This window comes from Prosopis cineraria, unplaced genomic scaffold (assembly GCF_029017545.1).
Source record: "Prosopis cineraria cultivar Desert tree isolate PC_DT_omini unplaced genomic scaffold, ASM2901754v1 PC11, whole genome shotgun sequence".
NCBI lineage: Eukaryota > Viridiplantae > Streptophyta > Magnoliopsida > Fabales > Fabaceae > Prosopis > Prosopis cineraria.
In genome coordinates this window covers 31,880,392-31,952,480 of record NW_026555342.1, presented here as the reverse complement: position 1 = coordinate 31,952,480, position 72,089 = coordinate 31,880,392, and the positions used below count along the sequence as shown (strand labels likewise).

The 72,089-nt window shown below is 32.6% G+C and overlaps 1 protein-coding gene, 1 long non-coding RNA gene, 1 other non-coding gene and 2 pseudogenes across 3 annotated transcripts; 3 read left to right on the top strand and 2 right to left on the bottom strand.

Moving 5' to 3' along the window:
* The first annotated feature begins 5,035 nt into the window (after positions 1-5,035).
* LOC129287319 (small nucleolar RNA Z101) lies at positions 5,036-5,128 on the top strand. Its single transcript, XR_008587642.1, has one exon. It is a non-coding gene; the product is annotated as a small nucleolar RNA Z101 (small nucleolar RNA).
* Positions 5,129-12,599: 7,471 nt separating this feature from the next.
* On the top strand, positions 12,600-16,828 carry LOC129285915 (G-type lectin S-receptor-like serine/threonine-protein kinase SD1-13; annotated as a pseudogene).
* A 23,548-nt stretch (positions 16,829-40,376) lies between these two features.
* Positions 40,377-45,010, top strand: LOC129287305 (uncharacterized). The gene is made up of 3 exons (XR_008587638.1): positions 40,377-40,594; positions 41,621-41,693; positions 42,681-45,010. It is a non-coding gene; the product is annotated as an uncharacterized LOC129287305 (long non-coding RNA).
* Positions 45,011-60,113: 15,103 nt separating this feature from the next.
* On the bottom strand, positions 60,114-61,538 carry LOC129285777 (G-type lectin S-receptor-like serine/threonine-protein kinase At1g11330). The gene is given in 6 exon segments (XM_054921652.1): positions 60,114-60,618; positions 60,746-60,793; positions 60,796-60,895; positions 60,982-61,102; positions 61,105-61,218; positions 61,399-61,538. Coding segments are annotated over 6 exon segments (828 nt in total). The 5' UTR covers positions 61,535-61,538; the 3' UTR covers positions 60,114-60,309.
* A 219-nt stretch (positions 61,539-61,757) lies between these two features.
* Positions 61,758-68,240, bottom strand: LOC129285775 (G-type lectin S-receptor-like serine/threonine-protein kinase SD1-13; annotated as a pseudogene).
* Between the last annotated feature and the right edge of the window lie 3,849 nt (positions 68,241-72,089).

Sequence of the window (72,089 nt, the reverse complement as noted above, 5' to 3'; positions counted from 1 at the left end):
TGTAAAATAGTTGTGGGAATTGAGGTGTGAATCTTGATATTCAATAAATTATTTACAGTATAGAACCAGTGATGAAACATAAATAGTGATGAAAAAGAGAAAAATGCTTATAGTTTATACTTGCTGGGATCTCATCAACAATTCCATAAAACTTTGATATATGAATCTCATCAATGATTCATCAAAATCTCATTAATGATTTCGGGAACCTAGAATCAATCAAAGTCAGCATCAGCCAACATCAACAAGTCCATGGCCATATGACTAAGTTTTCATCATTGAACAATGAGTGGAAGTAACCCTTAACATCAATGTAATGCATGCATACATGTGTTTCCGCAATCAATTCAGCAAGAATTTATACTATGAATAAGAAGCTAACTACCTTTACCAGCTTCCCAGGCACTTCATGAGCTTTAACTCAAAGATCCACAATCCTTCTTGCTCCCTATAAAATAAATTTGGACCATGCATACAGATAAATAACCTAATTATACTAAACATATAATTTACTTAGATATAATATCAACAACTTTGAACATATACTAAAAATGCCTACAATTATCTCACCAAAAGACTTGTAGAATTCAAATTCTTACTGGATCCATTATACATACTCCCTTCGTTAAAAACTGTAAGGCATTTTTTGAGGAGTTTGATGTTAAAAAATGATAGGCATTTTTAGTCTTTTGAGGTGTAATCATTGCCTTTTTTTTCAAAAGTGTCCCTATCGATAAATGACTTTATATTTATTGTAAAGTATTTAATAGGGGTAAATATGAAAAGATAAGATCAGTTTGAAAGTAGGTAACTACTTTATTGGGGGTGAAATTTGTTAAAAATGACTTACATTTTTAAATGGAGGGAGTATTAATTAACAACAAATAAAAATTTTGAAGTTAAATCACATCTGCACTCAAACAGAAAATTCGTCAAAGTTCATTTACTGAGCTGTTTTTGTTGTAGGAATTCTATTTTTTTCTGCAGAAAATTTAAAAATTCAAAACTTGAGTTATGTCAGTCTAAAATAAACAAATCTGGCTTATTTTAAAGCAACAGATGTCTACTTTATATGATAAAAATTGCATGCTTAGATAACATGTATAGAAATAAAAAATTCTAGTAAAATATTGTGAATTGAAAAAAATATAAGTAAAAATGATGAAGTCTAATCTTCAGGTTTTGACTTTAACTTTGCAAGGTCATTTGAGAACCTTCTCCTACTTGTATTCTCACCTAATTTTGTGTGCTAAGATCTCTCTGTGTCACATGATAGCCTTTCAAACTTCTCCTATAATTCCACTGTTTAACTTCAGGTTCTGGCCTGAACTTGCAAAGTCATTTGGGAACCTTCTCTTGTATTCTACCAAATTTTGTGTAGTAAGATCTCCCTGTGCTACCTGATATCTTCTGAATTTCAACCTATAATTCCATTAGTTAACACCTTCAATGCATCAGTTTATAGAAGCCTTACTTACCTTTCTTGTGTAAGAATTGGAGCTTAAATCGCCATCAAGATCCTCCCACCATTTTGAAATCTAACAAACTGTTTTGGCAAAATTTTGCAACACCATACACTATTATCATGAGAAATAATAGGTTCATTAGATCATTAAGGCCCTAATTGGAGAAAATTTTTCAGAATTTGGCCGTTCAGGGTCTCCACTGCAGTAAAGGTGCTGTCGCTAAAGCGAAGGACTACCAGTTTCCGATAAAAAATGCAACACCAACTCTTTCCCAGCAACGAAGTTTTATGATTTTAACAGTTCTAGCAGCACCGTTAGAACTACTTCAGCTACGCAAAGTGAAAAACAAGAACTATGTAGCCCAAGTAGATGCTAAGATGACATGGCACAAGCATTTGAGTTTAACTGCTAAGAGGGGGCAATTATATCATCAACCTATAGCTTATCACAAGGAATTCCACTTTCTTGACCCTAAAGCTTATTAACAGCAAGTGTGAACGCAAGAAACTTTATTTTTGCAAGCCGGCCAACGTATATGATGACATAGAACCCATAATTCAGAACTGAAAACAAACTAAGCAATATTCAAGAGACGACATTCAGCAAACAAATCAACAATGGTGGTGAAAATGGAGCCAAAGATAATCTGAGAAGAAGGCAAGAAGCCAATGTTCTTGCTGAAATCTTGCGACCAGAAAATACAATATAGACCAATATACCCCATTGAAGCATCTAGTCAAATACTTGGGACTAGGTAGAAAATCTTTAAAAGAAACATTGGACATTATGCATTATTTTTTTTTAATTTTTTTTTCTTCTCTACCATGAATATCCAGATGAAAGGCTTGAAGCCAGTGACAACACTAAGCCAGTGACAATATCCAGATAAAAGGCCTGAAGTCAGTGACATTATAGCAGGCACGATTCAGACAGCCAAAAAATTACTGAGTTTTTCAAAGCGTCAAAATCAAATGTTGCACATTAGGTGAGAATAAGAAGTGTTCTAATGGATGAATGCTTCTCCTCAATCTCCCATTTCCCCTTTTCCACTCCTTATCGATAATGATACCCACCCTATTGTGTGTGTTTACTTTCTCAGTATACCAGATTTTGAAACTTTAGATATCCTTAGCTTGTTCACCAGCCTATTTAATTTCATGCAGGCACAAGATATTAATTTTTCTCTAAATCATAACTCCTACCACCTCTGTAGATTTATCTATCAAGGTCCCAACATTTTAAGTATCAAGTTTAATCTCGCTTACATAGACTAACTTCTTCATTCAAACTAAAACCTCATAACCTAATAATTTCATTTATTATGAACACACATAATCGTTTACATGTACACATAAATAATAACCAAAAAATGAATAACCCTTTTCCTCTCAACTTTCATCTTCGTCTCTTTCACCTTTCCTTCCTTGCTCTATCTCACACTTTTCATCGTTCTTTTCTTCTGAATCTCCCTCCTACTCCTCCCTCGGCCTTTTCTTCCCGTCCTCTCCCGCTCTCACGGCCTGCCCCTTCAACCACTCTCAAAATTTCTTCCTAATCGGTATTGATTTTTATTTCGTCGATAAGAAATAATACTATGTCTTAATATTTATTTTGTAACTAGATTTTACACTGGATATTAACCCATTATTCTGTTTAAAATAATCACAATGGAACAAGAAAAAAGAAAGAAGATTTTAACGAGCTCATTTAATAAAAAAAAATTTGATAAGTGATGTTACAAAAATTTAATAAGAAGAAAATACAAAGAGAAAAATAAAGAATAATCAATTAAAAATAATTTAGGATAGTTTATTTTAACTCATTTTATAAAAAAATCACTTATTCTTTTTAAAAATCTATTTTATAAATTTTTATAATTTTTATTTAAATTGTTAAAATAATTAAAATTTGAAAAATATTTTTAATTATTTTAAGATGCTATTTTAATATTAATTTAAGGAAAAATGGCAAAAAAATTCCTCTCAAATATATAAATGACAATTTGATCTCTCAAAATATCATAATTTTCCCAAAGTTTTTAGGAATTTTTCTGTTATTAATAAATTTATATAAATTATTAAATTACTTTTGTTAAAAATAAATGATTCACAAATTTTGCTTAAATATTCAGAACTTTTTTTTTTATATTTATAACAATGTAATAGCAAATAAAAAATTTAACATGTCAAGTTGTGACTTGCTATTGCATTGTTATGAATATAAGAAGAAAAGTTGTGAATATTTAAATAAAACTTGTGAATCATTTATTTCTAACAAAGGTAATTTAGTAATTTATATAAGTTCATTATTGACAAAATTTTTTTTAAAAATTTCAAGAGAATTATAGCATTTTGAGGGATCAAATTATTATTTATATGTTTTAAAGAGATTTTATTATTATTTTTTTCTTAATTTAAAGATAATAACTAATTTATTAGAGATATAATTGACTTAAAAATGTATTATCTTTTTAAACAAAATTAGCATAATTTATTTTAGTTAAAAATATATCTGCATTAATTATCTATTTTCATTGTACGTCCCACATCTATATTTTTAATCCTAAGCCCCATAATTTTTTCAACTTTTCTTAATTATGTAAAAATAAAAATTTAAAAAAATATTCATATAAAAATTCAATGTTAATTTTTTATATAATACTTATTTATATTTTTTTAATTAATTAACGGTAAAGAATAGAAATACTTTTGAGACTTTTTCATGAGAAACGCCTGGTATTTTAAGGTTTTGTTGAATCGATATTATTTAAAATTTTAAAAAGGAATGCAATATTATCCCATTAACTGTGAGTTGACTGTTATTTGACAATTGGCAACCATTGGAATTTTCAAAAAAAATATATATATATATATATATATTTTCGTTCTTCCTCTTTAGCGTTGCAGTCAGAGCATGTCCATGTTTGATGCTTTCATCTGTTGGGTGATGGAGCTGCTGGGGTGGACGGGGGAGGATTACCGGAGCCGGTTTCGTCACACTCATCTTGGCGCTATCTAGCTTTTCCCCTTTATTCTCGCCTGGTCCTAATGGAAGCTCTTTGGGTTCCACGACGAAAGCCGCAAAGGTGAGTTGGACTTGCTGGGCCACGCCGGCGTCCTCAAGATGCTCTTCCTCCTTCGCCAACGACAACTCTAGTGGCACTTGTACCTGGGATGATAGCGACAAATTGGTGGAAATGATCATGACTCTAAAACAAGAGGGTCAGAGTAGAAGCTGCCATGATCAACCACAGCCTGAAGACAGTTCGAACGAGCTTGCATGTGGCTTTCCCAAATTGGTAACCTGTGGTGGACTATGAGGCCTTACCTTATGGTTGGTGAGCCATTGGTGCTTCTTTTTTGAAGCATTGAGAGAGGAGGTAACAGCGACGGCCATTGTCAATCTCATCTCATCTCATCTCATACTTTCTTCGCGTTTGAAGTTGGCCACCTGAGAAACACATACACAATCATCTCATCTCAACCCCCCCCCCAAAAATTTTACTGCCTTTTAGTTTTAGATCTTCGGTCTAATTGAGCATTAGGTTTGAACGTTGTTTTCAATTTCTTTGTGGGCATTAGATGAATCTATCCTTTTAAATGGGCAATTTGCATTTGAAATTTTCATTGACGCTTTATCACCTTAGAGAACTGACGCCCACGTTGTTTACACTAATATAAATTTTCTTTTTTCCTTCTTTTGAGCATGGGAGAGAGGCAAAGGCAGAGAATGAGGAGGAGGAGGGAGAGAGGTGAGCGAGACTCCTTGATAGGAAAGCTGGAGGTAGCAGAAGCAGTAGTTGGGAAGAAGAAGATTACTGGAAGCTGTAGTGCCGGCAATAATAGGAAACAAAGAAAGAGGAAGAAGGAGAGAAAGAAAGATGGCCACGCATAAGAGAAAGAAAGGAAAAAAAGAAATTGTTTTTTTTTTTTCAATTCATGTGACTGCCATGTGTCAAATAATGGTCACCTTATAGCGATAATGGGTAATATTGCACTTTTTTTTTTGAGATAATATTACTTTAATAAAAACTTTAAAATATCAAACATCTCTCTGAAAAATATTTCAGAACCACAAAGAAAATTACACTCCGCACCATGTCCAGGATATCACGCTGTCCGCTGTGGGCCAGCCATTGTTACTTTTCCACTGCTGTTACTTTCGTTGTGGGCTTTTCATTCTTCGCTTTTACTTTGCATGGCATTTTTGTTTTTACTGTCGTTTGTTGTGGCCAGACACTAATGTTCCCCAGGTTGCCATCTGAGGGGCTTTTTTTTACGCGTTTTATTATGTTAATATATTGACCTTTTATTAAAAAAAAAGGGGGGTTATACAATATTGCCACGTACCACGTACAAAAAGGAATTTTTATTTTTGCGCATAAAAAGAGAAATTTTTATTTTTAAGTTTAATATGTGTAGGATTTTTTAGCCTCGATAGGTAAAAATCATGAGCATGAAATCTGATTTAGGAATGGATTCCAAGTGGGAGTATGTTTGTTAGACCAGAATTTTGATTTTTAAGAATTCTTTTTTTTAACATAAATGTATAACAAAAAATTTTAAAACCTTATTAAAGTTAAAACATGCCTTTAGGCTTCAAAAAGGGTTTATAAAAATAAGATTGTCTATCAATAAAGTCTTTACATTGATAATAGAATTTGGTCATATAATTTTATAAGTTATAAATTAAATATTTATTAACTAGATCAATCTTTATTGGTTAATTCTCATAAATTCTGTACAATGATGAATCGGCAACCCAGGGCCTTCGAAAATATCTATGACAGTATGCATTCGATGGACTGGCTTAAGATTTTGGATGTGTGGTTCTCGACCATGACCACTAATAACTCATGACTTGAAGCAAAAAGTGATGGCAAGATGGAGAGAATATTTCTTCTGGTTTGCACACCAACCTAGCAATAATACGATGAAGATTTCTAGGTTTGTGATTGTGGATTGTGGAGCGTGGACTCCTTCCTATATTTCTGACAAGAGGCGATAACGGAGAGGATGGTGAGGGAAGTCAGCGGTTGATCTTTTTTATTTATAATTTTATGAAGGGTGTTTTAGTAATTTTGTATTATATATATATATTATATTGTGTGTGTGTGTGTGTGTGTGTGTGTCAGTGTGCACGCAAAATTCCACTTGCATTCTAAACGCCTTCAAATTCCTTCCCCTTCCCCCGCTGATTTTCTATTCCTTGTTGACATTTTATACGAACCGGGAAACATCAACGTTGAACTTTTTGGTCCGAGACATCCATGCATTCACATTTAGTCTTTCATCAGTATGACGAGCGCACCGCGCCCGCATCAGCCCAAAGTTGATCTCTTGGCACTTCAATTTATTTCAAAATAATTTTTGCTGTTTATTTTAACTTAATTTTTAGATATTTTTACTATTTGATTGATTAAAATAAAAATTATAAAAAAATTAATATTAAATCTATACTGTACATCTAGATAATAAATTTATAAAAATTATAAAAATTTTAATATTAAATTAAATCACCTAAATTATATATGTACTATCCAAAACACTGTTATCAGAACCGGATTAGACCGATCGGTCCAACCGGTTGAACCAAAAATCAGTCATAGGTCCAGTCTAATTATACCTAAAAATCACTTTTTCTGTGAATCGCTCATGAACTAGTTGAACCAACTATGAATTAGCCAAAACCAGCAAAACTGGCAAAAATCGATTGAATCAGTGTAAACACTGTATTTTGTCCGGTTATTTTTAAATTTAATAAAAATAATAATGAATTCAACCAATAAAAAATAAAAAATACAAAAATAAAATTTAATCTTTTTTAAGATTATATTTTCAAAATAAAAAAACACTTTAATTAATAGGGTTTAATATTATAGTCTACTGTTTAACATTTTATTTCTTTAGCTCATTAAAACAACTAAAAATATAATAAATATAAAAAAAATAAAAATTCAACCCTTTAAGAATTATTTTTTAAAAAATAAATAAATAAACAACTAAAAAATTGTGTGTGTGTGTGTGTGTGAACCGAAGGTTAAACGCTGGAACGTGTGTGTGTGTTCACCGAAGGTTACCTGCGTTTAACCATCCATTCTGGTCCTTCATTGCAGAAACACCAGACGAGCGAAGGAAGCACAGAGCAGAACACGCACACACATACATGAAAGCACAAGAAAAAGAGAAGGAGAGAAAAAGGTTGCACATTATAGCAGAAGCAGAGAGCAGAGAGAAATGAAGTCAGACACGCGAGTGAGCAGAAGGGAGACGCATGCATGCATAAAGCTTGGTCTCTCTGAAAACGCAGAGAAAAGAGGAGGAGAGCAGACTTTCTACTACACACGAAAAACACAGAGAGAGAAGAGGAAAAGAGACGAACACAGCAGATGAAAAAAAATATATACTCTTATCTACACCAGTCACAGGAAGGAGGATTGAGCAGAGCAAAGAAAGTCACGGGGAGGATCCAAAGTCATAGACTCGCACAAGCAGAGAAAATGGATAAAGGGACAGAATCCTAAGATCCTTTCGGTTGCAGAGAGAAGAGAGGAGAAGCAAGGATGAACACACAAAAAAGGGAAGAAAAACAGAGCATGGACTGCACTCACACAGGCAGAGAAAGAAGGGGAGTTTGCACGTAAAAGAAGGGACCGAGAGTAGCAATGGAGGAGAGATGGACGACGAGAAGAAAGAAACAGAAAAAGAAGAGTAGAAAACTGAGAAGCAGAGACGGGAAAGAGAGGGAGACGGAGAGAAAAAACAGAGTACAAACTGAGAGGGATTGAAGATGGACGAAAATGGAGGGAAAGTACCTGACCGAGAGTTTAGGAGTGGGAGAACATGAGAGCAAGACAGAGAAAAGGTTAGAGAAAGAAGGGACCGAGAGAGCATGAAGAAACTAAAAACAAATAGAGATGAGAAACAGAGGTAAAACGAGAAGAGAGAGAGATGGAGAGTGGGAGACGAAGAGAAAAGGAAAAACAGAGCGAAAAAAGAACAGAGACCAATAGAGGGAAGCTGGACGAAGAACAGACGCAGCAAGGAGAAAAAAAAAGAGAAGAGTGAGACCGAGAGAAGAGCTCGGAGATGAGAAAAATGGCCAGGGACTCAAAGAAGAAGCTTGAGAGAGATGGCTGAGAGCTCTGGAGGGAAAAAAAAAAGAAGAGAAAGAGACTGAAGTTTTAAGGAAGATTAGACATCCAAGCCATTAACATAAGTTTGGTTAAAATGTTTTGCTTGAATAATGGCTAACGCGATTATGGCTATGATAAATTTTGTGTGCATATATGTTGTAGAAAGGAAAGGTAAAATTTGATTTAATTTTTTTAAGATGAGCATGTATTGAGTGAGTGTTTGTTCTGACTTAGCTTGGTGATTAATGCATATTTAAATCCATTTAAATTCTTAAAGATGGATTAACAATATGGTTCTTTAAAATTGTAATCTCGTGATCTTACTACTTGCATTATGAGAACTATCCAAATTTAAGTGTTTGATGATATATTAGGAAATATAAGAGTATGTCCTCAAACTTTAAAGCATCAGCTAAAGGTTATAAGTTTGAATCATATTTTTATTCCAAGTTTTCATGGATCCCTGTCCAATTACATATGAGACTAAATATGATCCTATATCCCTTAGTGATCAAAGAATATGGTTTAATTGAATTACTAGTTTTTTTTTTAAATTTGAAAATTTATCATTATGCTTGCTTATTAATCATGAAAACTTGTTAATTTCATGCTGATTGTTTGGGTATGGTTTGATCATAATATTAATCTCTCTAGCCTTTGATTTATTTGTTGTGTGAAATTTTAAGAATCTGCGTAGACAATTCTTATGATTCTGTATCGTGAAAATCAATAAGATTTTGCAGATATGAGGATCAATTTTGTATACAATATTATAGGTTCCAAAGACTCATCATTAAAATTAATTCTCTTTTTATAATTAATAAAATATTTAAGTCTCATGAGAGATTTTAAAAATCTTCATAGAGAATTAAATTAAGTGCATTATTGTGTGGGATAATAAATCCTCGCAGAATTTTGCAATTATTAATTTATATAGTAAATAAATGATTTTTTTGTAAATAAAATAATAAACATTTTTTATAATATTAATTAATTAAATTAATACATTTGAATTATAATCGCATTTTCTAATTAGATCTTTTGGTCACGTGAGACTGTAGATCTTTAGGATAATCGTACTATCGTGAGAGTCAATAAGGCTTCACAGGTATAACGATTAAAATTTTTATATTTAAAAACGCAAATTATATAATTACGCATTAAAATATATTTAAAATAAATAATATTTAATCCTTTATGGTGTGAGGATTTTGAATCTTCGCAGATATTCAGGATGATCGTATTACCATAAAAGTTAATAAGACTTTACAGGTATGATGATTAGGAGTCTTTTGAAAAAAAAAATATGTATGAATGCACTAAAAAAATAATGACATTATTTAAAAATTTAAGTAAATAAACTAAGTTGTTAAACTCTTTTATCATGTGAGAGTTTGGATTCTCCGCAGATATAACGAATAATTGTATTACTGTATGAACCAATAAGGCTCTGCAGGTATAGCAATTAAATTCTCGATCATAAAATATAAAAAATAAAAATAAAAATAATTCTTAAACCCTTTACCTTTTTCTTATTCCAAAATTCAAAAATTGAGAAAATGATTGAAAATAAATCACTTTTTGCAATTTAAAATACGCACATCAAAATTTTTAGAAATTATTTTATTTGCAAAGTGGTAAATTATTTCTAATTAATTTTTTCTCAAAAATATTTTCACCAACAATTACCAAACCCGAACTACGTAAATTTTAATCCCCATCACAGGGTACGTATGTCTCAGAGTTAGATTTTGAGTCAAGTCCTCCTTGTAAATAAATAAACATTTCTCGCTTAATTTTTATTATTTTCATATCAAACATATGAATATAAAAGGGATAATTAAAATAATTTTAAAATTATATTAATATAGCACAACAAACTTTAAGTAATGGTTCTGACGAACGGGTGTTATGGGGTGCCTAACACCTTCCCCACACTCAATCGACTTCCAAACCTATTTTCTATTTTCGCAGATCACTTTTATTCACCTTTAATCGGTTTCCCAAGATTTTCCTCAAAATTTTGATGGCGACTCTCATTTCTCCGGTCTTCCTTCCAAAGGTTTAACCTCCGCTCTCGCGTCGTCCACATCACACTTTCGGGTGCGACAATCGACTATGTTACTTTTTGATTTTTAATTCATATTTTTAAAATATAATTTATATCCAATAAGCATGATGAAATGAAAAATGCAAGAAATATGTGTAAATTATGCATATATGTATATATTTTAAAGTTATAAATTATAAATTATAAAATAATTATATATATTTTGGATGAAAATGATGTCATAAATTATAAATTATCTTGTTTGAAATTTATATATTTATTTTTCTTACTATATATGATTATTTCTTTCTTCTTTAAATATATAATATTTAAAATACACCAATTTATTTATGACTGGTTGGACGTTAGTTTAGACCTCGGTTCAACCATTGAACTGTGAACCAGTATCTTGACCAGTTCAATGATCAATCTGATTTTCATAACATTGGTCCAAAATATATTTGAATAGTCAATGTTTAAAATTAAAAATTTTTAATACTAAATTAGTTAATCCAAACTAAATCTGTATTAGTTAGATTAATAATAAATAGTTTTATAAAAAAATTAAAGTTGATAAAAATAAACATAAAGAGCTTTAATTTTGAACCATGTAGATCTTATCAAAGGTGATGAGTAATCGAGCGTTCATCCCCTGATGAGCATCAAAGATAGTCTAGATTTAGTATTAATTTTTATAAATTTTTATTTTAATAAATACAATATTAAAATGAATGACATGAATCATTTTAAGATAAATTGAAGGGTCTAAATTAGCTTTGGAACTGATGAGCACGTGGTGCGCCGAATGCAAAAACAACTTCAAAACTTCCTTAGGAGGAGCAAAGAGGGCTTGACAAACAATTTTTTTCTTAAAAAAAATCATATTTTTTTTTATCATAACTCAGAATTCCAAACTAATATACATGAAAAAGAAAGATTGCATGTCAAACATTATTATTTTGTATTTTTTAATTTTTTGAACCTCATAAAAGAATGAGCAATTTCAAGTTTAGAAGTATTGTTATCTTTAATAAAAGATAACTTTAACAGTTAACTGATAAGAAAATTACTTCAAAAACTACAAAAAATAAACCAAGAAAATTATAGATAAGAGCCTAAAAAAATTACATAAAAGGACTAAAGTTTTCTTAGTCATTTTCTATATATTTTGTAAACCAATGATAAAAATTAACATTGTTAACAATAAGGGCTATATTGTACTATTTTGAACTGTTAAAGAAAAATATTTCACTAAAAATGAGTTTAGAATTTTAAATACTCATAAACCTATGGTGTAAGAGCCAATTTACCATTTAACCTGTCTTTTATAGTGGATTAAAATAAAAATGAAGTCGTAATCGCCCAGTTCACTAGAAACAAGTAACTTATAAGCAATTAATTTCATTGTTTTATTTGTCATATTTTCCCTTTCTTTTTATTCAAAAATTTTCGGGCACGATATAACGTTTACAGCATCAAATAAAAAAAACTGACTCTCAAACTCAATTTTCTCCATTTCTTTTTCCCTCATGCCGAACTTACCACCACTCAAAGCAAAACACCCCGTGACATCTTATAATAAAGGCGAAAAGGGGAATGAAAATCTGTGGGCGTATGGATAGACAGAGAAGGAAGGAAGACATGAAATAAGTAAAAGGAGTGTAAAACTCACTATTGAAGGGTGAAAAAACACTGAAATGATCTCAGTTATGAGGTGGCTTGAGCCAAAAAGATCATATTTCCCCCCCCAAAAAAAAAAGCCCATTTCCGTGAAGTTTACGGTTGACTTTATTGATCCTGCGATAAATAATGTCCACTTGTTTCTTATCATCATTGTGAGTGGTAGGAAACCCAGCTGTGAAAAGGCGATGGAAAGTGGTCAAAATTGGCACCTTCCTATAAGTAGGCATTTCCATTGACTTAGACACACTCTCGAGAGAGATGGGACCCATTAAAGAAAAATCTCGATGCAGAGTATCCTTCATTCAGCATCTGAGTCTTGCATCTGCAGCTTCATAACCCTGTTCTCTGCTATGAACATACAGATTTTATGAACATACACATGGATCAGCTTACACAATTGTTTTTGCTTTTAATAGCTCTTCTCCAATCCCTATTAGGTAATTACAAGTCATAGGTTGAAAAAAGATTAATTTTGTATTTCATTTAGCAATGTTAATACTACCCAGTCTGATGTCTGTTGTGTTCTGTTTGCAGGAGTAACTTCAACAGAGTTCACAATGGTTAACAAATGCAACTACACAGTATGGCCAGGCATTAGTTCAGGTGTTGGCAGTAATTCACTTTCAACCACCGGTTTTGTTCTTAAACCAGGTGAATCTAGGATCATCTCTATGCCTACTTCTTGGACTGGCCGCTTCTGGGGTCGAACTCAATGCACAGAGGGCTCCACTGGAAACTTATCTTGTGTCACTGGTGACTGTGGCTCCGGGAAGCTTGAATGCCAGGGCAGAGGAGGCACACCGCCTGCGACATTGATAGAATTTTCTGCAGGCCAAACCCAAGGCCTTGATTTTTATGATGTGAGTTTGGTAGATGGATTCAATGTGCCTGTAGCGGTTGTTCCTCTCGGTGGTTGTGGATCCTGTAGGAGCACATATTGTTTGGCAGATATGATCAGCCTATGCCCTTCAGAGCTCAGGGTAATGAGTACAGATGGAAAAGTGGTGGCCTGCGAGGGCCCTTGTACTGCAGATGGCTCATCGCAAGCCTGTGTCAACAATGCTTCTAAGCCATCCTCTTATGCACAACTATTCAAGAGCGTTTGCCAACGCGCCTATAGCTATCCGCAAGATGATCAGCTAAGCACATTCACATGTCAAGGTGCAGATTATAATATCACTTTTTGTGAATCCCCCTACACAAATTTGGAGACATCTGGCTCCTCATCATGCACAGAAACCATCACATCATCTCACTATATCAAGGATCCTGATTCAATAAGCTCCAAAGGGGGTTTGTTCACACTAGGGTTCTTTAGTCCTGAAAATTCTACAAATCGCTATGTGGGAATTTGGTACATGTCCAATTCCACTATTGCATGGGTGGCTAACAGAAATCAACCGTTGAGGGATTCTTCAGGCATTGTAATGATATCTGAAGGTGGCAACCTTGTGGTGTTAGATGGGCAAAACCTAACCATTTGGTCATCAAATGTGCCAAATATTTCATCTACTACTACTTGTCAGATTTTAGATTCTGGAAACCTTGTCCTAATTGATAAATTGACGAATACCATATAGCAAAGTTTTGAGCATCCTTCAGATTCATTGTTGCCAAGCATGGAAATTACCAGCAACAAAAGAACAAGGGAGAAACAGAAATTAACAGCATGGAAAAATCAGTCTAATCCATCCCCTGACAATTTCTCTATGAGCATAGAACTAGTACCTTTTGCAGAATTGTTTATATGGAATGCAACTAGCCCCTATTGGCGTAGTGGCCCATGGAATAGCCAAAGCCTTACAACAGTCCTCAAGATGAGTTCTGAGTATAATAATGCTGCCGATATGGTTGTTAGTTTATCAAATATGTCTGACACCAAAGGGATGGTTGTTTTGTGTTCAAAAGGCAAGTTATTATATAGACAATGGGATGATACTAAGAGGCAATGGAAAGAAACCAATCTTGTTCAAAATTCAGATTGTGATGTCTATGGTATATGTGGGGAATTTGGAATTTGCAATTCAAAGAGTGCACCGATCTGCAGTTGTTTGAATGGGTTTGAACCAAGAAATAGGGAGGAATGGGAAAGACAAAATTGGACAGGTGGTTGTGTTAGGAAATCAACTCTGCAATGTGAGAAAGTGAAGAACGGGAGTTCCAATGGAAAGGAAGATGCGTTTTTCCATCTGCAAAATGTTAAAGCACCAGATATTGGAGAACAATCGTCTAATTCAGAAGACAAATGCAGAAACCAGTGCTTGGAGAACTGCACTTGTAAAGCATATTCATTTGATTCAGTTCTTGGCTGTATGACTTGGAAAGAAAATCTAATTGACATACAACAGTTCACAAATGGAGGAATTGATCTATATATTCGTGCAGCCTATTCAGACCCTGGTATCTACATTTTCTTATAATACTTGGAATTTAGTTCTTTAAATTTATTTTCATTTTTGGGCATGAATTTCTTTTCTGTCATGACAGATAAGAGGAGACATAGGACCTTCATTATTATCATTATTGCCACAGTAGGAACTATCATTATTGGTGTCACTTGTGCATATTTCTTATGGAAAAGGAAGCCAAAACATTCAGGTACTATTCCTTTTTATATCATCTTAATAATTTCATATGCTACCAACTCTGTTAGCTTTAAAATGGCAAAGGCATTAACAATTTAAATATTGAAGGCATTTTCATATAAGTAGAATTCATCAGCTAGTTATGTTCCCACATTTTTCTAATGAAGTATTTCCATCTATTTCTTGTGCAAATGTAGAGAAAACAAGTGGCAGCATTGTTGGAAAATTGTCACAAGTTAAATTCCAGGAGATATTAGTCTATGATTTTGAAAAGGTTGCAATGGCTACGAACAACTTTCAATTTAACAATAAACTTGGGCAAGGTGGTTTTGGTCCAGTCTATAAGGTATATAATTTCATGAATTATTAATCAATTTAATTCAAATTCATTGTGTATAACAACTGTTTCATGGATATTTCATCAAGGGAACACTACAAGATGGTCAAGATATAGCAGTCAAGAGACTATCAAGAGCATCTGGACAAGGACAAGAGGAATTTATGAATGAGATGGTTGTCATTTCCAGGCTTCAACATCGTAATCTTGTAAAACTTTAGGTTGCTGTATTGAAGGATGAGAAAAGATGTTGGTCTATGAATATATGCCAAATAAAAGTTTGGATGCATTTATTTTTGGTTGGTTTTTTGGTCCCTTATGCACTAACTCTTTCTAGTCACATATATAATTAAGGGAAAAAAAAAAAAACATTTGCTCGTAGGAGTCTTTCTATAAGATATTTAAGTTCGAGAGTTCTTAATGGTATGTACAAAAATAATATAACCCTCCCCTCTATTGTTGTAGATCCACTGAAACATAAACTTCTGGATTGGGGGAAGCGCTTTGTCATAATCGAAGGAGCAGCTAGAGGAGTACTTTATCTTCATAGGGATTCTAGACTAAAAATTATACATAGAGACCAAAAGGCAAGTAATATCCTGCTAGATGAGAACTTGATTCCAAAAATATCAGATTTTGGTATGGCTAGAATTTTCAAAGAAAGTGAAGATCATGCTAACACAAGAAGAGTTGTTGGAACCTAGTAAGTTTTCCTTCCCTATCTAATATTATAGCAGCATATTGAGTAGTGAGAACTCTAACAATTGATTGTTTTACTCAACAATATAGTGGCTGTATGTCTCCAGAATATGCAATGGAAGGATTATTTTTAGAGAAATCAGATGTGTTTAGTTTTGGAGTTTTATTATTAGAGATTATTAGTGGAAGAAGAAACTCAAGCTTTTATAACAACGAGCACTCTCTAAGCCTTTTAGGATTTGTATGTCTCTACTATTCATTAGCTTCCTAGATACTTGACTACAAATATCTATTATTAATTGTAGATTTAACTCCAAGCTCTCAGGCTTCCAAAGCTAATATTATATATGCTTCTTTTGTTGTGTTTTAGGCATGGAAATTATGGAATGAAGAAAGCATTGTGCAGCTAATAGATCCAGAAATGTCTAATCAAAACCTGGAGAAGGATATATTGAGGTGCATACACATAGGACTTCTATGTGTACAAGACCTTGCAATGGAGAGGCCAAGTATGACAACTGTAGTTTCCATGCTTAATAGTGAGATTGTCAATCTTCCCCCTCCAAGGCAACCTGCATTCATCCAATGGCAGAGTATATTGAATCAAATGACCCCAGAAGAAAATCAAAGATTATTTTCCAACAATGAAGTTAGTATTAGTGACATACAAGGCAGATAGCTAGATTAGAAATCTATCACTAAAATAACACAGTTTTGATGAGTAATTTCATTCGCCTTTGTTGTATTCTTGATGGCATGAAGTATCTGGTACTGTAAATGAGCTTTCTCTATTTTTGTTTGTTTTTTATTTCATTGCCGTTTTTGGATAAGGATTCCATTTGAAATCAATGTATGAATTGTAATATTTAGCAATCTTAAAACCATTCAAGTTTTACTCAATAGTTTCCCAGACATTATCCCAATAATGAACTAGAACTAGTCCCCTGCAGCCAGTCACACAATTGGGTGACTGGCCACTTTTTTTAAGAAAGCAATTGCTTAAAATTATTATAAAAACCAAACTAAAATTCATGTTTTTCAAACCAAAATAAGTAAGGGATTCAAAGCATGTGCGCCATAACATTTGGGAATGCATCCCCTCCAGTAACAATGACAACAGGGACTCAGTCACATTTGGCAATACATATGCACCATAACATTTATTTGAATATAGACTTCCAATGACAAAAAACCTAGTAAAATAAATATTTTGACTAGATTTACTAGCAGAATCTTTTTACCACCTCTAATGGCCCATTAAAAGTATTAAAAATAAAACATTAAAAATAAAACAAACAATTTTGTAATCAATAGAAAACACAAACTATAACAAATTCAGTAAAATTTAAGGCAAATTAAAAGTATTCTTACAGGGTGCCTAAAACACAACTTTGAACATATCCAAGGCATTTCATGAGCCTTAACGCAGATTCAACAATCCTTCTTGCTCTCTATAAAATAAATTTGGACCATGCATACTGATAAATAACCTAATTATACTAACCATACAGTTACCTAGATAAAATATCAACAGTTCTGAACATATCATAAAAATGCCTACAATTATCTTACCAAAAGACTTGCAGAATTCAAAGTTTTACTGGACCCATCATACATAGTTACTAACAACAGATAAAAATTTTGAAGTTGAAGCACATCTGCACTCGAACAGAAAATTCATCAAAGTTCATTTATTGAACTGTTTTTGCTGCAGGAATTTTATTTTTTTCTGCAGAAAATTAAAAATTCATAACTTGAGTTATATTGCTCTAAATTAAACAAATGTGGCTTATTTTAAAGCAACAGAAGTCCACTTTATATCATAAAAATTCCATGCTTAGATAACATCATAGAAATCAAAAAATTCTAGTAAAATACTGTGAATTGAAAAAATAGACAGCAATAATGAAGTTTTCTAATCTTCAGGTTCTGACTTTAACTTTGCAAGGTCATTTGGGAACCTTTTCCTACTTGTATTGTCACCAAATTTTGTGTGCTAAGATCTCTCTATGCCACATGATAGCCTTTCAAACTTCATCCTATAATTCCACTATTTAACGTCACCTTAACGTGCAAGGTCATTTGGGAACCTTCTCTTGTATTCTACCAAATTTTGTGCGCTAAGATCTCTCTATGCCTCCTGATAACCTTCTGAACTTCAACCTATAATTCCATTATTTAACACCTTCAATGCATCAGTTTCTGAAAAAGCCTTGTTTACCTTTCTTGGGTAAGAATTAGAACTTAAATTGCCATTGAGATCCTCCCACCATTTTGAAAACTAACAAAATATTTTGGACAAATTTTGCAACACCATACATTATTATCATGAGAAATAAAGGTTCAGTAAATCATTAAGGCTCTAATTGGAGAAATTTTTTGGGATTCGGATGTTCAAGGTCTTCACTGCAGCAAAGGTGTAGTCACTAAAGCAAAGGACTACCAGTTTCCCATCAAAATGCAACACCAACTCTTTCCCAATTACAAAGTTTTATGGTTTTACCAGTTCTAGCAGCACCGTTAGAACTAGCTACACATTGAAAAACAAGAACTATATAGCCCAAGTAGATGCTAAGATGACATGGCACAAGTCTCACATTTGAGTTTAAGTGTCAAGAGCGGACAATTATATCATCAACCTATAGCTCATCCCAAGGAATTCAAATTTCTTGACCCTAAAGCTTATTAACAGCAAGTGTGAATACAAGAAACTTTGTTTTTATAAGCTGGCCAACATATATGATGATATAGAACCCATATTTCAGAACCGAAAACAAAGGAGGCACTATTCAAGAGAGTGACATCAGCAAACAAATCAACAATGGTGATGTAAATGGAGCTAAAGATCATCTGAGAACAAGCCAATGTTCTTGCTGAACCCTTTTGACCAGAAAAATACAATATAGACAAGTATACCCCCTAGGAGCGCCTAGTGAAATACGCGGGACTTGGTAGAAATTTTTTAAAAGAAACATTAGCCATTATGAATTTTTTCACTTCTCTACCATGAATTATCCAGTTGAAAGGCCTGTAGCCAGCAACAATACTAATCAACATACAACATTTTTTAGCAGGCACGATTCAGACAAGCAAAAAATTAATGAGCTTTTGAAAGTCTCAAAATCAAACGTCGCACATTAGGTGAGAATAAGAATTGTTACCTGTTTCAGTGTTCTAATAGATGAATGCTTCTCCTCAATCTCTCATTTCCCCTTTTCCTCCCAACTTTCATCTGCGTCTCTTCCACCTTCCTTCCTTGCTGTATCTCGCACTTTCATCGCTCTTTTCTTCTGAATCTCCCTCCTACTCCTTCCTTGGCCTTTTCTTCCTTCCTCTCCCACTCTCACGCTCTCCCCATTCAAGCGCTCTCAAAATTTCATCCTACTCAGTATTAATTTTTATTTCGTTGGAAAGAAATAATACTTTGTGTCTTAATATTTATTTTGTAATTTAAAAAACTTTTTCATTGTTAATCTTTTTATAAAATACTTATTTATACTGTGTAGGACTTGACTTTAATTTTCCATCCACATATTTTTGTGTCTTTTTTATGATTAAAAGTTAAAATTATTTTTTTAATGACGAAAAGTCTAATGTACTATTTTCAATTATTAATAAAGAAAATTACGCTACAAATATAACCCTCCCCTCTAATGTTGTAGGTCCATCAAAACATAAACTTCTAGATTGCAGAAAGCGCTACGTCAAACGTGAAGGAGTAGTTAGAGGAGTTCTTTATCTTCATGTGAATTTTAAATTAAAAATTATATACAAAAACTTAAAAGGCAAGTAATGTCTTACTAGATGAGAATTTAATTCTAAAAATATTATATTTTGACATGGCTAGATTACAAATCTATCACTAAAATAACGTAGTTTTGATCAGTAACTTCATTCGCCTTTCTTGTATTCTTGGTGGTATGAAGTGTCTGGTACTGTACATGAGCTTTCTATATTTTTATTTGTTTTTTATTTCATTGCTGTTTTTGGATGAGGATTCCATTTGAAATCAATGTATGAATTGTAATATTCAGCAATATTAAAGCCATTCAAGTTTTACTCAATAGTTTCTTAGACATTATCCCAATAATGAACCAGAACTAATCCCCTGCAGCCAGTCACAAAATTGAGTGACAAGTGACCATTTATTTTTACCAAAGCAATTGGTTAAAATTATTATAAAAATCAAACTAAAATTCATGTTGTTCAAACCAAAATAAGTAAGGGATCCAAAGCATGCATATTGTCTTGTCCCACATTGAAGGAACTTGGGAAGGGTCATGACTGTATAAGTAGGTACGAGCTAGCTTTTTGGGAGAGAAAATGGCCTCATAATAAAGTGATATCAAAATCAAACCCAAATTTGCCCAGTCGGTGGGTCACCTATGATGGGGGTATCACAGATTAGGCGAGAAAATTATTATGTCCTACTATGAAGGGACTTAAGGAGGGCGCTTGCTATATAAATGAATGCATTACACACCCCAACGAGTTAGTTTTTTAGGGAGAGAAAATGACATCCGACAATATGCACCATAACATTTAGGAATGCATCCCCTCTAGTAACATTGATTATAGGGACTCAGTCATATTTAACAATCCATATGCACCATAACATTTGTTTGATTATAGTCTTCCAATGACAAAAGAATATAGTAAAATAAATATTCTGACTAGATTTACTGGAAGTATCTTTTTTAGCACCTTTAATGGCCCATTAAAAGTACTAAAAATAAAACAAACAGTTCTTTAATCAATACAAAACACAAACAATAACAAATTCTGTAAAATTTCAGGGCAAATGAAAAGTATTCTTATAGAGGGCCTAAAACACAAGATCCCATATCCAAATATAGCTAGTTCTAGATAAAAAATATTCTCTCCATTCAAAAATATAAGGTATTTTTTGAGGAGTTGGATGTTAAAATAAAAGGCATTTTTAGTTTTTTGAGATGTAATCATTGTCTTTTTTTTTTTAAAATACCTCTATTGATAGTGACTTTATACTTATTATAGGGTGTTTAATAGGAGTAAATATAGAATGATATGGTTAGTTTGAAAGTAAGTAATTATTTTATTAAGAGTAGGATTCGATTAAAATGTCTTACATTTTTGAACGGAGGGAGTGGAAGTTAATAATTGATTTTTGAACCTATGGAAAATAAATTGATGGGCAGGAAATTTCACAACAACGAAACTTACCATTAAGAAAATTACCATTTTCACACTACATTACATTGAAACAATGGTTACGTGGCATTATTTTATCACTTTTGATATTCGAAACACCTTAATCGGCCAACTCTCTCCCTTTCGACCATTATTACTGTATTAACGCGTGGCAATTTTGGTGCCACAATGGCTAACATGGAAAGCACCACTGATATCGTATTTCAAGCCCGTTCAAATTAACAATACTACGTCAACTGCCTTAAACAAAAATATTCAACCATTATTGTATAATAGCCCCTAAAACCTTTAGAAAATTGAGTTTTATGGCCAAATAGCGTCAAAAACGCCTCACAAATGTCTCCATTTTTCCATAAGCCAATGCACTTACTCATGGAAAAGGGTCCTGCCTTTATAGGTTAGAATTAGAATTGTCAATTAGGGTCGATCGTTAAAGGGTCAAGAGTCTAAATAAGTTGGCCCTATTAAGTTTAATTATATATCAGGACTCCGTTTTGGTCAGCTCGATCCTATATATTTTTTTCTTTTTTGAATTTAAAATTCTAAAAAATATTTAAAATCTCAAAAAAGTTATTGCATATACACAATAACAAATTTAAGTGTAATAAAAAACAACAACATCATAAAATCAACACCGATAAGAATCAGACTTTGCAAGCATCGTTAGCTAAATTTTAATAATTTTCATTATCATCAACATCAATATGATTTCATTCTTTCTCTTGTAAAGCCTCATCACTGAAAAAGATATTTCTTCTTCATCCTCATGAAATGAGGTTAGGGTTTAAGAATTAGTGTAATATTTAATTTTTTAATATTAAAATTTTAAAAAAAATTATAAAAGATCTTAAAAGGGCCATCCCTTTTATTTTAGAGGCTATCATTTTACATTCTAAAATAGTGCTCTGCCTTGGCTTTTTTTGATCTTAAAAGGACTAGCCTGATGGGCTCGACCCTAACTAACAGCTCTAGTCAAAATATCATAAGGAACTCCAAACTTTTGAGGAAGCTGTTGCTATAGAACTGTCGCGAAACTTTGCTAGATAGCGAGAAAATTGAACATGTCAAAACAAAAACATTGAAATCAAGGGCAAGATAACTTGAGACAAAACCATACATACAATAAAATATTAGGGAATCTTTGTCAATTTGGTAGGGTGTTTACAACGCTAATTAAAGATAACAAAAGTTAATGGAAACTTATTCCAAAAAGAATTCGAAAGCTTCATCAACAATGTGAAGAAAGAAGTGAATAATTCATCATCAACCTGTGTAACCATTTTTACAGCTTTTCCCATGCAAATAAATTTTGGTAACCTAAGAAAGAGCCTATTGCTTAAATTAGTAAATTTTTACATCCTTGGTAGAATTACGTACCTTCAATTTACATATATGAAATCTATGTTTTGCCACATCTTCTACCATAAAAATGGCTAGGAGGACCTATTGCTTGGGTATGCATGACATTACAAAAAAGATAATCTCTAATTGATCTATCCACTTCTTAGCATGCAAAAGATTCAAACAAAATGTTGTGTCCTTGCTTAGCTTGTTAATAAGAAAAGTGAATTACTTCGATTGAGTCGCAAGATCATTTAATATGCCATGGTATTGATTAATGTTTGGAGGTTTGGGAGCATTTTGGAGCTGGAGAGCAGCTAAGGTAAGTGTTGTAAACTCCTTTTCTCTTCCATTTTCATAAGGATTTAAGTTAGGGTTTGAATGAAAATGGTGATTCTCAGTCCATATGAGCAATGAGTCGAACCCATTAATTTAAATAGAGTTAATGGAAGTTGTTTATAGTATTTAAACCTAGTATTAATGGTTTTAAAAGTTGTTGGTTAGTGAATGCCATAAATATTCAAAAACAGCATTAATAAAGGTAGTTGGATGAGTTGAAATACTATTAATGGAGGTTTGATGACTCATTAATGATAATGTGAACTAAAAGAACTTGGTAGACCTAATGGGTATTATTAGGAGTGGATTTGTGATTTTGAAAAAAGAAGATTGTTGAGTTAAATGGATAGAAATTATTTGAATAAGGGTATTAATGAAAATCCTTGTGGTTAGATTGTAGATTAACCTATTTGGCATCATTCAATCTTGAGTAAAGCTTTGGAAGTTGTATATTGAGGGGTAAACCTTTAACCTCTTAAAGGTTTGAGATAATTGGAAGAACCTTACTTTGGAAAGTTATTTGTTAATTGAAAATGGGTTTATTTGCATGTATGATTGAATTTGTGAATATGAAAGTATGCTATAAACCATGTGTTAGCATATTAATTTGATCTTACATAAATGTCAAGTTGAATGCAAAATGAATTTTTAATTATGAATGTGCATTGAAATGAGAAATTTATAATGTTTGATATGTGATATGATGATGATGTGGTTGTATTAGTATGTGAATATGACATATGAGGCTAAATGAGAATTTAAATTGGGTACAAAACTGAGAATGGAAGTGGATAATGTTGAGAAAATAATATTGATGCTCACTTGGGTAGCATATTATTGTAAGCTCAATGTGTTGATATTGAATTTATGAAATTATGAAATGAGTGAGCATCATACATTGCATGATCAATTGGTAGGAGTTTTCTTATGGAGAGAAGTAGATAAAATCCATATGGTATTTATGACCACCTTCCAGTACATGAAGGCATAGCCTTGTCCCACAATTTGTCAAGAGACTGTCTCATAGTTTGTCGAGAGACTAAAAGCTAGCTATCTCCACCTATTCATTGAGGAGGCTAGCTTAGTATTCCCCAAAAATTTAAGAGTAGGGGAAGTTATGGTCTGAGAGTGAGTGCTGTGACCTTTAGCTAGGTCACACCTCATAATTGGTGAGTTTGGGTATAGTCCATGGTTTCAATTGAAGGAAATAAAGAGCATATAAGGATGGTTTGATCATGTATATGTGTGTTGTCTAATGTGTCACATGGTTGTTAAGTTTATGGCACGTTGTGATAGTGAATATGCTATGATCACATGATTGTTTTTAATGTAGCAATGCTTATGGAACAAATAAATTAGGTCATTTTCATATGTCTTGTGTCTTGTGGTTATGTATTTTGTGAATTGGGATGCAGAATATGTAAATGAATTAATTTGAGAAATGACAAATTGTGTGTTACATGTAATAGTATGTTTTGGGTGATTAGCCTCTTTGAATGTGTTTAAATCAATTGCTATACAACTGCATAGGGTTGATATACCTTGGTTACTGAGTAACTAGACTCACCCCTCTATTTCATTATATTATAGGCTCTAACTTCAATGTAGAAAGGGAAAAGGCTCTTGAGGCTTAGGAAATTAAGGATTTCCTATTGTATAGGCTCTTAACTTCAATTATTTTTGTGTAATAGTTGATATATTGTCAATTAGGTTGCATTTATATACATTTGCACTATGTTGTTGTTGTTTATACTTTTGAAATGTAATTTGTGCCTTGAAATGTTGTTATTGAGATTTGTAAATGTTGTTAGGGCCAAGATATTATTGCAAGCTTAGGGATGTTAATTCAATCATGACTTTAGTCATTTGTGGTCAAATGTAATGCTAAAATCTTCCTCTTTGTTTTTGATATTAAAAGGGTTGAGGAGTGAAAATTAGATTTGATTGGGATTATGTGCGTGTAGTGTGTTGTATAGGTAGTTCTAAGTCCATTGAATATGGTCTGGGTGTTACGAATGGCTTTTGGCACATGTATAGGTTTTAGACACCCTTGAATTGTGAAAAGCGAGAAAAGTTGTGAAAATATATTTGGGTATTTAACTTCCTTATATGAAATAATTTGGAAGTAAAACCCACGCTAGTTTATGAAAAAAGCTTTCTGTAAACACCTAAATCACTTCATTCAAACATCAAATAGAGGATCAGGGCATATCAAAAGTTGCCCCAAGATGCTGTCAAATGACAACAGATTTACTATCTATAATGTGCAACACGCTGCTGCACGTGTCACATAAAAGGAGTTGCTACGGTGCATGTGCACATGCTACGGCGCATTACTTTGTTTTTCAATTATTTTTGAATCTTTTCACTTCTCTGTGGTATCTCATGCTTTTGAAACTATATTTTACTCTGATTATGAGTTTATCAAGGAATTTGAATGAATTTAAATTATGAAAAGCTTGGGATCTCATTTTTACAAAATTACAAACATGGTAATAAAAAAGGGACTTAACTTATGATTACCTTATTGTGTATGATTAATTGTGTTTAGTAAGGGAGATATTACAGGATCATTGTAAAAAAATGTTTACATGGGACATCACATATTCTTACCTTGGACACATTATTAGAGGAAGTGGAGAAAAGCTTTCAATGGTGACTTCAAAAAAAAGAAAACTGCCTAGGCCTTTGATAGGCATAAATGTGTTTGAAAAGGTGAAAGACCTTGACAACTATATTTTGGCAAACCTTTTGTGAAAAATGTTGTGACAAGTGGTTGGAAGAAAAAGTCAATTTTTTATCTACTATATTAGAAGTCTTAACATGTCAAACTTTTTTTTTGATATGATACATATCAAAAAAAAAAAATGTATGTGACAATGTTATTGGAACGTTGCTCCAGTTGTTAGAAAAAAGTAAGGATAGTATTAAGTCAAAGTTGGTTTAGTTTTCATGAGAATAAGAGAAGAGTTGGCTCCAATGGAGAAAGAAAATCATACTTATCTACCACTAGTGGCTTACACTCTATTGAAAAAAGAGAGAAAAAATCTTTCCTTGAAAGAGAAAAAAAATCTTTTTTGAGTTTTTTCATAGTGTTAAAGTGCCATAGGGATACTTTTCAAATGTAAAGAATAATGTATCAATAAAAGATTTAAAGTTACAAGGCCTTAAATCTCATAATTGTCATGTGCTTATATAAAATTTCTTACCGATTGGTATTCGATCAATTTTGCCCAAGAAAGTGTGATGCACTATCATTAATCCATGCTTGCTTCTGCAAGATGATCTGTAATAAAGTGGTTAACCTAATAAATTTGCTAGCCTTGTAAAGGCTAGTTGTTTTGACCCTATGTGAACTTGAAATGTATTTCCCTCCTTCATTCTTTGATATCATGGTTCATTTGATTGTTCACTTGGTCAAAGAAGTTCAAATGTGCAACCCGACTTATTTAAGATGAATGTACTTGATTAAGCATTACATAAAAAATTTAAAAGGCTATGTGAAAATAGATATCAACCCAAGGGTTGTATTGCTGAACGGTACAGAGTCAAGAAGTAGTTGAATCATGCACAGATTATCTATACAATGTTGATGCTATAAGGATTCTCCCCTAGAAATTAGACTTCCCAAGACTTTCAAAAAATTTTAATAGAGAAAATTGATAATTCTAAATCAAATTAATAATCACATGCAACAACTTAAGGCTTTATGAAGCCACTAACAGCACTTCCAACAATAATCAATATCATTATTATTATATATATATATACATACACACATATCAGCCTAATAAATTAAAAAAATTAACAAAAAAATGACAATCAAATAAAAAATTATCTTTACAAAAATTAAGAGCCATACCTAATCAATCAAAAGCGTCAACAGTAACAAGAGGAGTAGAAAACAGCAGGAGGAGGAGGAAGAAGCAGTAGAGGCAGGGGGAGGGGAATGTGAAGAGAATGGCGGCTAAGGGGGGAGGTGGAGGGGAAGGAGGAGGGGGTGCGGGGTAGGGGGAGGGGGCCTAGGGGATGAGGGATGGGGGAAGGGGCTAGGGATAGAGGTGTGAGATGGGGGAGGGCGCAGGGGCGAGGGGGCGAGGAAGGGGAAGAGGAGGGACAAGGGGCGAGGGGTGGGGGTTGTTTCTGAGGAGGCGAGGCACGGGGAGGTAGCTCGAGCTCGGGAAGAGGAGGGGGAGGGAGGTGTTGGTCAAGGGAGATCGAGGAAGAAAGAGAGTTCTAAAGGCACAAAGAAGAGAAAATGAGGGCAAGGAGACGTGTGGTATGGGGAAAAAATTTAAATTACTTTCTATAGCAGGTGACTATCCACCCACTGTAGAAAGTAGTTTTCTACAGCGGGTAAAGCTCACTCGTTATAAAAAATTGAGCTTTCTATAGTAGATGGTTGTCATTCGCTGTAGAAAGTGTTTTTTATAGCTAGTAGTTTTCACCTACTATAGAAAGTCAAGCTTTTTACAGTGGGTAAGTGTCACGATCTGTAGAAAGGTGATTTTCTACAGCAAGTGCATAGTCACCCACTGTAGAAAGTGTTTTTTATAGTGGTTTCCTTTTCACCCAATGTAAAAACTATAATGTGTTGCTATTATTACAAAAATGCCATCGCCTTAACTTTTTACACCTTTGCCTTCCAACTGATTTAGAAAGTACCCCTTAAATTTCATATTTTGTACTAGTAATTCTAGGGTGAAATTGTTAAAAGTATTGTATACTTATTGAATTGTACCCCTTCTATTGTAATACAATTTTAGACTCCCCAACATGTGATGCAACAACTTCTTCCACTTGCACATGTTCCCTACCTTGACCCACATGTCTTTGGTTACACTATGCATGTTCATATCCCTAATTCTCTTTGAAGTAAGCTTTATCTCTATGTGAAAAAGTTCATTGTTATGGGTTACTCAGATGTTCAAAAAGGGTACTGATACTATGACCCCATCTCTAAGGCCTTGCATGTATTGCTTGATGTCTCCTTTGATGAATCCAAACCCTACTTCCTTGACCCTTCTCTTCAGGGGGAGATAGTAGTACTTGAAGAGATGGAAAGAGAAGTTACTAAAGAGTTTGAAAAACTTAAGACACTCCAAGATATCTTTATTAATAGTAGCAATGACAAGAATGCCCATGAATCATCACAACTATATGAGAATAATGCAAATTATGATGGAAGTGAAGAAGAGTCAAATGACCCCATCTCGTCTCCGCTAGTTCCATAAGAATTAGAGTCTTCCATTTGAGATATTGAGATAACCATAAACCAACATGATAAGGTAATGATAAATCATAATCTCTTGAACTTGAATAATCCTACAATAGCATGAACCACTATTAACTATATAAACAACCCCTACACCTGCATCACGTGTATCCTAGAGAACTATAAAAGGATCCCAAAGAAGCAGTGTGAACCTAAACTTGCAGCTCATGCAAGGTACCCAATAAGCAACTATACAAGCACTAAGAATTTAGGAAGCATATAAGCTGGACATAAAAGAAGTTGCTAGGATTTGAATTCCTAAAAATATGCATGAAGCTATTAAAGATCTTGAATAGAAAAAGGTAATGAATGAAGAACTCTCAGCACTTCAAAAGAATGCTACATGGGAGATTGTTACACTTCCTAAAGGGAAATGTCTGGTAGGATGCAAGTGGGTGTTTACACTCAAGCTTAATCCTAATAGTAGCCTTAAACAATATGAAGCAAGACTTGTCGCAAAAAGATACACATAAAAATATGGTGTGTACTTTAAGGCAACATTTGTTTCTGTGGCAAAGATAAACACAATCAAAATATTATTGTCCTTGATAGCCAATAGAGGATGGGATTTGTAACAATTGGAAGTTAAGAATGAGTTCCTCAATGGGAACTTAGAAGAAGAGGTCCATATGGAGCTCCTTCCAAGTGTTCAACACACATTTCCTAGTAAACAAAAGGTATGTAAACTTAGGAAAGCTTTATATGCTTTGAAACAATCTCCATAAGCATGGTTTGGAAGACTCACAACAGCTATGAAGAATTTTGAGTACAAGCAAAGCAACATAGACCATACCTTATTCATCAAACACAATAGCAATAAAATGGCTATCTTATTGGTCTATGTTGATGATATGATTCTTACTAGGGATGATGTACAAGAAATCAAAGCTCTCAAGAGGCACTTAACCACACAGTTTGAAATGAAGGATATGGGTCAATTGAAGTACTTTCTTGGAATCAAAGTAGTACGATCAAAGCAAGGAATATTTTTGTCTCAGCGAAAATATGTATTAGATCTGCTGGCTGATACAGGCATGCTAGATTGCAAACTAGTTATGACACCTATATAGATAAACCACCAGCTTCAAATACTACCAGACCTAGTACCAATGGACAAGGAATAATATCAAGGGAAAATTAATCATTTGATCCTTGTAGTTTTAACCTAGTTGTAACTCAGTCCCTCAACTTTGACTTATTATAACTCAGTCCTCCCTGAAGTTTTAACTTAATTATAAATCAATTTTTGAACTTTGCTTCTTGCAATTTAGTCTTTGAAGTTTCAAACTCTTAAATATTAGTCCATATTTTAAAAAAAATTGTAAAGATTAAAAATATTTTAGACCTTTAATATTTATAAAGATTAAAAGGGTTTAACATTTTGCTAGTAATAAATTTTAAAATCTTTTTAATCTTATTTTTTAAAATATAGGGACTAATATTTAAGAGGTCAAAACTTTAGAGACTAAATTGTAAGAAGAAAAGTTTAGAGACTGATTTACAACTGAGTCAAAACTTTAGGGACTGAGTTATAATGAATCAAAGTTTAGGGACTAAAGTATAACTAAGTTAAAACTATAAGAACTAAAAGATTAATTTTCTCCAATATCAATGATTAGTTGGGAGATTAATATACTTATCCCACATAAGACGTAACATTGCATATGCAGTATGTAATGCCCGACTGACATTACCATTCAATCTTTCATGCAATTTCAAAAGTTTTTAAATTGTTTTTCTTTGAAGAGTTAGGATCCCAACATAAAACACTTGAAAACTATTAAAAATGTTCAAGATATATAAAATAGTATATAGCGGAAGCATTTAATCAGGTGCATGCATACCTAAAAAAAATAATTTTAAGTAATAAAATTTAGGCAAAATATGAGCCATGTGTCGTGATTTATGCCATACTACAGCATGTGGCACAGAGTTACTAGCTCACATTCTATGCCATGCATCGTGTCATGTTGACACATGCGCCACAGCATACATATATCAGATTCTACTATTAAAACTATAATTTTGATGTGAACTTTGGAGGTGCATCATTTTTGCATATGATGTCCAATTGGGGTGGTTCAAATGCCTACACAAATCTTGTTTCAAAATCTAACCAATGACACTGGCTTCATTTAAACCCGACATTCCATTAAAAAATTAGACACCTAAGTGCATCTTGACCAATTGAAGTCAAAATTCACCACTTAAGCCTCATCATTTGAAACCACTAGTCATTAGCCACTTTTGGGCCTTAACCACATCCAAATGGACAAACTACACCTGATTAAATAATGTAATTTACAATATTACACCTACACACACATTTGGCTTGTAAAATGTTCTTTTCACACATTTTTGAGCATGCCATTCATTTTATACATTTGGCCAAATTTTCACATTTCTTCACATATTCATTCTATTCACATGCATTTATAATCAATCTCTAGTCCATAACATTAAAGTTCTTCTTAAACACACATATGTACATTCAATTGTCTAGAACTCAAGATTTACTCACACACATTCACATTCACAAGCTTATGCATAATTTTTGTTCCTATGACAAGTTATATACAAGTATGTAACCATTACTACACAAATTCATTACATCAAATTCTTATAATGGGCTTTTATGAGAAATCTCTAATCGCAGTCTAAATCCTTCCTTTGGGCACTAGTAATGTTAGAACCTAAAAAATGTAAATAATCATGAGTGAGATCAAAATTTCAGCAATCAAAATAACTCAATTAATGTTCATTAACACAAATAACCACATATAAGTAAACAAAAGCCAATCAACAATTTACATATCACATATAAATATAGTTTTTCTCTTTTCAAATGTTCTGACACAAATCACAACCACTAGCGTGATCATTTGTCTACCGATCCTCCAAGCTATCTGACTCGAAACTATAGGCTCTATTGGATCAATCACATATTGACCCGAGGAGGAGCAAAGAACTGCCGAGTGACGAGGGGGAAAGGAGGAGGGGGGTAGGTAGGACGGAGGGACGGGGGGAGGGGGGTTGAGACAAGAGAGGGGGTGATGGAGGGGGAGGGGGCGACGAATGAGAGGAGGGGGCCGATGAGGGAGAGGAGGAGGGAGGAAGAAGATGAAGGGATGGAGAGGAGGGAGGAGGAAGAAGATGGGGGTGGGTTTATATATATATATATATATTTATTTATTTATTTATATAATAATGGATGATATGGCACTCATTGTTGAAAGTGATTTAAATATATATATATATATATATATAAAACCCAATTTTCACTTTCAATAGCGAGTGCCACTCATCCACTGTTGAAAGTATTTTCAATAGCGAGCGAGTGGCACCCACTATCAAAATTAAAAATGTTAATTTTTTTATTTATTTACTTTCAATAGTGAGTGAGTGACACCTGCTGTTGAAAATAAAAATTTTATTTATTAACTTTCAATAGCAGGTGGCATGTCACTTGCTGTTGAAAGTTAAAAATTTTATTTTATTTTATTTTTTTAATTTTTTTGACATCGAGTTAAATTAGACTCGGTGTTAAAAGTTTTTCTACAATGGTTAAATTTTTAACCGATGTTGAAAGTCCTATATTGACAGCAAATATTATAAAAATACCACCGTCTCTATTTTCAGTAGCGGGTGCTTTTTAACTGATGTTAAAATCTCTTGTAAAAGACAAATTCTGCATTAATGACTTTTGATTTTTTCCCCAGTAAAATCAGCTAGAGTATTTAAATCAACTTGTAAAGTCTTCCCAATGTGCTCACCTAGTCTGGAAATGAGGTGTCTGTTATAACAATGGATAGGAACGTCCAGTATATGTACCTAAACTGCCACTTTCCCTAAGGGATTTTCATAGAGGTTGAAATATGGCAACCACCGTTGCACAAGAATACAATGTTGGTGTATTATCCATGGCCCTTCATAAAGAATTTTTTATATTGTTCAGTCTAGCCTTCTTTTTCAGTAAATCTAATCACGAAATAATTGTTTGGCAAATCAATAATCTCAAGGTTTGGCATTTTCCAAATTTTCTCAGCCCACTCCTTGATTTGTGATAAATAATATCTTCTGCCCAGGACATTAATCACTAGTGTTTTATTCCAGTGTTTGCACCATTCATTATACTCCTCTTGCGTTATGGGAATTTCTGGGAAAATCACCATGAGTTTTTTGACCTCCTTCTATGGTTCAGGTATCTTCCAGACGATATCTTCAGTTTTAACAAACGCTTCATCCTCATCTAGTTCCATGTACATGCTTTCGTTAGCCACACCATTGAATCTAATTAGTGATTCCTTGTAGGGCAGCATTTTTCTGCCACCCATTTCAACAGAAGCTGGGCTCCCCTTCTCATAAATATCGTTTCTCAGATATTCATCCTTCTCCTCAGAAGTGACATTTTTCATTCATGATATCAGATACAAGAGGAACATTTTCTTCCTCTGAAGAAGCTTTCTTCTTTTTTGATTGGTGTTCATCAGGATCTTTGGCCATAATGGATCTATCCGATGGGATTTTATGATGACTAGAGTCACCCATTGAAAAGAAACCTCACGGTACGAAAACCAATAGAGTGAAACTAAACACTCAGCTCTCTATTTTGACAACTAACTACTTTATTACGTGACTTGATGACATTTGGAGTCATTTAAAACTGTACTGTCATGAAAAACACGGCCTTCCATGTAGAATCTACAAATCTTAAACATCAAAATAATGGCAAGCTGCTGGAGTTGGCTCAAAAATGGCTCCAGGCTTTGGACCCGTTTGATTTTCTTTCATTTCATATTTAAAAAGTAAAATTTTATTTTTAAAATATTGAAAATTGTTTGAATAAAATATTTTACAAGAAAACACATCCTGAAAGTATATTTAAATAGTGATTGAAAGTGAATTTGCGAAATGTAATTATTTGAAGCTTTTGAAAAGTGAATTTAAAAAATAAGATGTTATTTGACCATACTATCTTAAGTTTAATCTCTTATTCTTTTATTTAAAAATAGTTAATTCATTAAAAATTTAATTATCATTTCAATAATAACAATTAGGTATTTAGTTTTTAGCATTATAAATTGAATAATTATCATGTTAATTTTTAGTATTAATGTGTAATAAAAATTACAAATATTAATCACATTTTGTAAAATTACAAATTAAAAAAGTAAAAGTAACTAGAGATCAAATTTTTAATATTATGGATCAATTTTTATGTTATTTAAATTTTTATCACATTTTTTAAATATTTCAAATATATTACATTTGTATAATAAAAATTACAAATCATCATAAATTAATGTCCTTTTTGATAATTGTATATTTAAAAGCACATTTTACTATTACAATTCAAAGAACTTTCAGTGTACTGAATTGACTTTTGAAAAATATATCCAAACATAAATTTTGTTACAACAATTGACTTTCACTAAACTGAATTTTACCAAATGAATTTTTATTAAATAGACTTTTGACAACTAAAAACTAAATACACAATTAAATTATTGTTCAATTGAACAGTACCAACTCATAAAAAAAAATCAAGAGCTCACCTCAGGATTGGTTTCACCTCTGGCTTGCTGTTGCTTCATAAACCTTTCTTCTGGCTTGTATTTTTGTCTTCTTTCTCTCTCTTCTAGGTTTCAAAATTTGAAAATTAAAAGATACATATTTTTTTCATTATTTAGTTTTCAATCCCCTCACTTTTTCCAATGCTACGAAATCCTCTCTCTTTCCCAATGTTTCTTTTTTTTTCTTTTTTGACAAAAATGCAATGAAGGATCTCTAGAACAATTTATTCACTAAAAAAGAGCAAATAATTCTGAATCTATTTTGCAGGATCAAGGGACCACATTGTAGTTAAATTTTAGTGTGAAAAGAAAAACTACCACTCCTTTTAAAAAAAACTCTTCACTGTCACCCACCGCCAGAGCTTCAGCGTCAATAGCCGAATCACCCCACAAGACCGGCCATTTGAGCTCTGATGAGGGTGGCAAGGTCGTCTGTTGGAGCTCCAGCACTGGTCACCAAACCGACAAGGGGACAAATTAAATTTTTGTAAGGTGGCTAAGGGAGTTTGAACGCACATCCCCTTGGCAACCAAAAGGATAGTTAGCCACTAGGCTAGCAATTCCTTTCAATTATATAATTCAAATCTTTATATATATTTTACTTTTTTTTTACTTTCCATACCAATATTTGTTAGGAGCTTAATGGTTACTTATCATTTTGTAAATGTTTACTCGCTAAATTACGAATGGTCTTATTAAAAAATTTATTATACACTAATTTTTATAAATGTTTATTTGTTTTTATTACCAAGAATGACAAGTCCACATTAGTAATTTAACAAGTAACCATTTGTGAAATAACAAGTTTCATTACTAGCTTTGAAAATTTCTCTTGATAATTTGAAAAACAAGTTCCCATTAATAACTTAACAAGTAACTATTTATAAAATAATAAGTCTCGTTACTAGTTTGGAAAATTTTTCTAATAATTTGACAAGTAAATTTTAGTAAAATAACACATTCATATAAGCTTTTGACACGTAAATTTTTTGTAACAAAAACAAGTAAACATTTGTAAAAACTACTCCATATTAAATTTTTTTATCATGTCCCTATTGATAATTTAACAAGTAATCATTTGTGAAATAACAAGCCCTATTACTAGCTTTGAAAATTTCTCTTGATAATTTGACAAGTAAATTTTAGTAAAATAGCAAGTTCATATAAACTTTTAACATGTAAAATTTTAGTAATAAAAACAAGTCAACTTTTATAAAAAGCACTCCATATTAAATTTTTTTAACAAGTCTCCATTGATAATTTAACAAGTAATCATTTGTAAAATGACAGGTCCTGTTACTAGCTTTGAAAATTTCTCTTGATAATTTGATAAATAAATTTTAGCAAAATCACAAGTTCACAAAAACTTTTGACATGTAAAGTTTTAGTAATAAAAATAAGTAAGCATTTATAAAAATCACTACATATTAAATTTCTTTAATAAGTCTTCATTAATAATTTAATAAGTAACCATTTGTGAAATGGCAAGTCTCGTTACTAACTTTAAAAATTTCTCTTGATAATTTAACAAACAAGTCCTCATTAATAATTTAACAAGTATTTATTTATGAAATGATAGATCCTGTTACTGTTACTGGCTTCAAAAATTTCTCCTAATAATTTGATAATTAAATTTTAGTAAAATAATAAGTTTATATAAGCTTTTGACATATAAATTTTTGGTAATAAAACAAGTAAATATTTATAAAAACCACTACATATTAAATTTATTGATGACCATTTATGAACTTGTTAAAAGAACAATGCAGATTTTTATATATTTTTTAATTTGTTTTCACTTTCCACACCAATATTTGTTAAGAGCTTAATAATTACTTGTTATTTCGCAAATGACTACTTATTAAATTACTAATAGAACTTGTTAAAAAATTTAATATACACTTATTTTTATAAATATTTATTTGTTTACAAAGATTTTACATGTCAAAAGTTTATGTGAACTTATTATTTTGCTAAAATTTACTTGTCAAATTATCAAGAGAAATTTTCAAAACTAGTAACAAGGCTTATCATTTCACAAATGGTTACTTGTTAAGTTACCAATAGAGACTTGATAAAAAAAATTAATACAGAGTAGTTTTTATAACTGTTTATTTATTTTTATTACCAAAAACTTACATGTCAAAAGCTTATATGAATGTGTTATTTCACTAAAATTTTCTTATCAAATTATTAAGAGAAATTTTCAAACCCAATAACGAAACTTATTATTTCACAAATAATTACTTGTTAAATTATTAATGGGGACTTGTTTTTCAAATTATTAAAAGAAATTTTCAAAGCTAGTAATGAAAATTATCATTTCACAAATGATTACTTTTTAAATTATTAATTAGGACTTGTCATTCCTAGTAATAAAAATAAGTAAATATTTATAAAAATCAGTGTATATTAAATTTTTTTAACAAGTCCCATTTGTAATTTAATAAGTAGCCATTTGTAAAATAATAAGTAACCATAAAGCTCTAAACAAATATTGGAATAGAAAGTTTAAACAAAATAAAATATATAATTGAAAGGAATTGTTAGCCTAGTGGCTTATTATCCTTTTGGTGGCCAAGGGGATGTGAGTTCAAACCTTTCTTGATCACCTTAAAAAAAAAATTTAATTTGTCCCCTTGCTGGTATGGTGACCAACATTAGAGCTCTGGCAGGTAGTCCATATAATGTTTGCCTTGACATTATCAATATTTACCATACAATCACAACAAATAATGGTAATTAGAAATTATAGATTACTCCTAAGTTCACAGTAAAATACGAAAGGGTTAAAACTAATAATCTTTTAGAAATAATTTGCAATATTTGGGATTCCATAAAAAATTTTTAAATAAATAGTTTGAGCTCAAACATAATGAGTTATAAAGATATGGGAGGCAGGAAAAAGTTTGAAAAGTAAAACACTTGAAAAGCAGAGTCAAAAATGTTATTTTTGTGCATTTTAGCACAAAAGCCGTTGCTTGTGGTCTGCACGTCATGGCATGTGGCACAGAGAGGCCAATTTAGCCTCTGCATCGTACACCACAACACGTGTCCCTGTCAAATGCTATCATGACAACTTTTTAGGATGAATTTCGAACGTGTGCCATTTTTGCATTCGATATCTGATTAGAGTGATTCAAGTGTCCTTGCGAAGCATATTCAATAAGCTAATTAATGATGTAAGTTTTATTATGATCCAACACCGTATGAGAATTTTAGAAACTCAGATTCAAAAGTCAGTTTTTAAAATGATTTTTAAGCATCCAAGTACTCAAAACTCAAAACTTATACTATTAACCTATTTTGAGATTTGAACCAAGTCTAATGGACCAATATATACCTAATTACTAAACACAAAATTTAGCTAGTTAATGCTAGTTTCACCTATATGGCCAAAGTCACAAAATTACAAACACACACCATTTGGGCTTTATTGCCATATATACATTATCACTACATGTATACAACATTTCTTATATTTGTATTAGTATTTTAGCCCTTCACCACAAAATCACCATATATTCACATCATATACAACATGAGGCTAAAATACAAAATAGCATAGTATAACACAAGTACAATCAATCAAAAGGACATGCATTTCTGGTTAGCAACTCATATTATCATGCATTTAAGTTTATGTACATAGCTCAAAATAAAATCAGGCATTACAAGTATAAGTGGAGCTAAACAGCTAATTCTTGCTTGATTCCTTCCCTTACTTAAACTTGATAGTAGAACCTATAAAATAATAATCACGAGGTGAGATAAAAATATTAGTAATTAAGATAATCTACATTATCGATTAACATGCCAAGTTATAAACAAGCTTTTAAAATATGCATAACAATCACACCGTATATGATTCATCACAATAAAATGCATGATTGCTAATTATCCAGTCCTCTAATACTCCTGATTGAACCAGTAAGCTATTTCACAAAACCAAACCACATGTATGATCCTCAAGTTCACCATCCATTGTAGGACTACCCAGCCATAGTGTCCTAAACCACTTTTAGACTATAGGTTCCCCCTGTTACAAGTAATTAAGGTGTCGTTACTCCAACATCGCATCTTATAGATGCTACGGAGCATAGTTTCAAACTCTACACCCTTCTGAGTACTCAAGAGAATAACTTTCCAACACCGCATCCTTTTCAGGCACTAAGGAGAAATATAAGTGCACCTAGCGCCCCTAGGTGCCATCAGTGTCGTATAGACTTAATCTCCACTAATTCCACTAGAGTGACCCCCACCTTTTAACATATCACATTTCACTACATATCTTTACTTCACCATGTATAACCACTTTCTAAACAAATATAATGAATCTTGACACTTCAAAAATATGAAATTTCACAAATCAATATTCCACATATTTTCTAAAATACTTAACTTTTACAAAATTATATAAGGATAACTTGTAAATAACTTATACAAAGTAATAAATAATATAAATTATCTAGTTACCTTAATCCTTTTGCTACTAAGAGGGTTATCTGTGATACTGAATCTCCTCTTGTGTCAAGGCCAGATTCCCCAAACCTCAATCTACAACAATAAATATTATATGTTAATTTTCAATTAACACAAGCACTATTAACTACTTATATCACCCCAATTCTCCCACTTCTTACTTATATTCTCAACAAAGAAGCTTGTCAAGATTACAAATATGTTCACACAATCCCTTCAAACTTTTCTCTAACTCTATCACAACATAACACTTGATATTTCAACTTATCACACCTCAAAACCTCATAATTAAGCTAAGGCTTGATCCAACTTACACCAAACAACAACTAAGCTTCATAGTACCACTTATCCAAGGTTAAGAAACTTATCTCAAACCTTTAGAGTCACTTGAAATTTTTAAAATATAGACTCATAGCTTAATTCATTCAAAGTAAATTTACCTACTTCCCAAATTCAATGAAAATGAGATGTAGAGGTAGAAGAGAAATGTGAGAAAATTACTCAAATTGAAGCCCAAGTAGTGCCCAAATTTTTCTCCTTTGAGTTCTAAGCTTTTCACAACCAAAATAGCCATTTTTTGATCATTTTCACAATTTTGACTTGTTTGGTTGTGCCGTGCGTCGCAGCTCATGATGCATTGAGCAAAAAGTCCCCCTAATGCCACCTGATTTGATCTAACTTACATCTTAACTCAATTTATAGCCAAATATGACCCAAGAAGCTAATTAACAACTCAAAAACTTAATTAAATTAATTAATTATTTTTTAACTAATTTATCCCTTAATTAGCAATTTATTTCAGATTCAAAAATCTTGGATGTTACAATCCAGCCACCTAGAGCTCCGATGGGGTTGTGATAGTGAAGGGGGTTTTTTTTTTTTTGAAGAAGGAATAGTTTTGTCTTTTCACATTAAAATTAATTACAATTTGATCCTTTGTCCTGCAGAAGAAATTCAAAATCATTTGACCCTTTTGAATAAATAAATAGCTCTAGAGGTCCTTCATTGTGATTTTCCCTCTTTTTTCTCTTTTTTCACCCGGATGTTTCGTTCTGGTTCTTTTTCTCTTAAACCCTGCTTCACTGTTCTTTGCGTTTTCTATTCAGTGCTATCGGTTCTTCGTGCCCGTCGACCAACTTTGGGCGAGTAAATGAGGGTTTGGTGAATCGAGTTGCCATGGACGCTATTACAGGTCGAGTTGCCATTGTCTTTACTCTTGAATCATTCTTCGTCTCGCATTTTTTCACCTCTATCTGAATGTCATGGAATGGAAAATTGTGGATGAAATACGTAGCATGCAACCTTCACCTCTTCTATTCACTTCGCGTCTTTCTCATCGTTCTTGGCATCCTCCATTCATATTCAGATGAGGACACAGTTGAGCGCTCCATCCTTCCTTCCCGCTCAGTTCTGCTTGTCGTCGTAGATCCAAAAACTCTGTCGCCGCTGGTTTGTGCTGGTAGTCGATGGATTTCAGGTGATATTGGGAGTTCAGTGATTTTATGTGAACTAGAGCTTCAATCAGAGGAGGCAGTCATGGTTTTTTCTGCTCATTTAAGAGGTTCCTTGTTAGGTGGGAAAGATTCAGTCGTGTGAGGCAAACATTCTTATCAAATCAATGGAACGAGTTCATGCATGGTGATGGAAGAAGAAGAACTGAAAAAAAGTGGGAGTGCTGACTGTCGAAAAGAGGAAGAAGGGCCGACAAGGTGAGGATTCTCTCTTTAGTTGTTTTTTTTCCCCCTTACATTTTTTTAATACCTTAAACACTGTCGTTTTGAAGAAATGGAGGAAGACACCTCACGCTCACATTCATCAGGCCAAGTCTGAAGGATTCGAAATTGTTCACCCATATCATGAGCCGATTTGGTTTGGTGGTCAACGCATCTCATTGATTTTTGAAGAGATTGCTTTAGATATACTTCCCATTCTCCAAACAAAAGATCTGATGGACCCCATGTGTAATAACCCATAAAATATATATATATATATATTATTGTGTTTAAAATTATAATTATATTAATTTTGAGGCAATTATGATCAGAGGGAGTGTTGGTTCAGTGAAAATGTGTACATAGCTTCTTTCATTTCGTCTGATGAAGCTAAAAGAGTTTTATTTTTTTTCTGCATTTTGCTTCATGAGTTTACCAAATTACCCTCCTTTCAAAATATGAAATATCTCTTCCCCTTTCGATCATTCCAGACGCGAGAGAAAGAGTGAGAGAGAAAGAGAGGTGCTCTGTTTTTCCCCTTCGTTCTTTCGTTATTCTCTGGGTCTTCGCGTCCTTCTCTTCTAGTTCTGCCACCTCTGACCACCGCCGTTCGACACGCCATCGACGGGAGTAGAAACTCCGCTTGCCGTTACTGTGACATCGCCGAGATCTCTTCCTTCTTTCCTGCTCTGTGTTTTCCGTAAACCACTGTATTGTGGTACAAATCGTGAGTTCTTCTCTTCCTTTTTCAGCCATGAGTTTCGTCTTCTTCTCTAATTTAGGAACTGTTGTTATTGAGCAGAAGAATCAAACATTTCTCTCCTCTTATTTATCTGCTCTGTTGTTGCTGTGTAGCGTGAAGCTTTGAGCTCTTCTTGAGTTTAAATTTCTATGTGTGTATGGATGTGTTAGAGGTTTGAAACTGAGCGTATGAATAATGAATGGTTGAAGCTGAAATTTTTATATTTTTTCTGGACATCTCCTGCTGGCCGTGCTGTGTAAAAAAAAAAAAGAAAAGAGAAAAAAAAAGAGAATGGAGATTATGGTATATATATATATTTGGGTTTATTTGAAATGAGTAGCTTTCATCTTTTGTTCTTTCCCTTGACCAACCTGTGAGTGTGAGGTATGATGTAACCTTGTGGAAATTGCAAGTTTTTCTTTTAAGCCTTGCTGCTGTCCGTGACTGTTGAGGGAAGGGAAGAATGGAATTAAACTATAATTTATGTATTAAAAGTATGATTATGATGAACATGGTCAGAGTTTTTGAGTCAAATAAATTTTGTTTGAATTGAATGATGTAAAAAAAAAAATGGACATGAAATTTGGAGGTTAGTGCCTAGAAGACTTTTGTTAAAATTCTTGTGAGAGAGAGTTGTTTGATTGTGCATTTACAAAAGTCTCATTAAATTTGTTGGAAGACATAATCGGTTAGGATGCTATGATTTTGTGAATTTAACTTGGAAATGGTAAAAGGACATATTTGAGTGGGTATTTTTCTATAATTCTCTTGGATCTCGCAAGAAACATGAATTGGCTTGGGTATTGCTCATTTGTGAAATTGAATCAAATATTGCGAAAAAATTTATTTATGTTATTGAGAGATTAAGTGAATTCTTGAAAGTTTTATGGTTATTAATTTATAAAGTATAGTGTTGTCTTATGATTTAATTTTGGAATCGAATTAGAACTGGAAAGAAATTTTTATAATTATAGGAATTCAATTAAATTGCGTTATCTTATATTCTTATAGGGGATTTGGAAGAAGAAGATTTTGATAGGAACTAAAAAGGGAGAAAATCTTTGAAAATTTGGGAACACCACAGGTAAGTGGATAACGTCCCAATCAATATATATTAGAAATTTTTCTTTATCAAAAGATTGCATTTAATAATTTAAGGATATTTATAAATTTCTATTGCTTTAGTTACTTTTGTTAATTAAATTGCTCTGCTTCTTGAAGTCATGACTTATACTTTTTATATTGATGAAAATGCTTTCTTAAATTCTAGTAGTGCTTTATTTGATAAAGCCAATTATAAAACAAAAATTTGTGAACAGTTTATGAGATATTAATTGTGAATTTTTTATATTTAGAAATATTGGTACTTTTATATGTTTCATGCGAGTTAGATTTTAAAAAGAGAAATTATATTTTGAAAGTGATGATTTCCTCGCATGTCTGAAAGTGAATTTAAAAAGGGACTGTATACAGAACGCTGGTTGCTAACGGCAGTTCCGTTAGCCCTTGGCGCGCCATGGTCAATTACTAGCTAGTTTGGATTTCGTGAGCTTTGTTCTTACATCTGTTATTTGTGGGTCTTGTACCTGCGTCTGTTTTGTGGCTTTGACCACGTCTGGTTAGTTACTCTCGTGGACTATGTGCCCACGTCTGTTTCGTGGCTTCGGCTGCGTCTGGTTACTTAACCTTGTGGACTGTGTGTCCACGTTTGTTTTCGTGGCATAAGCCACGTTTGGTGATTTATCCTCGTGGACTATGTGTTCACGTTTGTTACTTGTTCTGATAAGTCTCTATACTTATGAGTTTTTAAATTTTTATGGATCTATTTTCATTGGTTTTGATTAATGACATGTTTACAATTATTTATTGTAATTATTTGTTTTATTAAAGTTAAATGATAATGATATTTGGTACGATACTTTAATGAATTATGATTTTATTTAAAGTTACATAGAATCTTTTTATTTTGAATTTAATTAAGTCTTGTAGATCATTGTGTTTTTTTTAAATTTTTATGTTTGATTATTTATTATTGGGACGTTATTCACTGGAAAATAATTTTTGGTTTCAGATAGTGTAGTTGACGTTGAATCACCCACTGAACATTGAGGAGTTTTTGATTGATTAGAAGCGGAGGAGCTAAGGATTTAACTTTCTCTTGACGTAAAGTTTTGATTATGAAATTTTATTTTGTAAACTTATTGTTAGGTGCTCCACATAGTCTGTGGTCAGTTTTTTTTTATGTGTTTATATATTTTATCTGTCAGCTGGAAGGAGCTCTACCCTTGATTGGCTTGATATTTTGGTTGAAATATTGTCTTGTAGAATTTTTGGGAGATCTTATTTACGGAGGAGATTCTGTCGAAATTTCTACAAAAATATTGAGACTTTTATTACTACTAAAAATGTTTACGTATGTTCTAATTCAAACTAAAACATAATTATCTTTTAGTTATGAAAAGATTACCCAATTCGAGGCTTAAGGGATGTGTGATGGATCACATCCTTTGCCGGTCACCCTTTATTTTTGGGGTGTGACACCATGGCACGGGTGACATAGCATTAATGGCAACGAAGCTTGAGGATGGTAATCATGAGCATGGTGACATAGAAAGAGCCCAATACTTCCAATCCAACGTACCTAAAGACCCATTACAACATATTGAAGGTTCAATGATAAGAGCTCGAACTAAAGCCATGAAGCAAGCCTTGTTCTGTCTTGTGCAAGAAGTTCAAGAGCTTGGAGAGCATTGGGGCACTCCTCTCAAGCCCAAAGGAGAGCATCTATACGTGTATAATGTATTTAAGATCCAAATTTATGAAGAGTCAAGCCCAAGAGATGCAGACCTTAGCCCAATGCAAGGAAGACTACAAGTTGAGCCTCTTGCAAGCAAGGAGGCATGAAACCCTAGTGAAGAAGTTAAGGGTGGCATGATTTTAAATCCTTTATGATCCCTTGATTGTCTCCTAAATTATTTCCTATTTTAATGGTTCTTTGATTTGATTTTTTATTTTAAGTCTAGTCAAAAGTTAGAATTAATTATAGTATTAATTTCTAAATTTTGTAATCCCATAATTTCAGGATCACATTTCCTAAATTATGTGGCTGAATATTCTATCATTATTTTATATTATTTCTCCTTTTAGTATTAGGAAATTAGGGTTTTAATTTTAGGAAATATTCTTTTCTATGAGCCTATATAAATTAAGCATGCTCCCTATTGTAAACAATACAGAAGTTGAATGAAATTATTCATTTTAGAGTTTATAACTCTTGTGAGCCTTAGTGCTTTGTGGTGGCATCCCGTGTGAGAAACAAACGTGATCAAAAGCGTGATCAACTCTTGCGGTGTCTTCGAAGGTTGAGGTTCCTAGAGGCAAGTGCTCTAGAGGATCTTCGCTTTGATCATTATCCTATTGTTTACTTCATACCTTTCTTTATTTCCATCATAAATTTCATCCCTTTCCTTTTGTTCTTGTGTTTTTGTTGTTTCAGGGTTATGTCCCTAAACTAGCATGATTTTACTTCCGCGTCCCCTATCAAGATCTCTAGTATTTTCATCTGAGTCTTGAACCAAACCTCCACACGCTACTTGCTGATTATATTTAACGAAGACATCTACATCAATTAGTACAAAATGTGCAGCTACAGGTATCCACTTAGTTTGGCCAATCGAGTTTCTTGGAGGATCATATTTTGAAAACTTCCATTTGAAATGTCCTCTTGAAGCAAAGCTGTACGCGGGGTACAATTTCCTTTGTGGTTGGCGTGTGCTCCTCAAAGTTTTTTCCATTTATCAGTTTTTTGAACGTCCTATGTCTGCATATTACTTTGATGAATCCTCTCCGTGTTACTATTAGACTCAACGCCCTATATCTCTAGTATCTATTGTGAGACAAGTATTGTATCTAACTTTAGCATTTTTGTCTCAGCCTCATGTCTCATCTGTACTAAAATCTTTTCTTCTTGCTCTGTTCTTTTCAACATCTGCTTGTGCAACGGGAGCTACAGGAACTTAAGCACATTTACAATTGGTCACTTTGTCACCGGCCATTAAACTAGATGATTATAATTAAAGCAATTATTATATGAATGGGATTGAGCGTGTGATTCTTTTTGGTTTATTTAGCAGTAAATCAGTTGCTCAATTCTTTTTTGTTGGTGTTGGGGTAGATATGTAGACTGGTAGAGATGAATCCAGATGTTCAATCCCTTCAAGTGAATTATGAGAAGCATAAATCTGTGTTTTAGTCTAAAAATACACGTCCTTCTCTTCTGCTTCTATAGAGGTGCTTATGGTATTTACGCAGCTTTAGTTGTACCAATGCCATGTTTAGTTTACTCTTTAATATATTTTACTCAATTACATGATTGATTACATGTTTGATCTCTCTGCAACAGGACTTAACAACTGTTATAGCAATTGTAGTTGGTATTCTAAAGAATTCTCAATGTTGACATGAATTTATTATATTGTAGATGCGTCAGTGTATCTCCTTGAATGTCTTTCTGCCGCAGTGATGATCCCATGACAGTAACAGTGGTCTCAAGTAAAAAGTTTCCTCAGTTTTCTTAGAGTACTTTTCAGTTGACTTTAGAATATAGTGTGGATTTGTAGTCCACTAAAAGCTCTGAATATAGTTTAGATTTTGTGCTGCCACTGAGGTCTCGTTACAAGTGATCTTACTAGAAGTCATCAAATCCATTCATTGTAGTTGATAATTTACAGTGTTTGTTTCCTCGAACACTTCACAACTGTTAGAAGATATTGTGAACACTTGTATGCTAGGTGGTCCATGGTTACTTTTTTCAATCCTCTCTTCCTTTTTCAGTGAAATCCTTCTTCAGATAAGTATTATCCAACGGTTTCTTATCATTACTTGTGGCTTAATTTGTTATAGGAATTGTAGTTGGTATTTTAAGATTTCTCAACATTGACTTAAATTTCTTATACTATAGATGTATCAGAGTGTATCTCCTTGCAACTTACAAGGCTGAAAAAGGAACATTTCTGTTTACAAAAGTTTTATGCTGTCTATAGTGCAACTGGTCAATTACTTCTAAGTTTTAATATAAGCAGAGGAACAATTTAAAAACAATAACAATAATATTGCAGTTATCTATTGTATGAGTCATTTTATGCGTATCTCAGCAATCTAATTCTTCAGTTTAATCAAATACAAGTCATACATGTCATGACAAAAGATTCACCTAAAAAAATGTTGCAGTTTAATCTTAAGAAATTGTCTATCTTGAATTTGAAACCATTGCCTCTTGCCTAGCCATCCACACATCACATGCTCATCCGCATCTCTTGGCGTGACTCCTTCAATTAGAAGGAAAATATATAAACTTCGTTATATAATTAATTACTCGGATCAGTCTTTGAGCAACAATGGCCAACCCATTTAAGTAGAATATATAAGCTTTTTATGTAATTAATTACCGGGGATCAGTCTTTGAGGAACGCTGGTTTGATCACCTCCTCATATACAGAGCAAGAAACTGATGCAAATCAGACACTTGATAAGTAGTGACTTGCGAGTCTTCTGATAAATAGTTTATAACCAGAGGACAATATGCTTGATCATCTTGCAGTTGTACAAAAACATGAGATTAAGGACTGTTTTGAAAATTTCCAATCACAAGGTATTACTATATTTTTCTTATGGAGTCATTGCATGATAATTTATTGTTTGAATGATATGTTAAGTATGTATCGATTTCATTTGAATTCCCGTTCCTATTATACTTCTTGCAATATGTTCTCCCCATGCATCGCCCTTGAGCTTGTAAGTAAAAAGATGCTTGAGTTGTTAACGAAATTTTAATTGATCAGTGTAAAGCAATATTCAAACTCTGCCTATGTTTATAGCCGGTCCCAAGCCGGGTAAAGGAGGAGGGTTGTGTTAGGACCATCAACAGCCAATGTAAAACTTTGTTGAATCTATCATGAACATGGACAATAGACGTTATAATGTTAATGCTAGGTCGTTGCCCGTAAGTAACGCGCTGCATGGCTCGAGTACAGTGATAAGTGAGTTGGAGCCGCTGCATCGGCGCCCGGATGTAGTGTTAAATGAGCAAGGGCTACCGCGTCATTCTGGACGCACGCGGCTAAAGAAGTTAGTCCATAAGAGCAAAATTAGATTTGGTACTTGGAATGTTGGGACATTAAATTGTAAATCTGTAGAGGTTGTAGGGGTTATGATTCAAAGGAAAATCAATATCCTTTGCCTGCAAGAAACAAAATGGCGTGGAGAAGAAGCTAAGGATATTCAAGGTTTCAAACTTTGGTATACAGGAAAAGTAAGTGCACGCAATGGAGTAGGCATCATTATAGATAAGGAGTGGAAGAAGAACGTTGTAGAAGTTAGCAGAATTGGAGACAGAATTATTTCCTTAAAAATGATAATTGGACGTGAGACTGTTAATATTGTTAGCGCTTATGCGCCGCAAGTCGGGACAGAAATCAGTCTTAAGGAATTATTTTGGGAGGATCTGGAGGGGTTGATTCGACATATACCACAGAGTGAAAAGATTTTTATTGGAGGAGACTTTAATGGGCATGTTGGGAGAGAAGCTGGTCAGTATGCGAGGGTGCATGGTGGTTTTGGTTTTGGAGAGCTAAACAATGAAGGACAAACTCTTCTTGATTTCTCATTGGCGTATGATTTTAAGATTGCCAACACTTGTTTCAAGAAGAGAGATGAGCATCTCATCACTTACAAAAGTGGAGCCTCAAGGTCACAGATTGATTTTCTTTTGGTTAGGAACACAGATAGAAGACTTTGTAAAAATTGTAAGGTGATCCTCGGAGATGCTAAACGACACAACATAGGGTCTAGTCCTTGATGTGTGTATTATGAGTAAAATCCAAAAACGTCGACAAGTAGTAACACCAAGGATTAGGTGGTGGCAATTAAAAGGTGAGAAGCAAGATATTTTCAAGCGAAATCTTTTGGATAAAGGAATTTGGGAATCTCAGGGAAGTGCTAACATCATATGGGAGGATATGGCTAAAAAGATACGGGAGGTTGCAAAAGTAGTTTTGGGAGAATCGAAAGGTTCTGGTCCGAGAGATAAGGAGTCTTGGTGGTGGAATAATAGTGTATAGGACAAAATCAAGTATAAGAAGAACTGTTTTAAAGCCATACATTTGTGTAACAATGAGGAAAATTGGGAGAGGTACCGTATGGCTAAGAAGGAAACTAAGAGAGCTGTGGGTGAAGCTCGTTCTAAAGCTTTTGAAGAATTTTATAAGAACCTTGAGACGAAGGAAGGAGAGCAAAATATTTATAAAATTGCCAAGAGTAGGGAAAGAAAATCAAGAGATCTAGAACAGGTAAGGTGTATTAAGGATGAAGAGGGAAGAATTTTAGTTACAGATGATGAAATTAAAAATAGATGGGAGACTTACTTTTCTAAACTTTTCAATGATGGAGAGGATTCATCTAGTAACTTGGAGGATTTAGTAACTGGTGAAGGAGAACAAAATTTGTCATTCTATCGAATAATACGTGATAAGGAGGTAAAGGAAGCTCTTAAGAAAATGGCAAATGGTAGAGCCAACGGACCTGATTGTATATCTATCGAAGCGTGGAAATGTTTAGGTGAAGAAGGGGTGAGATGGTTAACTAAGTTATTTAATGTGATTTTACGGTTCAAGAAAATGCCTGATGAGTGGAGGAGAAGTACATTAATTCCTATTTATAAAAATAAAGGAGATATTCAGAATTGTACTAACTATAGAGGGATTAAACTCATGAGCCACACAATGAAATTGTGGGAGAAAGTAATTGAGCACAGGTTGAGATTGGAGACAAGTATTTCTGAGAATCAATTTGGTTTTATGCCAGGTAGATCAACTACAGAGGCGATTTATCTACTAAGGGGATTAATAGAAAAATATCGTTGTAAAGATAAAGATCTACACATGGTTTTTATTGATTTGGAAAAAAGCTTATGACCGTATACCAAGAGAAGTGCTTTGGAAAGCATTGGAAAAAAAGGGAGTACGGATTGCTTATATTAAAGCCATACAAGATATGTATGAGGGGGTAAAAACTTGTATAAGAACACCTAGTGGTCAAACAAAGGATTTTCCTATAAAGATTGGACTACATCAGGGATCATCTCTGAGTCCTTATTTGTTCAACTTGATTTTAAATGTTTTGACGGAACATATTCAAGAGGAAATCCCGAAATGTATGCTCTTCGCGGATGATATAGTTCTTATAGCAGAGACAAGAGAAGAGGTTAATTGTAAACTTGAGTTATGGAGGAGGACATTGGAGTCGAAAGGTTTTCGTCTGAGTAGAAGTAAGACGGAATATTTATATTGTAAATTTGGTAAAGGAATATTCGACAATAATTGGAAGTAAAATTGGGAGATCAAATTATACCTCAAGTGAAAAGTTTAGATATTTGGGAGCCATTATTCAAAATGATGGCGAAATCAGTGGAGATATTTCACATAGAATTCAAGCTGGGTGGTTTAATTGGAGAAAAGCTAAAGGAGTTATTTTGTGACCGTAAAGTGCCTAATAAACTTAAAGGAAAGTTTTATCGCACTGCTATCAGACCGGCAATGTTATATAGTAGTGAATGCTGGGCTCTAACGGGACAGCAAGAGCATAAAGTTGGAGTAGCAGAGATGAGAATGTTACGATGGATGTGCGGACATACACGTAAAGATAAAATTCGAAATGAGCACGTACGCGAAAAAGTGAGGGTGGCACCTATTGAGGAAAAAATGGTAGAAAATCGGTTGAGATGGTTTGGGCATGTACAAAGAAGACCAAGAGAGGCACCAGTGAGAAGAGTGGAACATATAACTTTGAGTCCGATTAAGAGAGGTAGAGGAAGGCCTAAGAGAACACTCTTGGAAGTTGTTGAACGCGATCTCTTAATTAATAATATTCCTAAAAGCTTGATAAATGATAGAACACAATGGCGTCTTGCAATCATGTAGCCGACCCCACCTAGTGGGATAAAGGCTTGTTGTTGTTGTAGTGTAAAGCAATATTCAACGAGGACAAGTTTTATACATAATTTAGAGATAATGTTTGGAATTTCTTTTTTATTCCATTACTGGTGATGTTGGCATGAAAAAATATTGATAGTTGTGGTAGACATCTTTGAATGCATATTCATCTGTGTTTTACATTTATATTCTGGGAGAGTATAGGCTGTTTGCTTTATTGTTTCTTTTTTCTGCACTTTCTGAGTTACTTCATGCGTGCGGATTATGGAAATCAAGGTACTGAACTATGAACCTTTTCTTTTGTTAGGAAATGTATTATGCAGTGGTATGTAAAGTATGAACCATTGTTTTATCTTTTATCTTTTTACCTTTTCCCACCTTTTAGGTTTGTATGATTTTTAGTGTATTGGTTTCTGCATTTTTAAAATCTTGAATGTGCTGTTCGGATTTCAAGCATCTCTTCACTTTAGAGGAAGGCCTAAGAAAACTCTTGGAAGTTGTTGAACGCGATCTCTTAATTAATAATATTCCTAAAAGCTTGATAAATGATAGAACACAATGGCGTCTTGCAATTCATGTAGCCGACCCCACCTAGTGGGATAAAGGCTTGTTGTTTGTTTTGTAGTGTAAAGCAATATTCAACGATGACAAGGTTTATACTAATTAAGAGATAATGTTTGGATTTCTTTTTTTATTTCCATTACTGGGGATGTTGGCATGATAAAATATTGATAGTTGTGTAAGACATCTTTGAATGCATATTCATCTGTGTTTAATTTATATTCTGGGAGAGTATAGGCTGTTTGCTTTATTGTTTTCTTTTCTGCACTTTCTGAGTTACTTCATGCGTGCGGATTATGGAAATCAAGGTACTGAACTATGAACCTTTTCTTTTTTTAGGAAATGTATTATGCAGTGGTATGTTAAAGTAATGAACCATTGGTTTTATCTTTTATCTTTTTACCTTTTCCACCTTTTTAGGTTTGTATGATTTTTAGTGTATTGGTTCTGCATTTTTAAAATCTTGAATGTGCTGTTCGGATTTCAAGCATCTCTTCACTTTATGTATCACACATTGCTTTGCGACCACTACACGTGAGCTTAACCTTTTTCCAGCATTCTTTTTTTCTTGTCTGTCACATACATACATTCAATATTTGTTTCAATTGTATTAAACACATCACATCATATCCATGCAATATCTTTTTAAATCATGGGAGGAGGATGGTACCATATCTCTGTCAACATTTCTTCTGGGATATGTGACAGCTGTGCACGTGTTTCATTCACTTCTTGGATGTCTTTTGCATTTTTTAAGTTTAGCTTTTCTGTTACAGCACTCCTTATATGCTGACATATGTTAGTGTTTAATAGCAGGGATTTTCTGTTACAGCAGTCATTCCCTTTCATTTTAAATGTAAGTTAATCTTCATTCGGAGTTGGATCGAAGTCAACTTCCTTATGGGAATCGTGCATGTATCAATTCTGTAGTTGGTATGATATGTAGATGCACTTTTTTATTTTTAAATGGTTTAGGTAAGATAGGCAAACTAACTGTGGGGGTTTGGAAATTCATGCGCCTTTTGGTTGTCACTTCTGTCTTTTGTTAACTTTTTGTTTTTATGCTATTGACTGATGGTCCAATACCTTGTTTCATTTTGTTATCCAAGTTATAAAATTTTAATGGTTCTGTCAGGATATCTTTCCCAAAATTTTAATGGTTCTGTCAGGATATCTTTCCTCCTTTTTCTATTTATTGTTTCCTTGTCAGTTTTGCACCACCTTTTCATATTTTGCTGCTGTTACTATACTTCAGCAGCAAGTATGGACTTGTATGCTTATGATGATTTTTGATCTTTCATGCAGTATATCTTTCTTTATTTTTCATTTTTTGTCTCTCTATCAGATTTTGCACCAGCTTTACTTATTTCTCTGTTGTTGCCATACTTTAAACAGCAATTATGGACTTGTAGAAGTTATGAATTTTTTTGCTGTGTCATTTGGTAAAGCTGAAGTCATGGTGGGCGTATCATTTGTTCAGTTTCCATTGCACTTAATAGATATGGGTCATCAGCTCCTTTTTCTTTCGTTGTACTGATTGAGTTTTTGTTAATAGTTTAGGTGTTTCTAACAGTGCCTTTTGTCTTAGATTATGTCAAGTACATTGATGTTTCCTCACAAGTTTCTTAAATGAATTATCCAATTACTTACTCTAATGACTCCTCATATTACGTATATGCTATGCAATTAATGTCAAATAGAAGAAAAAAAATCTGATTAAGGAGGAATAACTAAACCAGGGATATCATAGGGCTGTTCAATTCATTTCCATGAGCATTAGTTAAACCTTTTAGTTTTGCAGCTTGAATTTTATTCATTTAATATTAGGGATGATTATTGGACTCTCAATTTAATATTCATTTTTATCATGGATTATATATATCATCATTACATGTTGTAGTTATTGGAGCTGTACCGTTTTTTTTCCTTTTGATTTATGTTCTATTTCACTAAGTTATCATGCTTGTCGATAAATTTTTATGTGTTTCTTAACCGTGTCTATATTTCGGACACCAGTAGATGATGTTATGCTATTATTCTTTGTAGGATAGCTTCTGTGTTTTTTTATAAGAATACTCATAGTATCATCATGATATATTTAAGGTGATGAAGGTTGAGTGATATCCTATAAAGTCGTCTTGCTGAGCTTTATGCCTTAGTTAGCTTTTCAAAAAAAATCATGGCTTGTTGAAAGATTTTGCACGATGGTGTTGGGCAGTGGAGCTTTCTGCATTTTCATCAATATTTTATTTTATCTCAAGTTTTGAATTTAGTGAGCTTTTCAAGAGATATTTCACTGTCTTTCAGCCATGCCTATATGGCTATATTTTTACAGATATGCTTCTGATGTGATGCCATTGATTTAAGTAAAGTCATAGTATCATCATATGGTTATGTTTTATGATTTTGGAGGTAAGGTGTTATCCGATGGTTTGATCTTGCTGAGTTTTATGCCTGGTTAGCTTCTTAAAAAATACATCATGCTATTAATTCTTAAAGATTTGCTTGATGGTGTTGATATTGTAGCTCTGACTCTACCCTCTTTCTTAATCTCCTAGATGCATTGCTCTCATGTTTGCAATAGCAGACCAATAGTTTAAAACTCGATGACATTGAATTTCTTCTTCTTCCATTTTTTTTTTTGGTTAGCACTCATATATCAATACCATTTTAGTAGTTTGATGCGTCATGGTTCTGTTCATGTAGCATGCTTTATTATTTAGTGTTTCCCAATTTTTCTGGGTCTAATTGGAGATATTTTCCATTCATAGCGACTAAAATTCAGCTCACGTCTCATTGAATTCTTGCTGATCATTTTCTTTTCTTAGCAGGGATAACACAGTGAGGAGTACACCAAGCTAAGAATTTGGCTTGTTATATTTTTCTGTTTCAATTATGTCATTTAAATATATTTTTCTGTTTCAATTATGTTATATTTTATAGTTTATAAGCAGGAGAAGAACTGAAGTTTCTTCTATTAGCTGTATATGTGCAGCATGGCTTTTCTGTTGTTATATTTTTCTGTTTCAATTATGTCATTTAAATATATAAAATTAGATGTTGTTTTGGTCTAAATAACTGGCATTCTGAAGAAACTGATAATGGAAGCTATGCTCTGTTTAGAGAACATTTTTTGGAGGACTACATCAATTACCTTCATAATTATTGTATAATTATCATGCTTGTCTGTATATGAAAACTTATCATAAATTACTTTTATGTATTTGTTTCATAGTTGTCAGTTAAATTGATAAGCATAACTGTGAATCTTTATGAGCCTTAAATTCAAAGGTTTGCTTCGGTTAAGTAATCATGCCAACTTCATATGTTACAACTCAAATATTAACTGAGACTTCCAATGTCTAGTTTAGCGTTTAGGAGTTTTCGCTTTGTTTACATGTTCACAATTGTCTGAGTAGCTTGTTTTTGGATTGTAATTTTTCTCAATGAAGTTAGTATCGAGGCAGATACTACCATCCTCAATTTTAGTAATTATTCCGAGTAAGGAGATGACCCTTCTTATGGATGAGACAAATTGGAACTATTAATTAATTCAGCGTTATCATCTTAAAAAGTTCAAAGTTAAAACATAGTTTATATTTGATCCTTATACAAAATATAACTAATGATAGAAACAGTAATCAGATAGTTTTTTATTTAAAGAAATGAAGAATTATAATCAAGTCTCAACACAAGGAATTAATTATTGTAAAGTTCATTTGATAATTAATTAAATTTTATGAATTTTATAGTAATTAATTTTTTTGTGTAGGATTTAATGTAATTCTCCCTAAAGAAAATAAATACAAAGTGTCATATATATGAAAAAAAACGCGGTATTACTCATTGTAAATTGGGATATCTTCCTCTTTATGACATTCTGTCAATTTAAGAGTTTTTATCATGTTTCAGTTTCATTCTTAAAATCCTGAGTCTTTGTAAATTTTGGATTCTTGATGCTACCAATACTGCCATTAGTATTTTGGACACAATGCTTCTTGTTAAACGCGGAAGTCTTGCATATCAGTACTGCAAGCGAGGAAAATGGAGGATCCTAAAGGTCCTGGTATAGATGATTCATCTTCCAAGTATTCACGCGCTGCCATGCAATGGTTTCCCTTGGAGAGATTTTGTTCTGAAATCAAAATGCAAGTATGTGTATTGGCTTTTTTGATTTCGATTTGCAGAACTCTGCGTTAAAAAAGTGCACCTATGTTTCTGCAGGAGATGGTCAGTTAGCCAAAAGTACATTATTATCATTATTATTATTTTGTTAGTCTTATATATAAACTCATGAAGTGGGGAAATAATTGAAAGTTAGAGAAAAAGAGTAGTTCATAATGACAGGTCTTTTAAGTGCAAAACGGGCTTGATGTCTAGAAGGAACTATTGTGTTTGTATAATTTTCATATATATATATATATATATAATATATATATAGGTTAGGGAAAGTGGGTGAGCACAAAGTCACTTAAATGTGTATTTTTAATTTTTTGGTAATAAATACACTCACACACTTGAGTTATTGGAGGATCTATTCCTCTCAATTTTAAAATTGGAGCGTGACATTATTAAAAAGCTCCATTCGATTTTAACATTTTTTTTTTTCAAATTCATGTAAATCTTTTTATTTGTGATTTAAGCCTCTATTCACTTTTGCATTCTTTTTTTTAGTTCTAAGTTGATCATGGAGCTATTCAATTTTTCCATTTTGCGCTAGCTTGGTTTAAGTTCACACATTATTTTCCAACCTCTTAGAAAAGTCATCGCTCAGTGTTTTCATTTTTGGAAGTTGTGTTTGTTGTGGTTTTCTAATATTCAATTAATGAAAATCCTTTCTCAATTGGCATTGATGAATCAATGTTGAGCCGTTGGTTATAAATTGTTGATACTTCTGTGTTTTTATGGCAGGATGTTCTCCCCGTGCATGGGGGGACTCCTTGCTAGTTCTCCTCAAACATCCCTCCCCCCCCCCCCCCCCCCCAAAAAAAAAAGTCATCTAGGTGACATCATTACCATGTCCAGAGATGTGTCTAACTATACATAATTTAAGCAGTGCCGGTTCATTTAAAATTAAAAAATAAGTAATATTTAAATAATTAAAATTTTTTATGAAAACATAAATTATTTTATGTTTAGTTATAATAATAAAAATTATTTACTCATTCTTATATTTTATGATATTTTTGGGGATTTTTATTTTTAAAAAATAATTTATCATATCATTTAGTCATTTAGTCATTTTATACTATTTGTGTATCTTGTATTTTTTATGGCATTCTATCTTTCAACTACAATAACAGATTTATTTAAGAAGGTATTCAAAGTAGTTTATCAAGGGGTCAAAACTATTTTTTTTCTCATATTTTTTTTTTTTGAAAAGCATTGAGCACTTGCAATAATAAGTAAGGACATGCTCCTCCTAAATATAAATTATTTTACATTTTTTTGAGTTAAATACTTTATTAAATGAGGATAAATATAAAAAATAATGTTAATTTAAAGACAATTAACTAATTACTATAGTAAAATTTAATTAAACATTCTTTATATTTTTAATTAAGGGAGTACGTGAGATATAAATAGAAGCCTTCATCCATTTTTCATTTCCTCTTTGTCTAATATTTTAAAAACTTGATTAATAATAGAGTATAATAATATCATACAATCTATATAACCTATCATATTAGTGGGATAAGGTTTATTATTATTGTTTATGTTATAAGATTTTATAAAAATTTGACTAGTCCAATATTTGTCATGTGTTCTTCTTAATGAAAGATTTTTGGAAAAATAACAATTAAGAATCTTATAATGACACTAATAACAATTAAAGACCTTAAAATTTAAAATGCCACAAAATGACTGTGGTCTTTTATTTATAATATTATATTTTTAATTATTGAAATAACAATAAAATATCATAAATTTAAAGAAAGATAGTCGTGCATAAAAAGATGGCTTATGTATATATGAAAAATCAATTGTTGATGGATGCATAGTTTAATGAATTTAATGTTGTTACTTGTGAATTTAAGGAAAATAACTTGTAAATTTTAGTAAGATCAATAATAAATTTATAAAACTTCAATTATGAATAAAATATAGTTTTACGAATAATATATTATTTATAATTTATAGATAATTAGTTATGAATTTAAGGAATGTTAGTTGTGAATGTATGTAATGTAGGTCATGAAAGTATAAATAATTTCAATTTTAATTGTAAATCAATAATTTAGAGATTGTAACCCTATCATATTTTTTAATATCTATTTACAACTAATATTTTATAATTTTACAAGCTATCTTTCAAAAATTGATAAATTCTCTTTAAATTCAAAAGTGATGATTTATATATTCATGAAAGGAAAAAATTTTAATATTTAACCTTATATATTTTGGATATTTATTTTTAATTAAATCAAGCAAGTGTATTTTTATATATTATTTATTCTATAACAAACTCTTATAATTAATATTATTAACACATTAAAATATACATATCTTTATTAAGAGTATATTAAATATATAAGGCTAATACTTACTCCTTCTGTTAAAAAAATATAGACATTTTTTGAGGAGTTGAATGTTTAAAAATGTAAGGCACTTTTAGTTTTTTAAGATATAATCATTATCTTTTTTTTTAAGTGTCCCTATTAATAATAACTTTATATTTATTGTAGGATATTTAATAAAATAAATATGAAAATATGATTAGTTTAAAAGTAGATAATTATTTTATTGGGAATGATATCCAATTAAAATACTTTACATTTTTAAATAAAGGGAGTAGTCTTGTCCTTCATAAATTATTGATCCATTTACAATTAACTTCTTGTATATTTATAAATGCTCTTCCTTAAATTTACCACTTTCCTTGACTTTATGAGTCACCTCCTATTGATTATTTTAATAATTAAAAATATTTCATTATAAATGAAGATCATAATTCTTTTATGATATTTCAATATTTTGAGATCTTTATTTATATTAATATCTTTACAAAGTTTTTAATTGTCATTTTCCAATGAATTTAGGAAGAATCATATTCAAAGAACACTCAATAACTTATTTTCAAATAAAAATAATATAAAATAAATTATTATTAAAATACAAACATGATAAAACTTGTTATTTAGTGCTTCTTGAATTTTAAAAGAAAACAGGTAGATTTATAAAATTAACCGACAATCATCTCGCTTTACATGCTTCCCACACGATGTTCAGATTAGACCTTTAAGCCCTCCACCGAAGCAACTAACCCGACCCAGATCTTCAGACCTTTAATGCCTGATTATCCTCATGCGTTGATTAGAAATTGCTTGAATCCGCTTCAGTTTGGTGTGGGTATTTGGGCAATCTTCTCTGGAAAATCTCTTGCTTCGTTTGATCGTATAAGCCACATTATCTTGAGCCTCATTTGATATAATAAAAAATTTTGATGGAATCAAAATTAAAATTAAAATTAAAATTAAAATAGAATTGATTATAAAAATTTATTTGACATGAAGATGGAATATCAATCTAATTTTAATAATTATATATATATTTTAAATAAAAAAAATATCAAAATGCCCTAGCTTTAAAAATAAAAAAGAAAATCACAACTCAGGGATCACAACTCGGTACTACAGTGCTTTCTTCTTCTTTCTTTCTGGAAGTGTACTGAAGCTTGCAAGTATATTGAAGCTTGGCGATATGAGAGTAAGAATTCCTAAAAAATACCAATAACAACACAACACCAACGCATAGCATCAATAGCAACAACGAAAACCAACTTCACCGAACCAGAACATCGATGACGACGAGAGTCCAAAGGGCGTGAAGTTGATAATCAAAACCCAAGTAGCCATGACACCACTGAGCTGGGAAGCAATGGTCGACATCCTCGAGGCCATTCATCTATGCTTCCTTCAGTGATGAATACTAAAACAATGGTGGCTGGGGGAGACTAGTGGAGATCGGAGGAAGGGGGTGCTTTCAATGTCATCGTTCGTCACTATTGAAAAGGGTCCTGTTGCAATCATCAACCAGCCTTTGTGTTGGCTAGAAGGGTTAGGGAGAGAAGCGGGGGTCAAATGGAGCAAGGGGGTAAAATGGAGAGAAGGGGCGTTGGAATCGGATTCTATGATGTATGTGATGGAATCCGATTCTGTCAATTTTGACTGAATCAGAATTCTGTAGAAGAATGAATGCAACATACCAAACGAGCATGATCATGGATTCCATTTCCATTTCTCTTTCTATTTTCTTGATTCCAACCTATCAAACATGGCCTTGCTGTGTGTCTGCAAGTCTCGCCAAGCCCTGAACTCATGTGATGTAATCGAAAGTAATTCTACTGAGGATGTAAAAGTTTCCTAATTTAAGCAATAGGTTCTTTCTTGGGTTACCAAATTTATTTTCATGGGAATAATTATTCAAATTCTTTCTGCTTTCACGTTTTGTTAATGAAGCTTTTGAATTCTTTTTGAATACGTTTCCAATGCTTCTTAAGCCTTAATTAACGTGGTAAAGATCCTGCCAAATTGACAAGGATTCCCCAATATTACTGTACGAGCTACATGCCATGGTTTCGTCTCAAGTTGTTTCTGCCCTTAATTTCAATGGTTTTTGTTTTCACATGTTCAGTTTTTCTCGCTATCCAGCAAAGTTTCGCGACTTCTCTAGCATCGGCTTTTTCTGCTGGAAGTTTGGAGTTCTTGATAATATTCCAACATTTAAAGGTACGCCCCTTTTCCATGAAACAGAGCGTTGCGTTACAGAAAATGGAAACAATTCTGAGGTGTTTTTGACAATGTTTGGTCATAGAGCTCGAAATTTTCTTAAGGTTTTAGTGACTAATATACAATAATGGTTGAATATATTTTTGTTTAAGGCAGGTGATGTAGTATTGTTAATTTGAATGGGCCTGAAATACAATATTGGTGCTGCTTTCTATTTTGTTAGCCATTGTGGCTCCAAATTTGTCACAATTATTACAGAAGGAGTGGCCGACAGGGAGAGAGTTGATAGAAGGTGGTTTGAATATCAAACGTGATAAAATAATACCACATAACCAGTGTTTTAGTGTCATATATTCTGGAAATGGTAGTTTCCATAATGCAGTGCGAGTTTTGATTTATTTTGGGTCTAAAATAATCTAAGTTATCATTTACCTGGGGTTGACTTATTATATAAGAGGTCAAAAATGGTTTTGTAATTTTCTTGCTTCACCCAGCATTTTGAAACTCTTCCATATTTAAGTGTAGAAATGTTTTCTGTAGCTCACAGATTAATTATAGCTGCTTGACATCTCTTGAAAAATCAACTGCAGGTGAACACCTAAGTTTCTCTGTTGTGTAATTTCCTGCCTATCAATTTATCCTATAGGTTCAAAAAATAAATTATTACTTCTACCTCTTAACTGGATCTAGCTACTTTTGGATATGCATGGGATCTGATGCTTTAGGCACTGTATAATAATACTTTTCATTGGCCCTGAAATTTTACAAAATATGTTAAAGTTTGTGTTTTGTATTGATTACAGAACTATTAGCTTTTATTTTTAATACTTTTTATGGTCCATTAAAGGTACTAAAAGGATACTTCCAGTAAATCTAGTCAGAATATTTATTTAACCATATCATTTTTTATCATGGGAGGACTATAATCAAACAAATGTTATGGTGCATATGCAATTGCCAAATGTGACTGACCTTGCAGTCATTGTGACTAGAGGGAATGCATTCCCAAATGTTATGGTGCATGTGCATCGAATCCCTTGCTTATTTTAGTTTGAAAATCATTAATTTTAGTAGGGGTTTTTATAAGTGATTTTATGCAATAGCCTTTTATAAAAAGAAGTGGACACTTATCACCTAATTGTGTGACTGGCTGCAAGGGACCAGTTCTTGTTCATCGTTGAGATAATGCCCGAGAAACTATGGAGTAAAGCTTGAATTGTTTTAAGATTGATAAATATTACAATTCATACCTTGATTTCAAAAAGAATCCATATCCAAAAACAGCCATTACATTAAAAACAAACAAAAATAGAGAAAGCTCATATACAGTATTGGATACTTCATACCACCAAGAATACAACAACTGCGCAAATGAAGTTACTCATCAAAACAACACTATTTTAGTGATAGATTTGTGACCTCGCTATCTGCCCTCCATATCACTAATACTGACTTCATTGTTGGAAAATATTCTTTGATTTTCTTCTGGAGTCAATTGATTCAATGTACTTTGCCATTGGGTGAATGCAGGTTGCCTTGGAGGAGGAAGATGGACAATCTCACTATTAAGCATGGAAACTACTGTGCTCATACTCGGCCTCTCTATTGCAAGATCTTGTACACATAGAAGTCCTATTTGTATGCACCTCAATATATCCTTCGCTGGGTTTTGATTAAATATTTCTGGATCTATTAGCTGTACAATGTTTCCTTCATTCCATAATTTCCATGCCTAAAGCACCAAAAAAAAAACATATATAATTATTAGCTTTGGAAGCTTGAGAGCTAAGAGTTAAATTGACATTTAATAATATATTTGATAATTAGGTATTTAGGCAGCTAATGAATTGTAGACTTACAAATCCTAAAAGGCTCAGAGAGTGCTTGTGTATAAAAGCTTGAGTTTTCTTCTTCCACTAATAATCTCTAATAATAAAATTCCAAAACTAAACACATCTGATTTTTCTGAAAATAATCCTTCCATTGCATATTCTGGAGACATATAGCCACTGCATTATTGAATCAAACAACCAATTATTAGAGTACTCACTACTTGGCACACTACTATAATATTGGATAGGGAAGGGCAACTTACTAGGTTCCAACAACTTTTCTTGTGTTCGCTTGATCTTCACTTCCTTTGAAAATTCTAGCCATACCAAAATCTGATATTTTGGGAATTAAGTTCTCATCTAGCAAGATGTTACTTGCCTTTAGTCTCTATGTATAATTTTTAGTCTAGAATCTCTATGAAGATAAAGTACTCCTCTTGCTACTCCTTCAATTATGACAAAGCGCTTCCCCCAATGTAGAAGTTTACGTTTTTGTGGATCTACAACAGCAAAGGGGAGGGTTATATTAATTTTGTCCATGCCATAAAGAGCTCGATCTAAATATCTTTAAGAAACACTCCTATGAACAAAATATTTTGTTTTTTCCTTTTGCCCCCTTAATTATGCTCGCGTGCATGAATAGAAAGAACTAAAGAACTTAAGGGATCAAAAACACCAACCGAAAATAAATGCATCCAAACTTTTATTTGGCATGTATTCATAGATCAAACTTTTTTTCTTCTCTTCAGTACAACATCCTAAAAGTTTTACAAGATTGCGGTGTTGAAGCTTGGAAATGACAACTATCTCATTCATAAATTCATCTTGTCCTTGCCCGGATGCTTTGGACAGTCTCTTAACTGCTATATCCTGACCATCTTCTAGTGTTCCCTTGAAGAAATTTCCATGAAACAATTATTATACACAAGGGGTTCAAATTAAATCGATCAAGAATTCATGAAAGAATGTACCTTATAGACTGGACCAAAACCACCTTGTCCAAGTTTATTCGACAATTGAAAGTTGTTTGTAGCAATTGCAACCTTTCCAAAGTCATAGACCAATAACTCCTGGAATTGAACTTGCGACAATTTTCCCATAATGTTGTTACTTGTTTTTTGTGATATTTGCTTCACGCCTTTTTAATAAAACGAACCATTTACAGTTCCATTTTCTTGCTGATCATATCAATGTATTGATTAGAAAGAGAAGGAGATGGATATTCCACTTGAAAATGTATAAACATGCATAATTGTCCAAAAGATATCTACGCATATGAATATTGCTTATGAAAATGCGTTCAATATTTAAATTGCTAATGCATATGCCATTTTAAAGCTAATATATGTGGTGAGAATTGACATTATTAGGATGACATAAAAAGGAGTAGTACCTGAATGTTTAGCGTTCGATTTCCATAAGAAGTATGCACAAGTGACACCAATACTGGTAGTTCCTATTATTGCAATAATGATAATGGTGAATGTCAGATGTCTCTTCTTACCTGTGATCAGGAAAAAAAGAAGTTAAAGAATTCATTCCAAACCAAGAAGTAAGATTATGTTAAATGAACTAAATTCCAAGGATTCTAAGAAAGTAATTTAGATACCAAGGTCTGAATAGGCTGCACGAATGTATAGGTCAACTCCTCCAATTGTGAGTTGTTGTGTGTCAATTAGATTTCCTTTCCAAGACATACAACCAAGGACTGAATCATAAGAATATGCTGTACAGTTACAATTTTCCAAGCACTGGCTTTTGCATTTGTCTTCTGAATCAGATGACGATGCGCCAAAGTTTGGTGTTTTAACCTTTTGCAGATGGAAAAACCTATCTTCTTTTCCTTTTGCACTCCCTTTCTTTTCTCTCTCACATTGCAGCATTGATTTCCTAACACAACCGTCATTCCATTTTTGTCTATTCCATTCCTTGTTATTGCTTGGTTCAAAACCACTCATACAACTACAGATTAGCGCACTTTTTGGATTGCAGATTCCGAATGCTCCACATTTGTTGTAAACATCGCAGTCTGAGTTTTGAATAAGATAGGTTTCTTGCCACTGCTTCTTGGTATCATCCCATTGTTTATGCAATAACTTGCCTTTTGAATTCAAAACAACCATTTCTTTTATGTGAGAACCATTTTGTGAATGGAAAGTAAAACGTAAAGTTTCATCCTGCTCAGATAGTTGATTGGCACCATTACTATACTCGAAATTCATCATGGGCACCTGTGTAAAGCCTCGACCATTCGATGGACCACTACGCCAGTAGGGGCTAGTTGCATTCCATATAAACAATTCTATGAAATTTAGAAGTTCAAGACTCGCATAGAAGTTCCCAAGGGATGGATCAGACTGACTTTTCCATGCAGTTAACTTCTCTTTCTCCCCGGTTTTTTTGTTTCTGGTTATTGCCATGCCTGGTAGCAATGTATCCGAAGGATGATCAAAGCTTTGCCATATGACTCTTTGTTCCTTGTTTTCAATTTCAATTAGGACAAGGTTTCCAGTATCTAAAAGTCGGCAAGTAGTTGTAGTAGATGCAATATCTGACACATTTGTTGACCAAATGATTTGCTTCTGTCCATTTAGTACCACAAGATTGCCATCTTCTATATGGTCATAGTACCTGAAGAATCATTTAGTGGTTGATTTCTATTGGCTACCCATACAATAGTAGAATTTGACATGTACCAAATTCCGACATAGCGATTTGTAGAATTTTCAGGACTAAAGAACCCTAGTGTGAACAAACTCCCATTGGATCTAATTGTTTTGGGGTCCTTGATGAAATGAGATGAAGTGATGATTTCTTCACATGATGAGGAAGAGATTGGTGGATCCGATATTGTATTTTGAGATGGACAGAAGGTGATGGTATAATCTGCAGCTACACATGTGAATGTGCTTGTCGCGTCATCGTATGCGTAGCTGTAGGCACGTGGGCAAGCTGTCTTGAATATTTGTGAGTAAGGGGATGGCTTGCAATTGCTTGGACTTCCATACGGGCCACTGCAGCAGTATTTCGGTGAACCAAATGCCTCGCAAGCGCTCATGCATGCCATCACTTCTTTTCCATTCTTGCTCATTACCTTGAGATTTGAAGGGCACAAACTATTCAAATCTGTCGGACAACCTGTGCTACTGCAGCCTCCGCAACCACCTTGAGGAACAACCATCATGGGCACATTGTATCCGTTACTAAGCTCACATCATAGAAATCAAGCCCATCAAATCCGCCTAACGTGAATTCTGCCAATGTTGTAGGTGGCGTGGCTCCACTTCCTTCGCATTCGAGCTTCCCAGAATCACAGTCACCAGTGGCACAGGAAAAGTTTCCACTAGAGTCTTCGATACATTGAGTTCGACCCCAATGCGGAAAGACATTGCATCTGCGTGTGTAGAGAAGGTCCTAGACCCACCCATTTCAAGCACAAAACCCGTGGATGAAAATTGAAGGCTACCACTTGAAGGGAGAAGGGCAGGCCACACAGTGTAGTTGCAATTGTTAACTATTGTGAGTTTTCTTGAGATTACACCTACAAATAGAATCCCCAGATATATATCTGCATCAAACCTCATTATTGTTAACTAGAATATGATCACAATTTCCATTTATGTTCATAGTTACCTAATATGGATAGATAAAATGTTGCCAAAAACGTTAGCTGATCCATAGAAATGATCATAGAAGAGAAAAAGCTTATATGGCAGCGGAAGCATCCCATTGTTTGTGCGTAAGTTCCAAGATACCAGAGAAAATGAAGGTCTCTTGTGGTCTTGGACCTGCCATCCAACTAAACTTACATTAGATGTCTTTTTCTTAAAAAAAAAAAAAAAAAGCTCCCTCCATCTTAAATTATAAAATAAATTTGAAGTACTTGATTGTTTCAAAATATAAAATAATTTGATAATAATAAGATTTCATTGATGATACCTTTTTAATATTAATCTTTAAGTGGAGAGAAAATTAAAATAATTATAATGTAATGATTACTCAAGTATATAGATTTAATGTTATGTTAAATGATTTTGTTTTTTTTTTTCAAATTTATATCTTTAATTTTAAAAAAATAAATTTGCGAGAAGTCATTTATAAAGCATATCAACTAAAATCTAAAGGGGCAGCGTCTCACTTTCATCGAAATGGTCAGCTTATACGATACTGTATATATTGGTACACGTATTTGAGTTTCATCAGAATTTTGTTTTAAATATTTACAAATGTTTTGTTTTAGTTATTATAGTAAATACTCCTTCTAATTATATTTATAAGTTATTTTTAATATATTTTATTGAAACTAAAAATAATATTAAAATTCATTAATTGGATTTAAAATTTTAATAAGTTTTTAACTTTATTCTTATTAAATATAATCACTTTAATAGTATATTATTTCACTAAACATTAATTAAAAATAAAAAGAAAACTTATGATAAAAAAGTAATAATGTGATTTATAAGTAAGGAGAAAAAAAAAATACTTTCACATCATTTATTACTTTTTAACGAATTCACTCAATTCAGTCAACGAGTTCAATCAAATTCAAGCCATCTGCAAACGGCTCCTGCTCATTTTATTACTTGGTAGTCGTTTATGCTCAGGTCCTTTTAAACTAAGATCTTTTTCATTTATTGACTCTGATATACTCCTTATATTAATAACTATTTTTTTCAATAAAAAGAATCTATATATGTACAAATAGACATTGCTGTAGCATACGAATGGTGCGAAATGATATAAACCATGGCAAGGAAACAACCCATTCAATAATTTAATTTAACTGCCTTCCATATATATTTTTTGGATTCCCATACATGTTTATTTCCTGATAATTATTTTTAAAATATTGAACTGCCCTTCCAGCTGTCCCTTTGCAAATTTTGTATTCTCATATATATTTTTTCGTGTTAATGATTTTTTGAATTTTGCAATTGCCCTTCCAGCCCTCTTTGCCTTTACCAGCAAATTGATAGTAGACATTATCTCTCCATTAAAGACAAATAGTAGACTCATTCTAATTTAATAGTAATTTTTTAATCCTATTTATAAGTCACTTTCAAATTTTAATGTTTTACTGAAATAAAAAAAACTTTAAAGCTAATGAACCCTAATTAAAAGTTTAATAGTTCTCAACTCTATCTCCATTAAATATACATATTTTAACAATACTCTCTCTCTCTCTCTCTCTCTCTCTCTCCCCCTCCTCAACATTTATTGGAGAGGGAAAAAAAGAAATTTATAATAAAAATTTAATAATGTGACTTGCAATAAATAAAAAAATTTTCTCCCTATTTTATAAAGAATATATATGAAGACTTAGGCTATGTTTAGTTCAAGAAAAAGAGAGAGGAGTTTTAATGGTGGAGAGGAGAGGGGTTTAATGTTACCTTATTTGATTTAGAAAGAAATGGGAGGAAAAATATTATATATAGACAATTTTATCCTAGTTTTATTAGTGTTAAAATATTGGAGAAATGTATTTACATTTTTTGAACTTATCATGAGAATATATTAATCAGGATAGAGAAAATTTTACATCTCCCCTCCTAATCAAAATAGGGAAGATTTAAAATAAAAAATTCTCTCCTTTCCTTCAATTTTTCAAATCAAACAACCCTATCCTCTCCCTCCAACCAAACACATGCCCTTGGTCTGAGGAGAGGGGAGGGGAGGATTTTAAAATTTAAATTATCAACAACTTATTAATGTGATAAAAATCCCTCTACTTATGTCAACTTAAATCAGAAGGTATGCGTTTGCCTTACTTCCAAGTTGACACTGTACTCCATGATAACCCCTCTCTTCACCTCTTTTTTTTTTGGGTTGTTGTTTGTCTTCCGTTTTTGTTTTCGAGTCAGGGATTGCCATCAATCTCAATTTTTTGGGTTAAGGTGTAAAAATATTTAAAAAAAATACTATTATTGATTTAAAATATACTAGTAGCTTTTGAAAAATTTCTGAATATTTTTACCCCATAACTTATTTTTTTGAAAAGTTTTAGTTAGGACCCCTAACCTAACATAATTTCAGTCAAAATTTTTAAAATTTTAAAATTTCATTATATATTTAGGTGACTGAATGAAATTAAAAAAGTGATTGAAATGATTTTATTATCCATGGTAAATAAACAATTAATACATGGAAAATGAATAAGTGACATATAAAAAATGAACAACTAACCGTATGTAGAATTTACAACTCTAATTAATAATATAAACCACTATAAACATAAATAACCAAAACTAGGCACATGAACAATCTGTATAGAGAAAATAAATTAGTTGATATATAAAATGAATAACTAATATAGATAAAATGAGAGTTGCAAATTTATAATAGTGTTGTGCTATTAATAAGAGTTGCAAATTTCACCTATTTCAATTATTCATTTCTCATAGATTAATTGTTAATTTCCTTATACAAGTTATTCTTGTATCTAACTTTATCATCGTTTCAATCAGTTTTTTTAATTTAATTTCAATCACTCCCATGTACAAGCAAACACAAAAAGAAAAATAATTAATAACAATACCAGTGGGTGCCAGCTTTGAAGATGCAGAAGGCGATCACTCCGCACACAAAAAGCAATCAAACATGCATGAGATGTGAGATCCCACCTGAGATTTAAAAACACGATGAAGCTGCAGGCCACAAAATTTGTAAAAGTACTTTCAAGACCTTGGTTATTTTCCCTTCTTTTTTTTAAGTGACAATTTTATTTAGAAGAATGAATTAGTTAGGTTTCACACAAGGAAATTAATTACTGTAAAATTTATTGATAACTGAACTAAACTGTATTGACAACTGTTGTTGTCAATACAGTTTTTAGTTCAGTTATCAATAAATCTTGCAGTAAGTAACTCACTTATGTGGGACTTTAACATATCATTCTCCCATTTTATTTTTAAAAAAATTTACAAGTCACATAAAAGAAGCTTAAAAGTTCCACTTTCCAATTTACTAGTCAATTTTAGGCAGCCTTAATTTCTTAAAAAAAAATCCATGTAGAAAATCGACATGTGACACCCCCAAATTTAGCAATCAATTTCAACATGCATTTTGCTCATGACAATTTTTTTTTTTTAAGAAGACGACCAAGGTCCCTATCTATTATTAAGGTCATTATTTGGTCTCTATTTGTAATTTCCAAAAAAAACAAAAACAAGAAGTAGAAAAGCTGAAAAAAGAACAAACTTCAAACCTGGCAAAATCCTCATCTCAGGCAGGTTTGCAAAGAGGAACTTGATATTAGTTTACAGCAAAATGCTAATACAAAAGTAGCATCTCCTGACGTTTAAGGTTGTAACATAGCTATGTTGATATGCGCTAAACGATCGAAGACGATGCTTATCATCTAATGGTTGAATCGCTATTCGCCCGTTGGAGGTTGGAGATAGATCTGAGAAAGCTAAAATAGGTTGAGGCTAGAAACAAGGGAAGAACACTGATGCGGAAGATCGAGAAGACAAAAGGAAAAGGGGAAGAGAGAGGGGTGAGAAAAGAACAAAAACCTAAAATCATTGAAAACAAGTGTGAATGTGTGAACCATTGTCCGCTACAAGCCGTACTAAGTCAATCTACTATAGAAATCTATTTCACACTACCCCTTCTAATCGTCGGCCAAAAAATAAATAAATAAATAAATAAATGTCAAAAAAAAAAAAAAACTCTTCTGATCAATAATAATAATAATTTTTCGCATTTTTGTCATTTTACTATTTTCCAATAAAAAAAATTGCTGCATCTATTCTAAAAGAGTTCCCTTATCACCAGTGGGGTAAGGAACGGGGGGCCAAATTTAACTTAAATTTATTATGAATACCGATAATTTAATTTTAATTTTTTAAATTTAGAATAAAAATTTTATTAAAACATTTTTATAGTATGAAAAAAATTATAAGATAAAGAATTATAAAAAGTAAAAGTATATGTATTGAAAGTTCTTTTGGTTAATTTGAATGACTTAAGAGAAGTATTTCAATCAAACATATGTAATTTAACGGTCACATAACAATTAGATAAATAAATTAAAATCTTTAAACTAGGTGAAATGGTTTGTGTTTTCTAACTATTGATTTTATGGAAGGTTCATATAAATTTTTAAATTTGAAGAGATATATATAAAATTAAAATAAAATAGAGGAAATGATTAGCATATTTTACTCATAATGCTCCTCTCATTTAATATTATAAGACATTTTTAATGGAATTATACCTCCAATTAGTTGTTAGTATTTATCTTTAAAATTATACATTCTTTTCCATGCTTACCCTTATTTAATAGAGTTTTTTATTGGTTAAAAGTCATTTTATCTCTCAACTGTACACAAAACGTCAATATGGACCCCTAAACTCGACTTGGGGTTATTTTTGTTCCTCAACATAAAAAATTCCATTTTCTAGCACCTATCGTTAGTTGGCTAACATTCATTTAGTGTAGGTCCCACCTTTGTATTTTTTAATTTTTTATTATAAAATATTATTTGTGGGCGTCACATTAATTTTTTTAATTCCCCCCTCCGCTCTCCCTCCCCCTATCTCTGCAACTCCTATATGCTCTTCTTCATCTTCTTCTCGGCTCTCTCTTTGCAACTCATGATGGCCTCCCTCCCTCCGACACCAACACTGATGTCGATGCCAATGCTACCCACACATCCCTTCTCTTTGCAGGTCCACCAGTACTACTTGCTTCGATCCCTTCCTCAAGCACCGTCACCTTCCTACTCTCTACCTTCATCATTAGCCCCAGCAAATCCTTTGCTGCTCCTTCTTCTTCCTTTACCACACTTGCTTAACTGACAAAGACATGAGTTTGCATGCAATATATATAATATTGTGTAATGTGAGAGAGGACATTAGAGAAGCTAAGTAACCAAGATGGAGGAGAGAGAGAACGTGGGCAAAAAAGAGAGAATGTAAAAAGTTAAGAAGCTTTGGCTTCTAGTGAGCGTAGTGAACTCCAATCCATTCTCTAAAAGTGCCCTCATAACCTAGCTTCAAGTGTAACATCCCAGAAAATTTAATTTAAGGATAATTAGGTAGCTGGGAGTAAATATGATGATGATGATGATGTACAAATGGCTAATGGGTATATCGGATCCTATTAGGGCTTAGAATTAGATTTTAGGTGGTATTAAGCCTATTTTTAGGGTCAATTAGATGACACATGTTTGAAATCTGAAATTTAATCTTTGGCCGTAGCTAAAGATTTATTGGTTGTAGCTGAAAATCATTTTTAAGCTTCCAAACCTCATTTTTTTTAGCTCAAAAAATTAGAGTTTTGAGTGGGAATTGAAGGTAAACGAAGAGGACTCTATTAGGGTTTGTTATGGACATCAAATTGAGTCTAGTTGGAGCTTCTAATCAATTAGGTAGTACTTATAACCTCTTCTCTTCCTCTCTTGTGCATTTTCATTTTCATCACGATTTTTTAGGTAGTTCTTTGGGATTTGAAAATGGAGTTATGAGTTTGCTTAAAATTATGACTTCAATAGGATTAATAAGAGTTTATTTAAATATCTAACCTTTGGGTTATGATGCTATTGATGTTTTTAGGACTTTAAAAGTAGTGTTTGGAGTAAAACCCTAGAGTTAATTTGTTGAGCTAGGGAGGTTATGAATTATTAGTAATGTTGATTAGACTAATGACGGGTCTAAGTGAACTAATAGAACATAAAAATGGACTTGGTTGTGGGTAATGACCATAATAAAAATTTTTGGGTTTAGGCTTTGATTAACTTAATTAAGGATAATTAGTCATTAATGACCATTAGTGTATTTGATTGAGATTAATTAGTCATTAATGACCATTAGTGTATTTGATTTATAGATTGACCATTATTGGTGCTATTGAGCTTATTGGAGGTTCCATTTAATATCCATGGATACTCTGGTTAGTAAACCAAGATTTGAGGTAACTAAAAAATTTAATTATTATATATCAATAGTGTCTACAACTATAAGTTATGCTGAGTTATCATTGGCGTGAGATGGGTAATATGGACATGTTGGTTAATATAATGACTTTGAGTTAATGTTATATAATAACAAGCCTAATAATGATAAAAAATGCTTTAAATGGCTATGTGAATGACTTGCAGGTTTTTTTATGAATGTTTGAGTTTATTAAGATATGCATGAAGATATAGTGAATATGTTGACTAAACTTGCATGATCATGATGGATGGGAATTCACTCTAGAATAGTAGAAGATTAGATGGTAAATCCACTGGGTGTGACCTCCATTAAGTTTGTGCATAATAGTTGGTATATTCATCTATTATATGTGCTTAGTAGTGCCAACAACCTATGCAATGGCATAAGTCAGGCACGATGCTTAGTATCACTGATCCTGGATTGGACGGTGTAGGTCGAGCATTTATGACACCCTGAAATTTGAATAAGGGGAACCCATAGTCCTAGAGTGAGTACGGAGCCTTTGGCTGAATAACTTCGCATAGTTGGAGAGCAGGGCTAATCTAATCTAGTCACACGACTTGACCTATATGAGTTGTTACCATGGGTTCAGTCAGAAATATAAGGAGGATATAATGTGGTTGCATTGATCATGCGGTATACTATCTTGTGTTATAAATGTGATTACATGTGTATTCACCTATGTGATATAAATTGCCTATTCGTTTACATGTGCCACACTTTAATATTGCTTTTAATTAGTTTCTTGGTTATCGAGATTATTTCATTAGAGAAGCTAAGTAACCAAGATGGAGGAGAGAGAGAACGTGGGCAAAAAAAGAGAGAATGTGAAAAAGTTAAGAAGCTTTGGCTCTCTAGTGAGCGTAGTGAACTCCAAGTCCATTCTCTAAAAGTGCCCTCATAACCTAGCTTCAAGTGTAACATCCCAGAAAATTTAATTTAAGGATAATTAGGTAGCTTGGAGTAAATAATGATGATGATGATGATGTACAAATGGCTAATGGGTATATCGGATCCTAATTAGGGCTTAGAATTAGATTTTAGGTGGTATTAAGCCATATTTAGGGTCAATTAGATGGACAATGTTTGAAATCTGAATTTAATCTTTGGCCGTAGCTAAAGATTTATGGTTGTAGCTGAAAATCAATTTTTAAGCTTCCAAACTCATTTTTTAGCTCAAAAAATTAGAGTTTTGAGTGGGAATTTGAAGGTAAACGAAGAGGGCTCTATTAGGGTTTGTTATGGACATCAAATTGAGTCTAGTTGGAGCTTCTAATCAATTAGGTAAGTACTTATAACCTCTTCTCTTCCTCTCTTGTGCATTTTCACCATGATTTTTAGGTAGTTCTTTGGGATTTGAAAATGAGTTATGAGTTTGCTTAAAATTATAACTTCAATAGGATTAATAAGAGTTTATTAAATATCTAAC